Here is a 71,643-nt window from a genome sequence, read left to right on the forward strand (position 1 = left end):
TTCCAAAATAATGACAGCTGTTAATGTTGAATGGCATGACACAATTCATTTTCATTTTCTTCCATTTCCTACTTTGTCCTCAATTGACTAGACCCGTGGGTGGCAAACTATGGCTCGTGAGCCACATGTGACTCTTGGCCCCTTGAGTGTGGCTCTTCCACAAAATACCACCGCCTGGGCGAGTCTATTTTGAAGAAGTGGCGTTAGAAGTTTAAGTTTAAAAAATTTGGCTCTCAAAAGAAATTTCAATCATTGTACTGTTGATATTTGGCTCTATTGACTAATGAGTTTGCCGACCACTGGACTAGAGTAACCGAATTGCACACCTCAGTTCCAAATCAGGGACAAAGTCAAATAAATGTGGAGGCTCCGGTAGCAAAAGACACTCAGAGTAGAGTAGCAGTTCACTTTTATTTTCTGGTGTAACAAACAATTTACAACCACTCCCCCACAGTAGCTAAGGGGAAACAATAGAATTGAGAGACCCAAAGAGTAAACAAGTAAACAATTGGGCCCCCATGATGCTGTGGCAGTTCCTATAGGGTTCCATGCCTCAGGGAAGCATGCACCGACAGGACTCTAAGTCTTAGCCCCCATTTACTGTCTTGGGGTTAACAAAAAAAATGGGGGCATAGTGTGCCGCGTGTTTTGAATCAGCAGGCAAAGCTCATGGAAACAGGAGGAGATAGAAAGGCGCAGTTGGTCCATGTCTTCAGCAGTCAGGCGGCTAAAGGAGGGAAAACGAAAATCAAATAAAATATGATAACTTTGCACCTAGCTCTGTCTGTCCCCTCAGGTGGTGACGGGCCCAGTTCACCATGAGTACCTCCCTAGAACTGACTTTTTCTTTATTACTAGACACCCAGTGCATGAAAATTCATGCATTGGAGGTGGGGGGCTCCCTCAGCCCGGCCTGCCCCTTCTCACAGTCTGGGAGCCCTCAAGGGCAGGAGACGACCCAGTGATCAGGGGAAGGCAATGCCCCATCACAGCTCTGCTCCTGCCACTGCTGGCAGCACAAGCCTCGGCTGGCTCTGGTTACCTGAACCTCGGGCTACCATGGGCAGCTGGGTAGCCGCCATCTGAGGCTTGCCTGCACCTTGGGCCGGCCCTCGATGGCTGGGGGACTGAGGGGCCTGGGGGACTCCAGAGGCAGCCTCATGCCTGCCATCCTGGCGCGGCTGAGGGGACTGGGCACCGCCATCTTGTGGATGTGGGCATTGCCATCTTTGAGGGCAGGGCAGTCAATTAGCATATTCCCTCCATATTGGCTGTGGGAGCTGCCATCTTTGTGATGGCATGAGGGTCAATTAGCAAATACCTCTTTATTAGAAAGGATTATTTTAGAGCCAGTGAAAGGGAGGTGGGAGGAAGAGAGACAAGAGAGAAAAAGAGAGAGGGAGGGAGGGAGAGAGAGAGAGAGAGAGAGAGAGAGAGAGAGAGAGAGAGAGAGAAGGAAAGAGAGACATAAATGTGAGAGGAGAAACACATGGGTAAGTTCCTTCTCTCACACACTGGCCATAAACTTACTGGGGGGCAGGTATTGAACCTTCCACCCTCCACTGTGCCTGCCCATGCTCTAACCACTAAGCATCACTGGCCAGGACTGGATCTGACTTTTGGGGGATCTGCAATTCAATATTTTAATGTCGCTCCAGAGTCCCAGCCTTGCCACCTGCCTGCCCCACCTCCAGTCCCCCACCATGACCCTCTTTAGAACTAACACAGCAAGAAGAGTGCCAGACACCGTGACCTCCTGGTGAACTTCCGCAGGGTGAGTTTGGGCACGGAGGGCCAGCAAATGGCAGGCGATCTCTGCCTCCAGGGATGATCTGAAGGGCACCAGGATGGAGCTAGAGGAGATTCAGTTAAGGCACCATCGCATTCAGACTTTGCTGCTTCCTCTCAGGCCACTCTCATCCGTTTCAGTCCCCTCAAGTATGCTCCATCCTTCCTGGTGCCTCAGGCCGCCTCCCCCCACCGTCTCCACAGTCCGCCATTAGCCCTCCCCTCAGCTTCACTCCCTCCCCCAGGCTGACCCCTCCTCCCCGACCCAGTGTCTGTCCTAGGTCCGCCCCCACCCCCCCCCCCCCACACTCCTCAAATAGGATACAACTGGAGCGGTACTGGGCTTGGAATTCTGGCCATGGGGCCTGGCTCGGCATCTGCGCCCCGCACAGGAGACTCGACTGCCTGGGCGGCCTGTGGCGCTTCGCTGGCAACAGCACCGGCCTCCCCTCCGCCGCCTCTCCCAGGGCCCTCGTGGTCTCCAGGGCCATCTTGGCTGCCAGGGTCTCTGGGAATGGCCTGGCCTTCCACATCTTCGGCCACACTGGCCGCGCCTGGATCCTCGGCCTCCATGGCCCCTCAGCCTCTCCTTCCTACTCCTGAGGGCCGCTCACTGCTCAGGGGAGGAGGGGTCGTCAGGGAGCCGCGCCCCCCAGCGGGTGCCACTACTTGAGCTCCCCAAAGCGCATGCGCACTCAGGCCATTTGCCTGAAACCCGGCCAATGAGTGCCCTGGGCACGTGACTGCTTTCCGCCAAGTCTGCCCAGCAACATGCTGGCGGGTGAGCCTCAGAGCCTGTGCGGTGCCGGCCCAGCTACCCTCACGGGGGAGCGTCTTGCTGCTGCGGGTCCCTGTCATTGTCTGAGACTGGGTCAGGCGCCTCTGGCCATTCCCCAGGAGTCTTGCCTGGGCCCAACCCGCCCTGCCCGCGTGTACCCCCAGCTCAGACCCTGGAGGAGCCGGGATGGATGGGCCTTGCTCTTGCAGCACCATTGCTCACCCCGGGCACTGTCACTTAGTGCTGCCTGCCAGCCTGGGGGATGGGAGCTGCCAGCCCCACTGCCTCTGCCCGGCACTCACACTGCCCTGTCCTCAGACCTCAGGCTCCGGCGGGCTGGGTCCCGCTGCTCAGGAGGGACCAGCAAATTGGACAAAAACATAAAAAGAGCTGGAGCACCAACCCTGGGACAATTCCCAGCTCCTCTACCCTCTGCTGGCTCAGCCCTCATGGGGCTCGCCCTCACTTAGAAGCAAAGTCTCGCCACTCTGGGTGTGGGTGAGTGTGCTGGGGGTGAGGAGGAAGACTGGTGGTGTCGGAGGTGCCTGGGCCCTCAGCTGCTAAGTGACCCTGTGTCTGCTGATCTCCTTGGGACAAATTTACTTCTGTGTCTGGGAAGGGGGTCTATTCCCCAGGAAAGTTACATGGAGAGGTGGGAAGGGCTAGGGCTATGCCTTGACATGTGTTTCTGTGCCCATGCTGCTGCTCTGCCCACAATCGTGGGAGTGGGTAGATGTGGTGTTCAGTCCCAGGGATGGGGGCTGCTCTCCTGGCTGGCTCACCTGAAGGGATGGGAGGTGGGCGCCAGCCCGGGAAGGGATCAGGGAATGGGCGCCCACCTGTGAGCTTAAGACTGATGCACTTTCCACATGTCAAGGCTTCCATGCAGCAGCTTTACTGAACCCACGTCTGTGCCACATCTAATCCCAGGACAGCTGCGTGGATTCTGATGTGACTTTCTCCACACCTTGAGACCAGGTGGAGGGGTGAGGCGGGGTGGGGAGGGCAGGAGCAGTGGGGACATTCTTATTCTGCTAAAAAGCTTCTGCCTAGGTAACCATAGACATGCCATTTCCCAAAGCCGGCACCTGCTCCACCTCTGCTTGTCTTTGTGGGATGGAAGAGTGGGAAGGGACGGAGGGTACAGGGGAGGCCTCCCCACACCCAGCTGCTTCCATGGGCAAGTATTTGTTCTGCGGGCTCTGCACCCCACACTGTTCTGGGAACTGGGAATAACACAGCAGGGAGGGCAGCCAGCAGAAAGCCTTTTCCCAGGGAGCTGACTTCCTTGGGGAGAAAGGATCCCAGAATCCCAGAGAGGAACACAGCAAGCCGGGCAGGTGGGTGAAGGGATTCAAGAGAAAACACAGGAAGTAGTTGTTAGCAGGTCAAAGCCACAGACTCCAGGAAGGACTGGATGTGGAGGGTGAACATGTGTGGTCACAAGGAGGACCCCCAGGGACTGGCATAACTGGGTCAGGCTGACATGGGGCCAAGGAGGGAAAAGCAGCCTGGACAGGTGACACATGACAGGCCCTGCTTTGTCCTGCTAATGAGCTCCTTCCTGTGTTGTCTACTTATCTCTGGTGTCTTCCTGCTCACCATCACCTGCAGGCTGCCTATTTCTGCTGAGACTCTGGGCCCCTGCGCCCCTCATGTCCCCTGACACCACCCTGCTGCAGTGAACACCTCTGTACTCAGTGCCTGTGCTCCCCTCCTTCTCCCTGCATGCCCCTCTTTTCCTGTGACCACACAACTTGTGCAAGGGGGTGTGGAGGATCAGGGATTACTGGGAAGTTTTCACCTGGACACACCTCTCTGCTTATGCAGCCCAAGACTCAAGGAATGAATTTTTTGAGGGACATTTCTGAGGTGCAAGTGACTGTTCAATGAATGAAATAGGATGTGACAAATGAGCACTGAGGCCATATGCTGCTTTTATGTATCTCACTGAGACACGGGAGTGTGTGAAGGAATGCATTTCCATTTATGCTACTTATTTGTATGATGTAGGAATTGTTATAATGAGTAGGTGTTTATGTATCATACACACAGTAAAATCAACGTGTAAATACCAGAAGAAAATTTAGATGAATCATAGGTTTTTGGGAAGGGAAAGACTTTCCTAAGCCTACTAACTAAAGACTTTCCTAAGCCTAATGGAATAATTATAATCAATAACATGATCATGGCTGGGTGGCTCAGGTGTTTGGAGCCTCATCTTGTACATCAAAAGGTTTCGGGTTCAATTCCCTATGTGGGCACATCCTAAGTGGTGGGTTTGACACCCAGTCAGGGCCTTTGGAAGGCAACCGATCCATGTTTCTATCTGATCTCTCTCTCTCTCTCTCTCTCTCTCTCTCTCTCTCTCTCTCTTTCTTTCTCTCTTCCTCTCCTTCTAAAAATTAATAAGAACAACTTCTCAGATGAGTATTTAAAAATAAGCAATTACATGCTTTGAGTGATTACCATGTTCCAGTCACTGTTCTAAATTCTAAACATGAATAACCTCATTTCATCCTGAAATGAAGCAACATTTTCATTTTGGTTAACTTTAGTAGTTAGATGATGGGTAATTTTTCTTTCCAAAACTTGCCCATTTTTTCTATTTTTGACAGTGGGCACCAATTACATTTGTAAACAGAGAAAAATAATAGAGTTATTCAGCAATTGTTGTTCAGAGAACCTTCGAATTAGTTCCCAAGTGACCTACTTTGCTGAAGTTTGAATTATCCTCGTCTGTTCACTGAAGGCCGATCTTTCCTTTGAAAGTGCTTGTACTTGGCCCTTCTCTTGATGCAGGTAGGAGGACTGTGATGAAGTCCCTGAAGTCACGGAGCCTGGGGACCCAGCCTAATGACTGTGGGGCCCGTGTGGCACAGCCCTGCTGTCCTCATGACTTTGAGCTGCTTCCCAAGAGCAATCCTTTCTAAACTCCACACACAGTCCCCATGCGACATGGACAGTTATTCCTCTAGAGGCGACTGCAAGTTTGCTGTCATCAGCATTTCATCAGGATGACACAAGGTAATATTTTGCTCTTCTAATCCTTCCAAGTACTCCAGTACACGTGCACCTGTGTGCATGAGAAAGAAGCACATGCACACGCAGCTACATACTCAGGAGGCACTCAGCACATCCAGCCTCCCATCTCCATAGGGCCAAGTCTAGCTTAAACCCTCTGGCTGAATAGTGGTTAAGGCCTTCACATTTCTGAATTAAAGAAGACTTGTTCGGAATGTACTAAATATATTTAAAAACACACTGGGCATAATATGTAATGACTAAGCCTAAGAGGTGTCCAGGCCAGGGAGTATAAATTCAAGGAAAATGATGGTTATTTCAACAAGGATCCTTGTACCAGTTGCAAGATACCCAACACCTTTCCTGTTGAGTATCTTCAAATCAGCATAGCCCCTCGAACTTGCATGTCCTGAAGGCACCTGGATCCCAACTAGCCCCCAAATGACCTATATTCCCTACCTCCAAATGTTTCCCTCTCTTTTACTGTCTTAGTCACAGTTATTTTCACAGCCTCCCAGTCGCTCATCTCACCTCTCATCAAATCAACCCCTAAATGTGTTCTAGCTACCCTCCCTAGCCCACCTAAGTCCAGGATGGCATCATCTCTTACCCTACAGATTTGTAAACACTAATACATATGTATTTATATATGTATAAATATATTTTTATTGATTTCAGAGAGGAAGGGAGAGGATAGATAGAAACATCAATGATGAGAGAAAATCATAGATTGGCTGCCTTCTGCACGTCCCACACAGGGGATTGAGTCCGCCACCTGGGCAAGTGCCCTTGACCAGAATCAAACCCGGGCGGGACTCTTCAGTCTGCAGGTAGATGTTCTATCCACTGAGCCAAACCTGCTACGGCAGAGGGCACATTTTTTTTGGATAGCAATTGTGTAACTTAGATTAACAGCCTTAAAAAGTAAGCATAAATTTTTAACTCAGTAATTATGCCTTTTGGAATCTCTCATGAGAAAATAACTATCCAAACAAAATCATATTGAAAAATTCCTTTGATTTTTTATACCAGAAGGAAAACAGAAACACTAAATGTTAAGCAATTATATTATTGTACTGCTTTTATGCATCCAGTGACATGTATTTAAAGTTTTTCTTAGGAAGTGTGAGAGATCCTATCCTATATAATGAAGAGCTAATATGCAAATGGTCATAATGCTCTTGCGCCCTGGCGCCCTCCTGCCCTGGCGCCGGGGCCGGGGTACCTGAGGCCAGGCCAGGGGACCTGAGGATGGGCTTGGGAACCTGAGGCCTCGCTCTCCCCCCAGCGGGGCTTCACGGGGGACCTGAGGCTGCACCCCCCACCTCTCAGGGCTTGACGTGATACCTGAGGCTGCACCCCTCACCTGGCAGGGCTTGACGGGGGACCTGAGGCTGCGTCCCCCAACTGGTGGGGCTTGATGGGGGACCTGAGGCTGTGCACCCCCGCACAATAGGCCTTGATGGGGGACCTGATGCTGCGTCCCCCACCCGGCACTGTGCCGGGGGACCTGAGGCTGCACCCCATGTTCTGCGTGGCTTGATGTGGTGCAGCTGGCTGGATCTGGGTCACGCAAAATTTTGAGGCTCATTCAGGTGGGCGAGACCTAGACTCTGGGTCCTGTGACGTGCCCCAGACTCTGACAGGAGGGAGATTTTCATATACATTTTACTAATTTTCTTTCATCTATGACACTTCTATTATAGAGAAAGGGCAAATAGCAATATTAAAATATTTCCTCTAATGAATTCCCTTTTAATGTGCACAAATTTCGTGCCACAGGCCACTAGTGTTAAATATAATAAGTGCAGAAAAATTTAATCCTGAACGTGCAAAACTTATACATTGCATGATATTTTTGTGCATCCAAAATATATATGCAACTATAAATCCAAGAAAATGTTCCAAAATACTGACAGCTGTTCATGCTGAATGGCATCACACAATGCATTTTCATATTCTTGAATTTCTTAATTTGTCCTCAATTGACTAGAGTAACCGAATTGTACACCTCAGTTCCAAACCAGGGACAAAGTTAAATAAACGTGGAGGCTCCGGTAACAAAACTCCCTCAGAGAAGAGTAACAGTTCACTTGTATTTTCTGCTGTAACAAACAATTTACAACCCCCTCCTGTAGCTATGGGGAAACAATAGAATTGAGAGACCCAAAGAGCTAGTACAGGTAAACAGTTGGGCCCCCATGATGCTGTGGCAGCTCCTGTAGGGTTCCATGCCTCAGGAAAGCTTGTACTGACAGTGGCTCTAAGTCTTAGACCCCATTCATTGTCCTGGGGTTAACAAAAAAAAATAGGGGCAAAATGTGCTGCATGGTTTCAATCAGCACGAAAAGCTCACGGAGACAGGAAGAGATAGAAAGTCGCAGTTGGTCCATGTCTTCAGCAGTCAGGCGGCTAAAGGAGGGAAAAAGAAAATCAAATAAAATATGATACCTTTACACCTAGCTCTGTCTGTCCCCTCAGGTGGTGACAGGCCCAGTTCACCATGAGTACCTCCCTAGAACTCACTTTTCATTTATTATTTTTTTAGAGAGAGTGGAAGGGAGGTGGGAGGGAGAGAAAGAGAGAGAGAGAGAGAAGGAGAGGGGGGGGAAGGAGTGACAGAGGGAGGGAGAGACAGAGACAAGGAGGAACGGAGAGAGAGAGAGAGAGAGAGAGAGAGAGAGAGAGAGAGAGAGAAACATAAATGTGAGAGGAGAAACACATGGATCAGTTGCTTCTCTCACACACTGGCCATGAACTGACTGGGGGGCAGGTATTGAAACTTCCACGCTCCAGTGTGCCCGCCCATGCTCTAACCACTAAGCCTCACTGGCCAGGGCTGGATCTGACTTTTGGGGGATTTCCAATTCAATATTATGACCCTCCGAGTTCCACCCTCGCCACCTGCCTGCCCCACCTCCAGTCCCCCACTATGACCCTCTTTAGAACTAACATAGCAAGATTACTGCCGGACACCCGAACCTCCTGGTGAGCTGCCGCAGGGTGAGGTTGGGCACGGAAGGCCAGCAAATGGCAGGCGATCTCTGCCTGCATGGATGATCTGAAGGGCACCAGGAGGATGCTAGAGGAGATTCAGTTAAGGCACCATCGCATTAAGACTTTGCTGCTTCCTCTCAGGCCACTCTCACCTGTCTTAGTCCCCTCAAGTATGCTCCCTCCTTCTGGTCCCTCAGGCCGCCTCACCCCACCGTCTCCACTGTCCGCCATTAGCCCATCCCCTCAGCCACCCGGGCCGGGCCCTCCCCTCTTCACTCCCTCCCCCAGGCTGACCCCTCCTTCCTGTCCCAGTGTCCGGCCTAGGTCCGTCCCCCTATCCACCCTGCCACTCCTCAAATATGATACAATTGGAAAGTGTCTCGTCTTGGAATTCTGGCCATGGTCGCTGGCATGGCACCTGCGCTAGGCCCCGGAGCCTCGAGTGCCTGGGCGACCTGTGGCTCTTCCCTAGCAACGGCATCCGCCTCCCCACTGACGCCTCTCCTGGGGTCCTGGTGGCCTCCAGGGCGATCCTGGCTGCCAGGGTCGCCCGGACTGGCCTGGCCTTCCCCATCTTGGGCCACACCGCCTGGGACACCGTCGTCAGCCTCCATGGCCCCTGAGCCTCTACTTGGGACTTCTGAGAGCCGCTACACCGCTTAGGTGCCCAGGTTCTGACAGGAAGTCCCGCCCCCTAGCGGGTGCCACCAGAGGAAATCTATGGAGCGCATGCGCACACACGTCATGTGCCATTTGGCAGATATGAGGCCAATGAGTGACCTGGGCACGTGACTGCTTCCGGCCAAGTCTGCCCAGCAACATGCTGGCGGGTGAGCCTCAGAGCCTGTGCGGGTGCTAGCCCAGGTACCCTCACGGGGGAGCAGCTTGCTGCTGCGGGTCCCTGTCGTTGGTTTCAGAGTGGGTCAGGCACGTCTGGGATCGAATTTGCAAACCGGGCATGTGCCCTGAGCAGGAATTGAACTGTGACCTCCTGGTTCATAGGTCCATACTCAACCTCTGAGCCATGACAGCCGGGCTAAATGGAGTCACTTTAAAATGCAGCTAGAGCTTCCATTCCAGAGGGCTGTCTTGCATGTCTTTGCCTTAAGCTTTTGGGAAGTTAAAGCAGGGTAAAATTACCTTTGGACTCGGCTTAGGGCACCCTTGTGTCCCAAGGAGCTGTTTACAAACATAACAGAAAGCAGATATTATGACTACTGGAGTAAAAATTAAAAACACTGTGTTTTTCTGTGTCAGTAAGGAATGCTTTTGGGGCTTAAACTATAAGGAAATGTATTGTTGACTGAATGTGAAGTCCAGAGGGAGAGGGTCATCATGCTGGCTTACTTGTCCAATGAAGGGTCATCAAGGACCCAGCCCCCCCATTCCTGACCCTTTTAGCAGAATGTGGGTGTTCCTAGGTTTGTGGTGGGACACGCCACTCCTTCCTATGACTAGCTGGTAACAATTGTGTTAAATAAAGTTGTTTCGGTGCCTAATCCCCCAGGCCAATTTGTTTGCTCCGTGAGGGCAGGGTCTGTGTTGCTTTTCGTAGCCCCATTGCTATGCCCAGTGCCTATTACACACAAGGTGCCCAATCATTCATTCATTCATTCATTTACTCATTCAACAATTCTTTCTTGCTAAGTGCTATGATGGAGGAGAATCCAGGGATCCATAGCACATAGCCCAGCCTGTGGGGTGGGAGTGGGGTCAGCAAACTCTCTCCGGAGATCTTTACATCTGACATGAGTCCCTGAACACAGAGGCCTCAGCTCAGCAGGGTTGAAGGCTTTCATTCATTAGCAACCAGGGTCAGAAGGTAAGCCAAAGCTCATGGGCTCACAGTTTGATTACTGCTTACTGAGTACCTGTTACATGCCAGGTCTCTGGTAACAGAGATTAATCATACCTCTTGCCGGCAAGTGCCCCAGGCCAGTCGGGGACAAATCATTTCAGTGCTGGGTGAGGAGTAAGCACTTGCGGCCATGGTGGAGAGGCATCTCCCCAAGCAGGGCAGGTCAGGCAGGAGGAAGGGCAGTGAGCACAGGCTACCAGGAGCAGGTGGCCCTTTAAGCAATGCAAGGAGGAGTCACCTGGCCCAGAGGCTGGACGGGTGGGCAGTGAGTGAAATGCCTCAGCGAGGATGGTGAGCTGATGGGGCAGAGCAGGTCACAGGCCCCCAGGGCTGCTGCTGTTTGGTTTGCACTGTTTATCTCAAGTGATCGCTACGTCGTTCTGTGGTGATGCAGGGTTCTGTTTCTGGGAGGCTCTGCCTTTCCACGTCCTCACTTTACCTAGTTTGGGCTTGGGATCCCCTTAAATTTATCCTCGCTAACTCTTTGTTCAGAGAAGTGATGCCTTAAAATTTTGTTTGGGCATCTCGTGACCTTTTTATTTTTTTTATGTTTAGAGATAGTGATAGAGAGAGGGAAAAACAGAGAGAAATACCAATAGGAGAGAAACACATCAATTAGTTGCCTCCTGCATGAGCCCCGACCAAGGCTCGGGCCAGGGAGGAGCCTGCAACTGAAGTGCCCTTGACTGGAATCAAACCCAGGAACCTTCGGTCTGCAGGCTGATGGTCTATCCACTCAGCCAAAACAGCTAAGGCTCATGACCTTTTCCTGTCAGTATCCATACCACTGACAGTGTCCCAGATGATGAACGTAATTGTCTGAGAAGGGACAGCAAAATACCCCTGAACGGCTGCGTTTTGGAAAGCCTCAGGATTTGTTCCATCTCTGTGACCATAGAAAAGGTGTGGTAAGGTTCAGGTGCATGCAGAACCATGGAGCAGCCCTCAGAGGGGGGAGTGGAACCGCAAGGTGTGCAGTGAGATGACCCACTGGGTTCTTGTAAGGGGCCAGGTTAGTCCTGGTGGACTCCACTTTGCCCTTCACCTAGCTTTAGGCTGCCTCCTCATCTGGTTAGAGCTCTCCAGGAGTCTCCTGAGGGCACCCTTGACTTCCTTGTTCCTGAGGCTATAGATCATGGGGTAGAGCATGGGAGTTACATTGGTGTAGATTAAGGACACGATCTTGTCCTGTTCTGGGGTGTAGCATGACTTGGGGCGGATGTAGATGAATATTGCACAGCCATAGTGCAGAAGAGAGACCAGCAGGTGCCCGGCACAGGTGGAGAAGGCTTTGCTCCTGCCCTGGGCTGAGTGGATGCTGAGGATGGCGGTGATAATGAATCCGTAGGAGAGCAGTATCAGTAAGAAGGGAATCAACAGGATGAGCATGCAGACCACGAAGATGGCAATCTCATTGGCTCGTGTGTCTGAGCAGGCCAGGAAGAGCACAGCAGGGATGTCACAGAAGAAATGATTGATCTCATGGGACTGACAGAAGGGCAAGAGGAATATTAGTGTTGTAAGAGTGAGTGAGAGTGCAAAGCCACCGATGCATGCCAGAGCCAGCATCTGCAGACAGAGGGCCCTGGTGATGATGAGTGTGTAGCGCAGGGGCTTGCAGATGGCCACGAAACTGTCATAGGCCATCACAGCTAGGAGGAAACACTCCGCTCCTCCCAGAGCGATGAAGAGGTGCATTTGCAACGCGCAGCCCAGCATGGGCATCCGCTGGCTGCGGGTCAGGAAATTGGCCAGCATGTTGGGGACAATGACCAATATATAGCAAATTTCAATGGTGGACAGATTGCAAAGAAAGAAATACATGGGGGTCTGGAGGCAGGAGTCAATGAGGGTGATGAGCACAATGGTTGCGTGGCCTGCTAGGGTGACAAGATGCATGATTAAAAAGAGTCCAAAAAAGAAGATTTGCAGTTCTGCCAGATCCCCAAAGCCCAAGATGATAAACTCTGAGCTTAAGGTGTGGTTTTTCTGCAGTGGGGCTATCCTGTATTCCCCTGTAGATATCCTGGGCTAGAAAAGGCAGTTTTCTTGCAATTTTCTTAGTTGTTGGAGACTCTGCAGCCCTTTCCACAGATGGGAGTATAGCCACCTCTCCAGTGCCTCCAACCCACTTTGCCAGTCTTGGCTCTGGTCTACGTTCATGAGCTTCTTACATTCTGCCCTCTGCTCACTGAGAATAAAGATCTGCTCATTGAAATAGTTTTATAGTTCATGCCACAGCCCCCTTATGTCCATTACTTTCACTCAGGTCAAACACAACCTTTTCTAGGGTGGAATAAGAGGAGAGGGAGCATTGCATTTCTCCCCACAGATCAATAAGTATTCTCTTTCAAACTCTAAGCGTCCTATGTACAAAGCTAATTACTTCTTTAATTAAGCACTCTTCACTCTTATTAGAGCTCTTGGCATGTTCAAGAATATTTGCTGCTCCTGGTCACGAGTGGACCAAGGCATGCATTTTCCAGAACCCAGGGTGTCTGGCTGAACTCAACTGAACTCACCTCTAACCACATCGCTGAAGACTGATCTCGGCTAGCTAACCGTCTGGACACAGAATAAGCTGCCTTGAAATCACTTGTCTGTGAATCCTGAGGAGCTGTTCAGGGAGATATGGACGAGTATCCTGCTGGTTTCAGGGGATGTAGAAATAGGATTGAGACACAAAGAATCACCCAAGTGTCTGCATACAGGGTTGCCATGATGCTCAGTCTCATAACAGTTATCCTTGGTGCAGGAAAAGCCCAGGAGTGATTCTGAATGAATGCTTTATTGCTGCTGTCTTGAGATTCACAATGATTTTTAAATTAGGGGCTCAGCATTTTCATTTTGTACTGGGCTCTGCAAATTATGTCATCTTCTTGGTCTCCAATATGGTTTCTTTGCTCGAGAGCCCTCTAATTTCAGGTTTGCTTCTTTAATAGCTCATAACCCTCTTTTGCATTTATTTATTTATTTATGTGTCAGGTATCCAGTTTTCCAACTGCTGGTTTCCTGAGAGCATGGACTTTCTTATCTCTTTTTTTCCAGTGCCTAGAAGAGTGCTTGATAAATCATAAGTGGTCAGAGAGTTTGTCGAATGATTGAATGCTGTAAAGAGCCTGCAAGAATATTCCAATAGACAAGGTAACAAGCATATCATTGGGATAGTGCCACATTTGGTATCAAATTCACCATAAAAGGGTTCATTAATTTTGGATACTCCCTTCCTGCCTCCTCTTTAACCACTTCTCCCTGTCTGAGCCATAAGCTGCTTTAATGCTTGATTGCCCACACAGATTCTCTATTCACCTGATTCCCTAAGCTGAGCAGAGAATTTGTACTGACTCAGACAACCATGTTAATGGACCAAGCAGAGCTGTTGTTGTTAAGGTTCAGAGAGACCTTGGACTTAGGCACACCTTCACCCTGGCCAACTGAGCTGCAGAGTGTGAGAGAACTACATGTGAGACCAAACATCGGGACTTCTAGGAGGATTATGTAAAAGGGCGCCATTCTGAGCACCATCTACAGGCTGGTCCTAGCCCTGCTGTTCTGGCACCCAGGGCTGGCCCTCAGCCCACCGCAGTGTGAGCTGTCTGGGATTCGAGGTGGCTCAGTCAGAACAAGCACCAATGGTAGAGAAGCCAACAGCATCTTCCCGCCCTCCTCCACGATGTCCAAGGCTGAGGAGCCCAAGAAGCTTGTGGGCCTCTCAGAGATGGAGAATCTCATGAGGAATAACCAAGTTCTGGGGATTGGAAGTGGTTCTACAGTTGCCCATGCTGTGCAGCAAATAGCTGGAAGAATGAAACAAGGGAATGTGAACCTTGTCTGTGTTCCCACCTCCTTCCAGGTCCGTCAGCTCATCCTGCAGTCTGGCTTAACTCTCAGTGACCTGGACCAACACCCAGAGCAGATGCTAAGCTCAATCTCATCAAAGGTGGTGGAGGCTGTCTGACCCAGGAGAACATTGTGGTGGGCTATACCAGTGCTTTATGGTGATGTCACTTTCAGGAAAGATTCAAAGAACCTTGAAGATCAGGGGTGCAAGTGACTCCCCATTGAGGTCATCCCAATGACTTACATCCCAGTGAGCTGAGTTTGGGGGCATGGTTGAACTTCAAATGGCCATCAACAAGGCAGGGCCCGTGGTGACGGATAATGGGAATATGGGAATTTTACCCTGGCCTGGAAGTTTGACCAGGTGCACAAATAGAGTGAAGTACACTGGGCCGGGAGAGGACTGGCTGCCGCTCTCCAGACAGCCGGCTCCTTCCTGCTCCGGCACAGGAAGTGGGACGCACCTTGGCAGTCTGTGCAGTCCTGCACCTTCCCTACAGCTCTGAGGGCCATGTGTGTCCCTCCCCCCCCCCCCCAGGGCATGTCTCACGCGCTGGGTCTGCCATCTCCACGAGCAATTTCAGTAGAATCGGTTGAACTAAAATGCAGCGTTGTAAATATAATAGTTCCGAGTCAGAATCCTCATTCTTTTTTTTTTTAAATATATTTTATTGATTTTTTACAGAGAGGAAGGGAGAGGGACAGAGAGCCAGAAACATCGATGAGAGAGAAACATCGATCAGCCGCCTCCGCACACTCCCCACTGGGTATGTGCCCGCAACCAAGGCACGTGCCCTTGACCGGAATCCAACCTGGGCCCCCCGAGTCGGCAGGCCGACGCTCTATACACTGAGCCAAACCGGTCAGGGCTCATTCTTGATTTATAGTGGGCATTGGGGACCTCAGCGGGGGCTGCATGGGAAGAAGGTTCCCACAAGCACGTGCTGGAGTTCACACAACTACAGAGAGTGCAGGCTGTCCTGTGGAAGATGGGCACTAGTCCCTGTCACTGTCTGAGGGGTGGGGTAAACGGGGCTCCGGGCAGGGGCACCTGCACAAGTCTGGCCTGCTGAGGGGAGCCAGCGGGGTCTTCGCAGAGGCAACCGTCAGGAGCTGGCTCCAGGGGCCTCCTCCACCAGCAGGAGCTGGATCTCCTCAGGGAGTGAAGTGAACACAGCTATCAAAATGATCCCAGGTGTGGCCCTGGCTGTTGTGGCTCAATTGGTTGGAGCGTTGTCCTGTATACTAAAATGTTTCAGGTTCGATTTCCAGTCAGGGCATATGCCTAGATTGTGGGTTTGTTCCCCAGTTGGGGCAAACCAATTGATGTTCTCTCTCTCTCTCTCCTCTCTCTCTCTCTCTCTCTCTCTCTCTCTCTCTCTCTCTCTCTCTCTCTCTCTTTCTCCACACACACCCCTCCCCCATTCTCCTCTCTCTAAAATCAATAAGCATACCCTTGGGTGAGAGTAAGAAAAAAATGATCCCAGGTGTGGTGGGCACATCAATATGTCTGAGAGTCTCCTTGGGGATGCAGGACAGCTCAGTGAATATGAGGGAGAAGCCCTTCTATTGACCCGAGAGGAGTGGAGTGTATTCACCTTGAGTCCCCAGCCCACAGCCGGGTGGATATGCCTCTCCAGGAGCCTTTGCCTTAACGTATGTGCCACTGTGGTTGAGGAGTTAAATCCAGCCTTCTAAAGTATTGCGGTTTTTAAATATATATATATGTTTTCATTAACTTGAGAAAGAGGAAGGGAGAGGGAGAGAGAGAAACATTGATTGGGCTGCACCTGCTATGTATCCCAATTAGGGATGTGCCCTGACCAGGAATCAAACTGGTGACCTTTCAGTGCATGAGATGATGCGCAGGCAACTGAGCAACACCTGCCAGGGCTGAAGTATTGTTATTAAATGTCTTTTAAAAAAAGAGAAATATAAACATATATATTTTTATTATTTTAAAAAAAGAACTGCTGACTGATTTAACTCAGGATTCCATAAACTATGGCCTCTGGCCTGAATTGCAGCCGGCCAGTAAATTGTGTTGGAGCAGGTTGGTCCACATCCTGGTTAGGCCAGCTTTCCCGCCACAACTGCAGAGGCCAGTGGTCGCCAAGGATCACGTGGCCTGCAAAGCTGAAACTATTTCCTGTGTTAACCTACACATAAAAGGCCTTTCAAAGTGAAAGGCAAATAACATTTATTTGAGGCCAAAAGAATAGCTATTCAGGAAAGCACTGATTCAGGCAAATAGTGTTCCAATTAGGAGTCAAAGGGAGAGGGTCTTTCTGAGAAAGGCCGGGGAACAATTACATCCACAGAAAGGTGGCATTTCTATTGGTGCGGATAACAAAACATAGTGATGTTTATGCTTAATGATGTTTTAACTTTTCAGTCCCAGTAGTCATAATACCTGCTTTCTTATGTGTTTTTTGTTTAATCCTCACCTGAGGATATTTTTTCCCTTTTCTTTTCTGGGAAATTGGAAGGCAGGGAGGGCAGGGGGGAGAGAGCTAGAGCTAGAGTGAGAGGGAGAGAAAGAGACATCAATTTGAGAGAACACATTCACTGGTTACCTCCCACACGCACTCCAACCGGGGAAGGGAGTGAACCCGTAACCCAGGTACCTGCCCTTTACCTGGAATCGCATCCTGGAGACTTCAGTGCACGGGCCGACGTTCTCACCACAGAGTATCACCGGCCAGGGCTCTTGTTATGTTTGTAAACAGTTCTTTAGCACACAAGGTTACTCTAGGCCCAGTCCAAAGGTTAATTTGCCCGGTTTTAACATTCCAATGGGTTGAGGCAAAAGATGGGCAAGGCTGTTCCATTTTTTTTTAATTTATCTTTATTGTTACAGAGGTCCCCTTTTCCCCCCTTTGACTCCCTCCACCCCACACCACCCATATGTCACTATTGAATGTGTCCATGGGTTATGCATATATGCTTATAAGTTCTTTGGTTAATCTTTTCCCGCCTCCTCCCATCCCCCTTCCCTCTGAGATTCATCAGTCTGTTCCATGCTTCCATTCCTCTGCATCTGTTTTGTTCATCAGTTTATTTTGTTCATAATCTTCCACATTAAGTGAGATCATGTGATACTTGTCTTTCTCTGACTTATTACGCTTAGCATAATACCTTCCCAGTCCCTCCATACTGTCTTAAAGATTAAGAGATCCTTCTTTTTTACTGCTGCATAGTATTCCACTGTGTAAATGTACCACAGCTTTTTGGTGTGTGTGTGTGTGTGTGTGTGTATCAATTCATTTACTAATGGGCACTTGGGCTGCTTCCAGATCTTAGTTATTGTAAACAATGCTACTGTGAACATCGGGGTGCATATATTCTTTCGGATTGGTGTTTAATGTGGCTCCATTTACATTATTTTGGACACCTGTATGACATGTCACAGAAAAGTTTTCCAAACTTGCCCACTGCCTGTTTGCATCCTCTGCCCATTTGCCTAGTGGGTTGTTAGTCTCCTTGGGGAATAGAGGCTTGCAATTATTTTCTGGCTTGAATACTTCCTACTATATCTAGTCATCAGAAGACCAGGACCGAGGGGCTGCTACTTCAAGCTTTGGAGGTGAGAAACTGAGGCTCAGAGGCACCTGAGGAGGTGGGGCCAGAACTTTGGAACCTGGCATTCAGTTCCCCTCCACCCACAATCACCTTTTCATTGGCTTTATTCGAGAGGACAGGACATGTTTCTGTGTGTAGAAAATACTACCTATAAAAAAGAAAAGTGACATTTAAAAAACCACTATTATTTCTAATGGCATTCCAAAACATGCACTTAAGATAATATGTACAAAATATTTACAGTGAAAACTAAAAACTGTTGACAAGAGAAATGAAAGAAAACCTACATAAGTGGAGAAATATGTCAGGTTTATGGATTGGAAGACCCAGTATTCATAAGTTGTACATTCTCAGCACACCATTCTATAAATTTGATGTAAACCTAATAAAAATCTTGACATTGCAGAAAATGACAAACTGATTACAAAATGTGTGTGAAGAAAATAATGTATGTGGAAATGCAAAGAACCCAGAATAGAAACAGCAACTGTGAAAAAGAAGAGTAAAGTTGAAAGGTACAACTATGACTAAAAGAGAATACAGACAAAATGAAAAGTTCATAGTTTGCTGGTGGGAATGTAAGTTGGCATAATCATATTGAAAAATAGTTCTTCAGTTTCTTAATAATTAAAACCATATGTCCTCACAAATTGTTATATCAACTCAATTAAGAATAACCCAAATGTCCATCAACAGGTGAATGGTTACACCGATCATGATATATTTGTGCGTGGAACAGCACTCAGCAATAAAGAGGGACGGAGGAGTGACTGCTGCTGGGAATTCCCCCAGGGCTGGGCCCCACCGTCTCTGCAGATTCAGATGCAGCAGCAGGTAGAGACCAGAGAGAAGACAGGCCAGGACTAGCCAGAGGCGCCTGAGTCACTCCCAGAACTCGATAACAGGGGACCAGGGCTCAGCAAGCTAGTGTTACATGAGGGTGGCCAGGCCGGTGCCTCAGGCGGCTCTGAGGCTCACCTGCAACCTTGGGGCGGGGCCAAATAGCGGGAAACAGTCACGTTCCCAGCAGCCTCAGTACAGCAGGCCTCTCTTGTCAGGAAACTAGTGAGTGGGGGTCTGTTTGCGCAGGCTCACTGGGTTGCATAGCGCTCCTAGGGGCAGAGCTTCCTGCGGGGGTCCTCATTGGCTAAGCTGTCTCTGAGTCTATGCGCCAAGATGGCCTGAACCAGTCGCACTCCCTCTGAATCCAAAGGGGTGGTTTGCGCAGACAGGCGCCCTGGAGAGGCCTAGTTGCGTGTGTGCGTGAAAGGGTGGGACTTCCTGCGAAAGCCTCAGTCCCTCATTCGTGGGCCGAGGGGGCCGTCATCTTTAAGTTGGAGTCAGAGGGGTGCAGGGTCTTTGCAGCAGCCACGCAGGCTGCAGGCAAAGATGCGGGTGGTACAGCTGGTGCAGGGGGTAGACTCGGAGGCCCTGGAGACCAGGATGGAACTGGAGACCCTAACAGCCATGGTCTCCCCAGCGATCTGGAAGGCCAGTGTGGTCCTGGCGGCTCTACTAATCCTGGCTGTCCCGACACCCAGAGTGGCCCTTGCAGCCCTCCTGGCCAGTGTGGTCCTGGTGCGCCCATTGCCAGGGTGACACTGGTGCCCCCAACAGTCAGGGTGGCCTTGCTTTCCCGGGTGGCCAGGAGATGAGGAAACGATGGGACCAGCAGCCATAGGTGCTCCCACTGTGGCACGGGCACTCCATGTTTCTGGGCCAGGTAGACATGCAACATCAGTGGCTGCAGGACCAGGAAACCGAACGATGGTCTTGCATCCTTTCCGAAGATGCCCTGAGGACTGGTAGCCAAAGGGTGGCTCAGGGACATCCTACAAGCCCAGGGCTGGCTTTTGGGGACAGGGCACAGGGCAGCCTGGGGACGATAAAAATGGGAGCAGGGAGGGGACCTGGGGTAGCCGGGTGGGAGGGGAGTCGATGAGTCGTTAGGTGAAGAGGCTGGAGGGTAGCAAAGCAGCCTGAGGGAGTGGTGGAGGTTGGACAGGATGAACTGTGTGAGGAGAGATGCAGGCCAAGGTGGCCTGAGCTGGGGAGTTGTGGGGAGTGTGGGCGGACGACTTGAGCGGAAGCCTGGGGTGAAGGCCAGCCTCTGAGGTATAAGGAAGCCCCAGGCACTGGAAAATTCAGCTGCACTTAACCCCGTCTCCCTCAGCAAGAACACTGTGCTTTCAGGTGCCTCCTGGAGGCAGAGATGGCCGGCAGGTCCATGGGCAAAGATGACCAACACCACCTGCAGGCAATTTAAAAGAAGTTCAACGTGAAGGGCAGCAGGCTGGCTGTGTCAGTTATGGAAGGAGCCAAGATGGAGTAGGGGCAAGTGCTCAGGGCCTAAGAGCCAGTCTTAGCCAGAGAGGGGCTGTGTAATGCATACATGGAGTGTCAGGTCTCCAGAGAGGGGGTGGTGTGCTGGGTATAAGAGAGTCATTGCCTTTAACTTGATTTTTATCCCTCACTTTTAGAAAATGGACTACAGGCGACCCTGGTCAGCTCTGAGTTTTCGTCAGTGCCTCCCTCGAAAAGCTTTCGGTGGAGATGGGAACGTTCAGTGCGTGTGGCCTGACACCCCCAATGGTCTGCACCAAGGGCAGAAGAGAAAGCCAGTTGGACACCTAGGGGGCCCTGTCTTCCACCTCCACAAACAATGCTGTGAGAACATCCTCATATTTGATCCTTAATGGGGTAGGTCAGTTTCCCAAGAGCACAATTGCCGGGTTTACGGATGGGCATGCTTTATTTGACACAGTGTGTCAGGGTGCCCTCTGCTAGGACTGTGCCCACTGCACCATATCCTAGGGGTCTTTGGGGGTTTCTTCTTCTGTAACTAAACCATTCATATCCTTTGCCCAGTTAGAAAATTGGGGTTGCTGTTATCTTCTTGATGACCAGGAGGTTGTTTTTAAAATATATTATTGATATTAATCCCTTATTAGTTTTAAACAACATTTTAAAAGTTCTTCTCTATTCCTAGACCACAAGGATGCTTTCTTACATTTTCTGTATTAACTTTAATTATTCAATAATTCAAGAAACATTTATTTCTAGACCCTGTTCCAGGCACCCATGGACATTCTATACTAATGAGGAGAGACAGTGAAGAAACAAAAGCAATAACTATGTAGTGTATGGGCAGGTGGAGAGTCTTACGGCATGAAATAAAGCAGGGGGCCCTAACCAGTTTGGCTCAGTGGATAGAGCGTCAGCCTGCAGACTGAAGGTTCCCAGGTTCGATTCTGGTCAAGGGCATGTACCTTGGTTGCGGGCACATCCCCAGTAGGTGGTGTGCAGGAGGCAGCTGATCAATGTTTCTCTCTCATTGATGTTTCTAACTCTCTATCCCTCTCTCTTCTTCTCTGTAAAAAAATCAATAAAATATATTTTTTTAAAAAAGAAATAAAGCAGGGGAAAGAATAAGGAGTACTGGGATGAGTGGTTTTCAATTTTAAATGGGGTGGTTGCGGATTGTGACAGTGAGATTGGAGCAAAGACTGGAGGGTGGCAGGGAGAGGGAGGAGACCAAGGAACTGGAGCGGAGTGAGTGAAAAAGAGAGTGGCAGGAGAGGGGTCAGAGAGTTGACAGAGACCAAAGGTCATACTAAAGGTTTGTGCTCCAAGTTAAATGGGAAATAATGGAGGAATTGAAGAAAGATGTTGAGTATCTGGCAACTGGTAAAAAGATCCTTGCTGATTTGACCATCACCTTCCTTGAATGTATACTCCCTGGCCCTGACACCTCTTATACTTAGTCATTACCTATTGTGCCTAATATGTTTTGAGACATATTTACTACATTCCGAACAAGTCGTGTTTGATTCAGAAACGTGAAGGCCTTAACCACTGTTCAGCCAGAGGGTTTAAGCTAGACCTGGCGCTATGGACAAAAGAGGCTGTGATGTGCTGAGCGTCTCCTGAGTATGTAGCTGCGTGTGCATGTGCTTCTTGCTCATGCACACAGGTGCACGTGTACTTGGAAAAATTAGAAGAGCAAAATATTACCTTGTGTCATCCTGATGAAATGCTCATGACAGCAAACCTCTCTCTCTCTCTCCCTACCTCCCTCCCTCTCTCCCTCCCTCCCTCCCTCTCGAGCAATGGTTGGCAAACTCATTAGTCAACAGAGCCAAATATCAACAGTACAATGATTGAAATTTCTTTTGAGAGCCAAATTTTTTAAACTTAAACTTCTTCTAACGCCACTTCTTCAAAATAGACTTGCCCAGGCCATGGTATTTTGTGAAAGAGCCACACTCAAGGGGCCAAAGAGCCGCATGTGGCTCGCGAGCCGCGGTTTGCCAACCACTGCTCTAGAGGAATAAGTGACCATGTCGCATGGGGATTATGTGTGGAGTTTAGAAAGGATTGCTCTTGGGAAGCAGCTCAAAGTCATGAGGACAGCAGGGCTGTGCCACACGGGCCCCACAGTCATTAGGCTGGGTCCCCAGGCTCCGTGACTTCAGGGACTTCATCACAGTCTTCCTACCTGCATCAAGAGAAGGGCCAAGTACAAGCACTTTCAAAGGAAAGATCGGCCTTCAGTGAATAGTACCCAATAATTAAAACTTCAGCAAAGAGAACTAAATAGAAGTTTTTCTGAGCAAGAGTTGCTGAACAACTTTCTGATTTTTTTTCTGTTTACAAATGTAATCTATGCTCATGGCCAAACCAGAAAAAATATGGGAAAATTCAGAAAAGGATTACCGATCATCTCCCTACTAATGATAACCACAATGAAAATGTTGGTGTATTTCAGGATGGAATGAGCTAATTCATGTTTAGTATTTAGAACAGTGACTGGAACATGGTAACCACTCAATTCTTGTTATTGTTTGTTTTTTAAAACAATTCTCATCCCAGATGTTTTAATTAATTTTTGAGAACTAGGAAGTGTGTGTGTGTGTGTGTGAGAGAGAGAGAGAGAGAGAGAGAGAGAGAGAGAGAGAGAGGAGAGAGAGAGAGAGAGAAAGAAAGAGAGAGAGAGAGAGAGAGAGAAGAGAGAAGAGAGAGAAACATGGATTGTTTGCCTTTAGAAGCGCCCTGACCAGGGATGGAAGCCAACACCTCGGCATATGCCCTGACTGGGAATCAAACCACAATCTTTTGGTATAAAAGATGGTGCTCCAAACACAGGAGCCACTGGCCAGGGTCATGCCATTGATTACTATTATTCCACTAGTGACCCGGTGCACGAAATTCGTGCACATTAAAAGGGGATTAATTAGAGGAAATAATTTAGTATTGCTATTTGCCCTTTCTCTATAATAGAAGTGTCAGAGATGAAAGAAAATTAGTAAAATGTATATGAAAACCTTCCTCCTGTCAGAGTCTGGGGCACACCATGGGACCCAGAGTCAAGTCCCCGCCCACCCACACACACCTCAAAATCATGTGATAACCAGACCTGGCCAGTCCCCCCACCCCCATTGGGCTAGATCCAGACCCAGCCAGTCCCACCCTTGTCAAGCCCTGCCGGACAGGGGGCGTAACCTCAGGTCCCCTGGCCCGGTGCCAGGACAGGGAGCATGGCCAGAGGTCCCCCAGCCCAGACCAGGGGGGGTCGTGCCTTGAGGTCCTCCATCAAGCCCCACCAGGTGGGGGACACGGCCTGAGATCCCCTGTCAAGCCCCACCACGCAGAGGGGCGCAGCCTCAGGTCCCCTGGCCCAGTACCAGGAGGGGGCACGCAGCCTCAGGTCCCCCGTCAAGCCCCGCTGGGCAGGGGTGTGGCCTGAGTTCCCCTAACCCAGCACTGGGGGTGCACCTTGAGGTCCTCCATCAAGTCCTGCTGGGTGGGGGGCACGGCCTGAGGTCCCCTGTCAAGCCCCGCTGGGTGGGGGTTGCGGTCTGGGGTCCCCTGGCCTGGTGCTGGGGCGGGGGATGCGGCCTGAGGTCCCCTGTCAAGCCCCGCTGGGTGGGGGTTGCGGTCTGGGGTCCCCTGGCTTGGTGCCAGGGTGGGGAGCATGGCCTGAAGTCCCCTGTCAAGCCCCACCTGGTGGGGGGCCTGGCCTGAGGTCCCCTGGCCTGGCGTTGGGGCAGGGGAGCAGCCTGAGGTCCCCTAGCCCAGCACCAGGATGGGAAGAGCACCTTGAGGCCCCCTGTCAAGCCCCACCTGGTGGGGGGCGTGGCCTCAGGTACCCTGGCCTGGCACTGGGGTGGGGGGTGCAGCCTAAGGTTCCCCAGCCTGACGTCAGGGCAGGGGGCACGGCCTGAGGTACCCTGTCAAGCCCTACAGGGGCAGGGGAGGACATAGCCTCAGGTCCCTGCTGATTGCTCAGTAAGGCTCCTTATGGGAACTTGGCTTCAGCTGTGGGTGCAGCCATCTTTGTGACAGAGTGATGGTCAATTAGCATATTCCCTCTTTATTAGATAGGATTGTTAGTAGGCTTAGGAAAGTTTTTCCCTATGCAAAAATCAAAGTTCATCTAAATTTTCATCAGGTATTTTCACTTTGATTTTATTGTGTGTATGATACATAAACATCTACTCATTAAAAACAATTCATATCCTATATAAATAAGTAGCCTCCCATGTGTCAGTGTGATATGTACTAGTAACAACAGCTAATGACCTTAGTGCTCATTTGGCCCATCTGTTTCATTCACTGAACAGTCACTTGCACCTCAGAAGTGTCCCTCAAAGGATTCATCCTGTGAGTCTTGGCTGCATCATCAGAAAGCTGTGTCCAGGTGCAAGCTCCCCTGCACTCCCAGGCCCCCCCTATGCACAGGCTGTGTTGAGGCAGGAGAAGGGGGGCATGCAGGGAGCTGGATGGGAGCACGGGCACTGGGTACAGAGGTGTCCACCACATCAGTGTGACATCAGGGGACATGAGGGGTCAGGGGCGCAGAGTCTCAGCAGGAAGAGGCAGCCTGCAGGTGATGGTGAACAGGAAGATTCCAGAGAAAGTAGACAACACAGGAAGGAGCTCATTAGCAGGACAAAGCAGAGCCTGTCATGTGTCACCTGTCCAGGCTGCTTTTCCCTCCTTGGCCCCATGTCAGCGTGACCCAGTTATGCCAGTCCCTGGGGGTCCTCCTTGTGACCACACATGTTCACCCTCCACATCCAGTCCTTCCTGGAGTCTGTGGCTTTGACCTGCTAACAACTACTTCCTGTGTTTTCTCTTGAATCCCTTCACCCACCTGCCCGGCTTGCTGTGTTCCTCTCTGGGATTCTGGGATCCTTTCTCCCCAAGGAAGTCAGCTCCCTGGGAAAAGGCTTTCTGCTGGCTTCCCTCCCTGCTGTGTTATTCCCAGTTCCCGGAACAGTGTGGGGTGCAGAGCCCCCAGAACAAATACTTGCCCATGGAAGCAGCTGGGTATGGGGAGGCCTCCCGTGTATCCTCTGTCCCTTCCCACTCATCCATCCCACAAAGACAAGCAGAGGTGGAGCAGGAGCCGGCTTTGGGAAATGGCATGTCTATGGTTACCTTTGCAGAAACTTTAGCAGAATAAGAATGTCCCCACTGCTTCTGCCCTCCCCACCCCACCTCACCCCTCCACCTGGTCTCGGAGTGTGGGGAAAGTCACTTCAGAATCCACGCAGCTGTCCTGGGATTAGATGTGACACAGAGGTGGGTTCAGTAAAGCTGCTGCATGGAAGCCTTGACATGTGGAAAGTGCAGCAGCCTTAAGCTCACAGGTGGGCGCCCATTCCCTGATCCCTTCCTGGGCTGGCGCCCACCTCACATCCCTGAAGTTGTGCCAGCCAGGTGAACCACCCGCATCCCTGAGACAGACACCACCTCTACCCACTCGCATGATTGTGGGCAGAGCAGCAGTGTGGGCACAGAAACAGGTGTCCAGGCATTGCCCTAGCCCTGCCCACCTCTCACTGTACTTTTCCTGGTGACTTGATCCCCTTCCAGACAGAGAAGTAAACTCGCCCTAGCAGATCAGGAGACACAGGGTCACCTCCCACTAGAGGGTCCCTGGCACATCTGACACTTCCAACCTCCTGCCCACAGCACACTCACCCACCCAGCCTGAGTCAGCAGAGGGTAAAGCAACTGGGCGTTGTCCCAGGGCTGGTGGTCCCTCTGCTACCACACTTTTGCCCAATTGATTGGTATCTCCTGAGCACTTTGGCCCAGCCCACCCATGCCTGATGCCTGGAGACATTGGCAGCATATGGGTCTGGATCCTGGGAATCTCAGGGAAGATGCTGTGGTCTGACAGCTACCTCCCTCCCCCAGGCTTGGAGGCACCATGCAGTGCTGACTGAGCCCGGGATGAGGAATGGTGTTGAAGGAGCAAGGCCCATCCATCCTGGGCTGGAGGATGCCTGAGGGCAAGTAAAGCCCAGGAGTGACTCCTGCTGTAACCGAAAAACGTAGGTTCTGCTGCCTGGGGTCACAAGAACTTGCGAGGCAGGTGCTAGTGCAAAAGGAAAGAGGCTTTATTCACATACCAGCCCTGGGAGAATGGTGGACTCAGGTCTCAAAGACAATCCCCCCCCCCTTCTTGCTCATGCCCACCGGTTCTTAACAGGGATAATGAGCGGAGGACTTTAGTCTATCCAATTATCTTGCTAGCTTTTGGGGCGTTTGGGCCCTATCCATTTGTATTTCTGGCTTCTGGCGCTTGGGCACTGTCCATCTTTTGGAGTGCTCTGTGAAAGAACCACCCCCTGTGCCATCTTGGCCAATGGGAGAAACTCCCCAGCGCTCCTTCACTGCGTATGGTAGGAGGGGTTGGGGTGGGGGGCGGAAGGTCCCGCCCTCAGGAAGCCTGGAGATACTGTTGCACAGTGCCCCCACCAAGGTGAGCCTGTTGGAGTCCCCGGAGTAACCCTGAATCCTGCGCGCCCATATCCTCCGAGTAGTCCCGTGCGCCCACCCTTCCAAAGTGGTCAGGCCTGCGCTCCGACTGATAGCTGCCTAAGGTAACTCCGCTGGTAATACCCCCAGGGCTGGGTCCTGCCCAGGCTTTGCAGACTCTGGCCACATGTGGAGTCCTGGGAGAAGGACAGGCTGGGACTGGCCCAGAGGCACCTGACTCACTCCCAGAACTCAAGGACAGGGACCAGCGGTTAGCAAGCCTGTCACCCGTGAGGGTAGCTGGGCTAGCACCAGCACAGGCTTTGAGGCTCACCCACAAGCTTGGGGCAGGGCAGGCTGAGTGAGAAACAGTCTCGTGTCCAGAGGCCCCATAAGAGGCGTTTTTGGGAAATGGCGCACAACCTGTTTGCGCAGGCGCTCCTGGGGGTAGGGATTGGGGGAGGGGGTGTTGAGTGATGTCTCCCACTAGAGGGCAGAGTTTCTGAGGGAGCCTCATTCCCTTAAAGGTCTAGCCAGCTCTCAGAACTCGCCAAGAAAGGCTGAGGAACCATGCAGGCTGAAGACCAAGGCGCAGGTGGTATGGCCGAAGGTGCGGAAGGTCAGGGCATTCCAGCTGACCCTGGCAGCCACGAGGGCCACGGTCGAGGCGGCAGAGGCGCCGAAGGCGGAGGAGCTCCAGTCATGAGGGCACTCAACCCCCCCGGGCCGGGAAGAAATGCCTTGCCATGGTCGAGTCCACATGCTGGGCCCACAGCCAGAAGGCCGGGAAGACTAGTGCTCAAGTAGTATCCTTGTGGAGGAGTGGCCGGTCGAGGCAATGGGACAGGGAGGAGGGGGTCAGCCTAGGGGTACTGTATGAGGAGGGGAGCCCCAGGTGGCTGAGGGGATGGGCCACTGCTGGGCAGCTGAGATGGTGAGGGGAGGCGGCCTGAGGGAACAGGAAGGAGGATAGGTGGGTTCGGTGGGGGGCTAAAATGGTTGACTGTGGCTTGAGGGGAAATAGTTTTTATTGCATGGTACCTTAACTGAATCTCCACTAGTACCCTCCGGGTGCCTTTCCCATCACCTGAGGAGGCACAGAGGACCTTAGATGCCATGGAGCACCATGCCCGACCCATCCCAAGGGCGGTTCGGAAGGAGCTCATCCTATCTGGAAATATTCTAATTGTGTAAGTTCTAAAAAGGGCCAAGTGGGGAGTGGTGGCAGGTGGCTAGGGTGGTTCTCTGGAGGGTCAATCTAATAGTGAATTGGAGACACCCTCCCCCCCCCCCCCAAAGTCAGGAGATCCTGCTGGTGAACTGGGCCTGTCACCACCAGAGGGGTCAGAGAGAGCTAGGTGCAGAGTTATCACATAACTTGATTTTCTTTTGTCCTCATTTAGCCAACTGAGTGCTGAAGACCCTGAACAAGTGGGAATTTCTCTCTGCTCCTGTCTCCGTGACCTTGACCAATTGATTCCAACCATGAAGCGCATTTCCCGCTCATGTCTGAAAAGGGGCTAGGACTAACCTAGAGTCCCTCCCTAGAGTCCCTCCCTAGATTCCCTCCCTAGAGTCCCTCCCTAGGTAGTGCATCCTTCCCTGGGGCAAGGAATCCTACAGAAGCTGCATTTCATTAGGGGAGCCTAATTGTTTGCTTGCACTGTGCCCCTTTGTTACTTTCAATTCTATTGTTTCCCTGTTGCTGGAGGGGGGTTTCTAAATTGTTTGTTACAGCAGAAAATAAAAGTGAATGGCTATTCTCCTCTGAGTGTGTTTTCAGTTACCTGATCCTCCTCATTTACTTCCTTTGACCCTGGATTGGAGCGGAGATGTGCAATTCAGTTACTCTAGTCAGTTAAAGACAAGTTAGGAAGTGGAAGAAAATGAAAATGGGCTGTGTCCTGCCATTTCAGCATTAACAGCTGCTGGTATTTGGGAATATTTTCTTAGTTTTATAGTTGCATTTATATATTAAATGCACAAAAATAACATGCAATGTGTATTTTTTGCAATATCAGGATTAAATTCTTTCTGAGCTATGTTCATTTCCCATATGAGCTTTTCCTCGTTCTAAGAAAAACTTTAAACACATGTCATTGGATGCATAAAAGCAGTACAATAATGTCATTGTACAGCTGAATTTTCCAGTACCCCCGGCTTCCTTATACCTCAGAGGCTGGCCTCCACATCAGGCTTCCCCTCAAGTTGTTCACCCACAACTCCTCCCAACGCCCCCAGCTCAGGCCACCTTGGCCTGCGTCCCTTCTCACTCAGTTCATCCTGTCCAACCTCCACCACTTCCCTACCCTTCAGCCTCCTCAGCTGTCCACTCCCCTCCCACCCGGCTACCCCAGGTCCCCTTGCTGCTTCCATTTTTATCGTCCCCAGGCTGCCCTGTGCCCTGTCCCCAAAAGCCAGCCCTGGGCTTGTAGGATGTCCCTGAGCCACCCTTGGGCTACCAGTCCTCAAGGCATCTTCGGAAAGGATGCAAGACCATCGTTCGGTTTCCTGGTCCTGCAGCCACTGATGTTGCATGTCTACCTGGCCCAGAAACATGGAGTGCCCGTGCCACAGTGGGAGCACCTATGGCTGCTGGTCCCACCGTTTCCTCATCTCCTGGCCACCCGGGAAAGCAAGGCCACCCTGACTGTTGGGGGCACCAGTGTCACCCTGGCCAGGAGGGCTGCAAGGGCCACTCTGGGTGTCGGGACAGCCAGGATTAGTAGAGCCGCCAGGACCACACTGGCCTTCCAGATCGCTGGGGAGACCATGGCTGTTAGGGTCTCCAGTTCCACCCTGGTCTCCAGGGCCTCCGAGTCTACCCCCTGCACCAGCTGTACCACCCGCATCTTTGCCTGCAGCCTGCGTGGCTGCTGCAAAGACCCTGCACCCCTCTGACTCCAACTTAAAGATGACGGCCCCCTCCGCCCACGAATGAGGGACTGAGGCTTTCGCAGGAAGTCCCACCCTTTCACGCACACACGCAACTAGGCTTCTCCAGGGCGCCTGTCTGCGCAAACCACCCCTTTGGATTCAGAGGGAGTGCGACTGGTTCAGGCCATCTTGGCGCATAGACCCAGAGACAGCTTAGCCAATGAGGACCCCCGCAGGAAGCTCTGCCCCTAGGAGCGCTATGCAACCCAGTGAGCCTGCGCAAACAGACCCCCACTCACTTGTTTCCTGGCAAGAGGGGCCTGCTGTACTGAGGCTGCTGGGAACGTGACTGTTTCCCGCTATTTGGCCCCGCCCCAAGGTTGCAGGTGAGCCTCAGAGCCGCCTGAGGCACCGGCCTGGCCACCCTCATGTAACACTAGCTTGCTGAGCCCTGGTCCCCTGTTATCGAGTTCTGGGAGTGACTCAGGCGCCTCTGGCTAGTCCTGGCCTGTCTTCTCTCTGGTCTCTACCTGCTGCTGCATCTGAATCTGCAGAGACGGTGGGGCCCAGCCCTGGGGGAATTCCCAGCAGCAGTCACTCCTCCGTCCCTCTTTATTGCTGAGTGCTGTTCCACGCACAAATGTATCATTATCTGTGTAACCATTCACCTGTTGATGGACATTTGGGTTGTTTTCAAATTGGGCTTATTATTAATAGACTTGATACAAAAGTTTATGTACCAGTCTTTGTGAAGACAAATGGTTTTATCAGGTAAATAGCAGACATGACCTTGTTGGGTCATACGGTTAAGTGGAAATTTAACTATATAAGAAACTGAAGAACTGTTTTTTCAATATAATTATGCCAACTTACATTCCCACCAGCAAAGTATGAGCTTTTCATTTTGTCTGTATTCTCATTTAGTCACACTTATATCTTCCAACTTTATTCTTTTTCATGTTTGATTCTCCATTCTAGGTTCTTGGCATTTCCATATACATGCTGGAATCAGTTTGTCAATTTCTGCAAATTCAGGATTTTTGTTAGCTTAATACAAAATTTATAGAATAATGGGTCTTCCAGTCCATGAACATGACATATTTTTTACACTTATGTAGGTTTTCTTCACTTTCTCTTGTCAATCATTTTAAGGTTTCTATGTGTATGTTTTGCACATATTTTATTAAGTGCATCACCAAATATTTCATGTTTTAGGATATCATTATAAATGATAGTGATTTTTTAAATGTCATTTTTCTTTTTTGTCCGTAGGATTTTTTACACATGCAAACATGTCTTATCCTCTCTGAATTAAGCCACTGTTGAGGTGATTGTGAGGGGAGGGGTGCTGAATTCCAGGTTCAGAAGCTCTTGCCCCACCTCCTTGGGGGCCTCTGCCTCTGTGCCTCAGTTTCTCACCTCCAAAGCTTGAAGTAGCAGCCTCTCCGTCCTGGTCTTCTGATGACTAGATATAGTAATGAACAGGAAGTATTCAAGCCAGAAAATAATTGCAAGCCTCTATTCCCCAAGGAGACTAACAACCCACTAGGCAAATGGGCAGAGGATGCAAACAGGCAGTGGGCAAGTTTGGAAAACTTTTCTGTGACATGTCATACAGGTGTCCAAAATAATGTAAATGGAGCCACATTAAACACCAATCCGAAAGAATATATGCACCCCGATGCACACACACACACACACCAAAAAGCTGTGGTACATTTACACAGTGGAATACTATGCAGCAGTAAAAAAGAAGGATCTCTTAACCTTTAAGACAGTATGGAGGGACTGGGAAGGTATTATGCTAAGCGTAATAAGTCAGAGAAAGACAAGTATCACATGATCTCACTTAATGTGGAAGATTATGAACAAAATAAACTGATGAACAAAACAGATGCAGAGTAATGGAAGCATGGAACAGACTGATGAATCTCAGCGGGAAGGAGGGCAGGAGGAGGTTGGAAGAGATTAACCAAAGAACTTATATGAATACTAGGGGTCCTGTACACAAATTTGTGCACTTTGAAAGGAACTGTGGGCTGTGAGGCTGTTGTGGGCACAGGGGTGGGTATCGGCCCATCCTCCCCACCCCCACTCAGCCCCTCCTGTTGCGCCCCCCCAATCTCCTGTATGCCGGCAGCCCCGCTCCCACCACCACCACTCCCATGTGCTGACAGCTCTGGCCCCATTCGCACTCGCTGATGGTGTGGAGTGATTGGGGCTGGCGCCAGCAGCAGGTACAAGTGCGGCCGGTGCTGTCAGCAGGTGTGAGTGGTGGTTACTGCCCTGATCACCCCTCAGGAGCAGGAGGAGGTGGAGAAGCCCTCAGGGACAATTGTGGCCAGCAGCCACTGCTCACACCCTGTGAGGTGCTGAGCGATTGGGGCCGGCACCGGGCACCAGCAATAGGTCTGAGTGGCAGCTCTGGCACCAGCACCAAGTGCGAGCACCCGGAGGAACCTTGGCATGCAGGAGCAAAGAATTTTCAGTAACCACCAGAGGCTTGCCCCAATGACCGTGACTGGTGCCCTGCCTTGTTGTGGAGCCCCTGTTCACCTGCTCCACCATTCTGCTGTGGCCGATGCCTGCCATGTTCCACGCACGTCCCCTGGTGCTCAGCGCATGTCATAGCGACTGGTTGTTTAGTAGATTTGGTTGTTCCGCCATTCAGTCTATTTGCATATTAGGGTTTTATATATATAGATAAGAATAACCCATGGACACATTCAATAGTGGGGGGCTGTGGGGTGGAGGTAGTCAAAGGGGAAAAAGGGGACATCTGTGATACTTTGATCAATAAAGATAATTTTTTTAAAAATGGAGCCCCTTCACCCATCTTTTGCTTGAAACCATTGGAATGTTAAAACCGGGCAAATTAGCCTTTGGACGGGGCCTAGGGTAACCTTGTGTGCCAAAGAACTGTTTACAAACATAACAAGAGCCCTGGCCAGTGATACTCTGTGATGAGAGCATTGGCCTGTGCACCGAAGTCTCCAGGGTGCGATTCCAGGTAAAGGGCAGGTACCTGGGTTTCGGGTTCACTCCCTTCCCCGGTTGGAGTGTGTGTGGGAGGTAACCAGTGAATATGTTCTCTCAAATTGATGTCTCTTTCTCTCCCTCTCACTCTAGCTCTAGCTCTCTCTCCCCTGCCCTCCCTGCCTTCCAATTTCCCAGAAAAGAAAAGGGAAAAAATATCCTCAGGTGAGGATTAAACAAAAAACACATAAGAAAGGCCCTGGCCGGCTTGTCTCAGTGGATAGAGTGTCAGCCTGCAGACTGAAGGGTCCTGGGTTCGATTCCAGCCAGGGGCACATGCCTGGGTTGCAGGCTCGATCCCCAGTGGGGGGCATGCAGGAGGCGGCCAATTGATGGTTCTCTCTCATCACTGATGTTTCTATTTCTCCTCTCCCTTCCTCTCTGAAATCAATAAAGAAATATATTTTTAAAAAAACACATAAGAAAGCAGGTATTATGACTACTGGGACTGAAAAGTTAAAACATCATTAAGCATAAACATCACTATGTTTTGTTATCCGCACCAATAGAAATGCCACCTTTCTGTGGATGTAATTGTTCCCCGGCCTTTCTCAGAAAGACCCTCTCCCTTTGACTCCTAATTGGAACACTATTTGCCTGAATCAGTGCTTTCCTGAACAGCTATTCTTTTGGCCTCAAATAAATGTTAGTTGCCTTTCACTTTGAAAGGCCTTTTATGTGTAGGTTAACACAGGAAATAGTTTCAGCTTTGCAGGCCACGTGATCCTTGGCGACCACTGGCCTCTGCAGTTGTGGCGGGAAAGCTGGCCTAACCAGGATGTGGACCAAGCTGCTCCAACACAATTTACTGGCCGGCTGCATTCAGGCCTGAGGCCATAGTTTATGGAGTCCTGAGTTAAATCAGTCAGCAGTTCTTTATTCTCAGTGAGAAGAGGGCAGAATGTAAGAAGCTCATGAACTTAGACCAGAGCTAAGCCTGGCAAAGTGGCTTGGAGACCCTGGAGAGGTGGCTACACTCCCATCTGTGGAAAGGGCTGCAGAGTCTCCCACAATTTAGAAAATTGCAAGAAAACTGCCTTTTCCAGCCCAGGAGTTCTACAGGGGAATACAGGATGGCCGCACTGCAGAAAAACCACACCTTAAGCTCAGAGTTTATTACTTGGGCTTTGGGGATCGGGCTGAACTGCAAATCTCTTTTTTCCTTTTTTTGGACTCTTTTTAGTCATGCATCTTGTCACCCTAGCACAGGGATGGGCAAACTTTTTGACTCGAGGGCCACAATGGGTTCTTAAACTGGACCGGAGGGCTGGAACAAAAGCATGGATGGAGTGTTTGTGTGAACTAATATAAATTCAAAGTAAACATCATTACATAAAAGGGTACGGTCTTTTTTTTATTTCAATAGTTTTATTCATTTCAAACATTTTAACAAGAAAAATGTAAACACTAATTATTATAATTTGAAACTTCAAAAAATGGAGGAATCATAGCACAATAACATACCTTATATTGAAAATGGCAAAGGCAAAATAAAATTGCCTAACAAAGGAAAGGTACAAAAGCCTTTCAAATTAAACTTAAATATAATAAAATAATTTAAAACTAAAACAAATAGAAAAGAACAAAATGTGTAAACAGTAAATTAAACATTTTCTTTAGTGCAACTTCCAAATTATGCCCAGGACGTAGATGTAGATGGCAATGTAGACTGGGTTGAAAGGTTTTTGGTCTTGAAAACATCAACTTCAGTGGGAACAGTGTTGTTGGTCTCCTTTTTAGCTAATGCTCTGATACTGTGCTCTCCAGGGGCGTGTCTCCCTACATCACCACGATAACGTGTCTACGCATTCCCAGGGTGATGTCGGGGGACGCGTCCGCGGGCATTACAAGGAGCCTCTGGAAGATTGAGAGGTTGTTCCTTCTACTGAATGGGCGGATATAAATCCGCCCACTCAGAAGAAGGAGCTGCGGCCGTGTTTCCTATGTTGCCATATTAACACTGCTGCTGGTGAAGGAGCGGAGGGGAGAGCAAGAGAACCCTCTGCTCTTTCGGCTCCACGGGCCGGATAGAACAGCCGAACGGGTCGGATCCGGCCCACGGGCCGTAGTTTGCCCACGGCTGCCCTAGCAGGCCACACAACCATTGTGCTCATCACTCTCATTGACTCCTGCCTCCAGACCCCCCTGGATTTCTTTCTTTGAATCTGTCCATCATTTAAGTTTGCTATATATTGCCCTGGCTCGTTTGCCTCAGTGGATAGAGCGTGGGCATGCGGACTGAAGGGTTCCAGGTTCTATTCCAGTCAAGGGCACATGCACGGGTTGTGGGCTCAACCCCCAGTGGGAGGCGTGCAGGAGGCAGCTGATCAGTGATTCTCTCTCATCATTGATGTTTCTGTCTCTCCCTCTCCCTTCCTCTCTGAAATCGATAAAAATATTTTTAAAATCCTATATAATAAAGAGCTAATATGCAATAGTCATCATGCCTTCGTGCCCTCGCGCCCTCGTGCCCTCGTGCCCAGGGACCTGAGGCCAGGCCGGGGGACCTGAAGCTGCACCCCCACCCTGGCGCCCAGGTCAGGGGACCTGAGGCCAGACTCTGGGACCTGAGGCTGTGCCCCCCACTCTGAGGCGCTTGACGGGGGTGGAGCCGGCCAGGTCTGGGTCTCACGCCATTTCCAGGCATGCACAGGTGGGCGGGAACTTGAGTCTGGGTCCCGCAGAGGGCCCCAAACTCTGACAGGAGGGAGATTTTCATATACATTTTACAAATTTTCTTTCATCTCTGACACTTCTATTATAGAGAAAGGGCAAATAGCAATATTAAAATATTTCCTCTAATTAATTCCCTTTTAATGTTCACAAATTTCGTGCACCAGGCCACTAGTATATAAATACATTTGCTATATATTGGTCATTGTCCCCAACATGCTGGCCAATTTCCTGACCCGCAGCCAGCAGATGCCCATGCTCGGCTGCGCATTGCAAATGCACCTCTTCATCGCTCTGGGAGGAGCAGAGTGTTTCCTCCTAGCTGTGAGGCCTATGTCCGCTTCGTGGCCATCTGCAAGCCCCTGCGCTACACACTCATCATCACCAGGGCCCTCTGTCTGCAGATGCTGGCTCTGGCATGCATCGGTGGCTTTGCACTCTCACTCACTCTTACCACACTAATATTCCTCTTGCCTTTCTGTCAGTCCCATGAGATCAATCATTTCTTCTGTGACATCCCTGCTGTGCTCTTCCTGGCCTGCTCAGACACACGAGCCAATGAGATTGCAGTCTTCGTGGTCTGCATGCTCATCCTGTTGATTCCCTTCTTACTGATACTGCTCTCCTACGGATTCATTATCACCGCCATCCTCAGCATCCACTCAGCCCAGGGCAGGAGCAAAGCCTTCTCCACCTGTGCCGGGCACCTGCTGGTCTCTCTTCTGCACTATGGCTGTGCAATATTCATCTACATTCGCCCCAAGTCATGCTACACCCCAGAACAGGACAAGATCGTGTCCTTAATCTACACCAATGTAACTCCCATGCTCTACCCCATGATCTATAGCCTCAGGAACAAGGAAGTCAAGGGTGCCCTCAGGAGACTCCTGGAGAGCTCTAACCAGATGAGGCGGCAGCCTAAAGCCAGGTGAAGGGCAAAGTGGAGTCCACCAGGACTAACCTGGCCCCTTACAAGAACCCAGTGGGTCATCTCACTGCACACCTTGCGGCTCCATCCCCCCTCTGAGGGCTGCTCCATGGTTCTGCATGCACCTGAACCTTACCACACCTTTTCTATGGTCACAGAGATGGAACAAATCCTGAGGCTTTCCAAAACGCAGCCGTTCAGGGGTATTTTGCTGTCCCTTCTCAGACAATTACGTTCATCATCTGGGACACTGTCAGTGGTATGGATACTGACAGGAAAAGGTCATGAGCCTTAGCTGTTTTGGCTGAGTGGATAGACCATCAGCCTGCAGAACGAAGGTTCCTGGGTTTGATTCCAGTCAAGGGCACTTCAGTTGCAGGCTCCTCCCTGGCCTGAGCCTTGGTCGGGGCTCATGCAGGAGGCAACTAATTGATGTGTTTCTCTCCTATTGGTATTTCTCTCTGTTTTTCCCTCTCTATATCACTATCTCTAAACATAAAAAAAATAAAAAGGTCATGAGATGCCCAAACAAAATTTTAAGGCACCACTTCTCTGAACAAAGAGTTAGCGAGGATAAATTTAAGGGGATCCCAAGCCCAAACTAGGTAAAGTGAGGATGTGGAAAGGCAGAGCCTCCCAGAAACAGAACCCTGCATCACCACAGAACGACGTAGCGATCACTTGAGATAAACAGTGCAAACCAAACAGCAGCAGCCCTGGGGGCCTGTGACCTGCTCTGCCCCATCAGCTCACCATCCTCGCTGAGGCATTTCACTCACTGCCCACCCGTCCAGCCTCTGGGCCAGGTGACTCCTCCTTGCATTGCTTAAAGGGCCACCTGCTCCTGGTAGCCTGTGCTCACTGCCCTTCCTCCTGCCTGACCTGCCCTGCTTGGGGAGATGCCTCTCCACCATGGCAGCAAGTGCTCACTCCTCACCCAGCACTGAAATGATTTGTCCCCGACTGGCCTGGGGCACTTGCCGGCAAGAGGTATGATTAATCTCTGTTACCAGAGACCTGGCATGTAACAGGTACTCAGTAAGCAGTAATCAAACTGTGAGCCCATGAGCTTTGGCTTACCTTCCGACCCTGGTTGCTAATGAATGAAAGCCTTCAACCCTGCTGAGCTGAGGCCTCTGTGTTCAGGGACTCGTGTCAGATGTAAAGACCTCCGGAGAGTCTTTGCTGACCCCACTCCCACCCCACAGGCTGGGCATGTGCCATGGATCCCTGGATTCTCCTCCATCATAGCACTTAGCAAAAAAGAATTGTTGAATGAGTAAATGAATGAATGAATGATTGGGCACCTTGTGTGTAACAGGCACTGGGCATAGCACTGGGGCTACAAAAAGCAACACAGACCCTGCCCTCAAGGAGCTCACAAATTGGCCTGGGGGATTAGGCACCAAAACAACTTTATTTAACACAATTGTTACCAGCTAGTCATAGGAAGGAGTGACGTGTCCCACCACAAACCTAGGAACACCCACATTCTGCTAAAAGGGTCAGGAATGGGGGACTGACTGGGTCCTTGATGACCCTTCATTGGACAAGTAAGCCAGCATGATGACCCTCTCCCTCTGGACTTCACATTCAGTCAACAATACATTTCCTTATAGTTTAAGCCCCCAAAGCATTCCTTACTGACACAGAAAAACCCTGTGAGCATCAGCTATTTCCAACCTTGCCTGTCTCCTCGATTTGCAGCTCCTCCTACCCACCTCAGGATGCCTAGGCGATGGCCCCATCTTCCACAGCAAAGAGGCCCCAGACCCACCAGAGGGGCACTCCTCAATGGCAGTGCCAGATCTGGGAGGACAGGAACCACGTAGATCATTTTTTCTAGTGCCAGCCCTGCTTGCTTTTTGGTCAGAAGGATCCCCTAAGCTCTGTCCAGGAGCTTACACACCAGCAGATTCCTGGGCACAGTCAGTGCCATGGGTGCTGTACCAAAGACAGGCTCATGTTGCTATCCAATGGGGCAATGCTATTCCCCATCTTCTGGGATTGTGGTGAGGATTCGTGGACAAAGCATGGAAAGTGATGCTTGGGCAGCGCCTGGCATACAGGCTGCTGATCAATGGAAACAGGGATTAGTGAGCTGGTGGGGTACTGGGTCCTTCCATGTTGCTCCCTCACCCTCAGGATGCACTTCCTTCGGTGCCCTCAGAGCTGGGAGAGGCTGCAGCCTGGAAGGTTTGGGGGGCTGACTCCCTGAGGAGGTCCTGCAGGAAACTTAAATGGCGACTCCAGGTGGATCCCGGGGAAGGCGGTGATCAGTAAATTGATTCCATATGGCTACCAAGATAGAGTTCAAGAGTGAGAGGGAGACAGACAGCGACCAAAACGGTAGCTGTTTGTTGCCCACAATACCCCACTGCAGCCCCATATGGGCCCTGAGCTGCTGGGCCATATGATGCCCTTAAAAAGGGTGCATGGACACTCATCTATTTGGACAAGTCATCATGGTTCATGCCTAATATGTTTTTAGATATATTTATTGCATTCCATACAAGTCCTCTTTGTTTTACGAATGTGAAAGCTTTAACTGCCATGCAGCCAGAGGGTTATAGGTAGACCTGGCGCTATGGAGATGAGAGGCTGGATGTGCTGAGCGCCTCCTGAGTATGTAGCTGCGTGTGCATGTGCTTCTTGCTCATGCACACAGGTGCACGTGTACTGGAGTACTTGGAAGGATTAGAAGAGCAAAATATTACCTTGTGTCATCCTGATGAAATGCTGATGACAGCAAACTTGCAGTTGCCTCTAGAGGAATAACTGTCCATGTCGCATGGGTATTATGTGTGGAGTTTAGAAAGGATTGCTCTTGGGAAGCAGCTCAAAGTGATGAGGACAGCAGGGCTGTGCCACACGGGCCCCACAGTCATTAGGCTGGGTCCCCAGGCTCCGTGACTTCAGGGACTTCATCACAGTCCTCCTACCTGCATCAAGAGAAGGGCCAAGTACACGCACTTTCAAAGGAAAGATGGGCCCCCAGTGAATAGACGAGGATAATTCTAACTTCAGGTAAGTAGTGCACTTGGGAACTAATTCGAAGTTTCTCTGAACAACAATTACTGAATAACTTAATTTTTTTCTGTTTACAAATGTAATTGATGCCCACTGTCAAAAACAGAAAAAAACATATGGGCATGTTTGGAAAAGAAAATAATTACCGATCATCTCCCTACTAAAGATAACCACAGTGAAAATGTTGCTGCATTTCAGGATGAAATGAGGTTATTCATGTTTAGTATTTAGAACAGTGACTGGAACACGGAAATCACTAAATGCATGTTACTGCTTTTTTTAAAAAAACATTCTCATCCAAGAGTTGTTCTTACTAATTTTTAAAGGGAGAGGAAGTGCGAGGGAAAGAAACATTGATATAAGAGAGAAACATACATCGGTTGCCTTCTGAGGGGCCTGACCTAGGATGTGCCCACACAGGGAATTGAACCCACAACCTTTTGATGTACAGGATGACGCTCCAAATACCTGAGCCACCTGGCCAGGGTCACTTTGTTGATTATTATAATTCCATTGTTAGTAGTAGGCTTTGGAAAGTCTTTCCTTGTCCAAAAATCAAAGTTCATCTAAATTTTTTCTGGTATTTTCACATTGATTTTATTGTGTGTGTAACACATAAATACCTACTAATTATAAACCATTCATATCCTATACAAATGAATAGTATAAATGTGAATGCATTCCCTCCGTGTCTCAGTGAGATACATAAAAAGAACTATGACCTCAGTGCTCATCTGTCCCATCTATTTCATTCATTGAACAGTAACTTGCACCTCAGAAGTATCCCTCAAAGGATTCATCCCGTGAGTCTTGGCTGCATCAGCAGAGAGCTGTGTCCAGGTGCAAACTCCCTGCACTCCCAGCCCACCTCTGCACAGGCTGTGTGGAGGCAGGAGAAGGGGGGCGTGCAGGGAGAAGAATGGGAGCAGGGGCACTGGGTACAGAGGTGTCCACACCCAGCAGAGTGATGTCAGGGGGCATGATGGGCACAGGGGCCCAGAGGCTCAGCAGGAAGAGGCAGCCTGCAGGTGATGGTGAGCAGGAAGATTCCAGAGATAAGTAGACAACACAGGAAGGAGCTCATTAGCAGGACAAAGCAGGGCCTGTCATGTGTCACCTGTCCAGGCTGCTTTTCCCTCCTTGGCCCCATGTCAGCCTGACCCAGTTATGCCAGTCCCTGGGGGTCCTCCTTGTGACCACACGTGTTCACCCTCCACATCCAGTCCTTCCTGGAGTCTGTGGCTTTGACCTGCTAACAACTGCTTCCTGTGTTTTCCCTTGAATCCCTTCACCCACCTGTCCGGCTTGCTGTGTTCCTCTCTGGGATTCTGGGATCCTTTCTCCCCAAGGAAGTCAGCTCCCTGGGAAAAGGCTTTCTGCAGGCTTCCCTCCCACTGTGTTATTCCCAGTTCCCGGAACAGTGTGGGGTGCAGAGTCCCCAGAACAAATACTTGCCCATGGAAGCAGCTGTGTGTGGGGAGGCCTCCCGTGTACCCTCTGTCCCTTCCCACTCTTCCATCCCACAAAGACAAGCAGAGGTGGAGCAGGAGCAGGCTTTGGGAAATGGCATGTCTATGGTTACCTTTGCAGTTTGTTTGTTTTTTTTGTTTGTTGTTTGTTTTAGCAGAAAGGGATGTCCCCTTTGATCCCCACCCCCATCCCGCCTCACCCCTCAATCTGATCTCTGGGTGTGGGAAAGTCTTTGGAGAATCTACTCAGCTGTAACATAGTATGGCCTGTGTTACAAAGCTCTTTCTCACCCGGTCTGGGATTAGCTGTGACACAGACGTGGCTTAAGAAAAGCTGTTACTGTAATGCTAACAGCAAGACACCCATGAAAAACACACATGATGTCTAAATAAGACAAAGGAAAATTGTTTGGGCAAAAATAAAAAGGATCCCAAATCAATTATATAGAAAATATTCCTTTATTAACTTTTGGTCGAGAATATGTTTGTATATTTTCAGAAAACAACTCCAAGACCATGTGGATTCCTGCAACAGAGAGGAATTGACAGGTCTGCTCCAACCACGAAGACAAGAGGAGAAACAGTCCAGAAATGGAAGACGCTGACGACGCCTTGCCACGCTAGCAGTCAGCAGCTGTGCGACGCAGCAGGTTGCCTAGGACCAAACCAGAGAGGGTCGGACCTGCATTGCCACCATGTGCCCACCATCCAGATATCATTGCTGACATGTACACATAAGAAACTGTTTGACATTGAAACAGGGACTCAGAACTGTTGGACATTGAAATTGGGACTCAAACATTTTTTGTTATTATATGTTTATTTCTAGTCTGCAGAGGCAAGATTTTTTAAAGGAAAGAAATGGGGAAAAAAGAGATACAGAGGCAAAGAAGCATTGAACAGACTGTCAAACTACAGCGGGAAGGCAGGGGAGGTTGTGGGGCGGGGGGGGGGGGGGCTGTAAGAGATAAACCGAAGGACTTGTACGCATGCATATAAGCATAACCAATGGATACAAGACACTGGGGGCGGGGGCCGGTAAAGGCATGTACTGGGGGGTAGGGGAGGCCGGGGGGAGGTCAATGGGGGGGAAAAAGGAGACATATGTACTACTATTTTTAATACTTCAAACAATTTAAAAAATTAAATTAAATTAAAAAAAAAAGAAAAGCTGCTACATCGAACCTCAGAGGGAAGGTAGGGGAGGGTGGGGGTAAGGGGGAAAGATCAACCAAAGGACTTGTATGCATGCATATAAGCCTAACCAATAGACACAGACACCAGGGGGTGAAGGCATGAATGAGGGGAATGGGGGGGGGGCGGAATGGGGGAATAAGGACATATATGTAACACCTTAATCAATAAAGAAATTTTAAAAAAAGCTGCTACATGGAATACTTGAGATATGGAAAGTGCACCATCGTGAGGCTCAGATAGGAGCCCATTCCCCTATCCCATCCTTGGCTGGTGCCCACAGGTGTGCCCAGCCAGGTGAGTGGCCTCTGATCCCTGAGACAGACACCACATCTACCCACTCCCACGATTGTGGGCAGAGCAGCAGAGTGGGCACAGAAACACGTGTCCAGGCATTGCCCTAGCCCTGCCCACCTCTCGCTGTACTTTTCCTGGCCACGTAACCCGCTTCCAGACACAGAAGTAAACTCGCCCCTAGCAGATCAGCAGACGCAGGGTCATCTACCACTTAAGGGCCCAGGCACCTCTGACACCTCCAGCCTCCTCCCCACCCCCAGCACACTCACCCACACCCAGAGTGGCGAGACTTTGCTTCTAAGTGAGGGCGAGCCCCATGAGGGCTGAGCCAGCAGAGAGTAGAGGTTCTGAGAGTTGTCCCAGGGGTGGGGCTCCAGCTCCTTTTGTGTTTTTGTCCAACGTGCTGGTCCCTCCTGAGCAGCGGGACCCAGCCCGCCTGAGCCTGAGGTCTGAGACAGGGCAGTGTGCATGCCGGGCAGAGGCAGTGGGGCTGGCAGCTCCCCTCCCGCAGGCTGGCGGGCAGCACTAAGTGACAGTGCCCGGGGTGAGCAATGGCGCTGCAGGAGCAAGGCCCATCCATCCCGGCTCCTCCAGGATCTGAGCTGGGGGTACACGCGGGCAGGGCGGGCAGGGCCCAGGCGAGACTCCCGGGGAATGGCCAGAGGCGCCTGACCCACTCTGAGACCAATGACAGGGACCCGCAGCAGCAAGCTGCTCCCCCGTGAGGGTAGCTGGGCCGGCACCCGCACAGGCTCTGAGGCTCACCCGCCAGCATGTTGCTGGGCAGACTTGGCGGGAAGCAGTCACGTGCCCAGTCCCTGATAAGAAGGGCGCAGGGCCTGTTTGCGCATGCACTCTGGGGCTTTAAAGTGGTGGCACCCGCTAGGGGGCGGGGCTTCCTGTCAGAACCTGGGCGCCTCAGCGGTGTAGCAGCGGCTCTCAGAAGGCAAGGAGAGGCTGAGGGGCCATGCAGGCTGACGACCCTGTCCCAGGCCATGTGGCCGAAGATGGGGAAGGCCAGGCCAGTGCGGGCGACCCTGGCAGCCAAGATGGCCCTGGAGGCCACGAGGGCCCCGGGAGAGGCGGCGGAGGCGAGGCCGGTGCTGTTGCCAGCGAAGCGCCACAGGCCGCCCAGGCCCTCAATGCTCCTGTGCGGGGCGCAGATGCCATGCGAGCGCCCATGGCCAGAATTCCAAGACCGGACACTTTCCAGTTGTATCCTATTTGAGGAGTGGGGCGGGGGGCGAGGGGGACGGACCTAGGCCGGACACTGTGACAGGGAGGAGGGGTCAGCCTGGGGGAGGGAGTGAAGCTGAGGGGTGGGCCCGGCCCGGGTGGCTGAGGGGATGGGTAATGGCGGACAGTGGAGACGGTGGGGTGAGGCGGCCTGAGGGACCAGAAGGAGGGCACATACTTGAGGGGACTAAGAGGGGTGAGAGTGGCCTGAGAGGGAGCAGCAATGTCTGAATGGGATGGTGCCTTAACTGAATCTCCTCTAGCTCCATCCTGGTGCCCTTCAGATCATCCGTGGAGGCAGCGAGAGCCTGCCATTTCCTGGCCCCGCGTACCCAACCTCATGTACCAGCAGTGGAGCAAGAGCTCATAGTGTCCGGCAGTCTTCTTGCTATGTTAGTTCTAATGAGGGTCATGGTGGGGGACTGGAGGTGGGGCAGGCAGGTGGTGAGGGTGGGACTCGGAGGGTCATTATAATATTGAATTGGAGATCCCCCAAAAGTCAGATCCAGCCCTGGCCAGTGAGGCTTAGTGGTTAGAGCATGGCCGGGCACACTGGAGGGTGGAGGGTTCAATACCCTGTTAAGGGCACCTACCTGGGTTTCAGGTTCAATACCTGCCCCCCAGTCAGTTCATGGCCACTGTGTGAGAGAAGCAACTGATCCATGTGTTTCTCCTCATATTTGTTTCTCTGTCTCTCTCTCTTCCCCACCTTCCTTCCACTCCCTTAAAATAAAATAAAATAAAATAAAATAAAATAAAATAAAATAAAATAAAATAAAATGTTAGTTCTAAGGAGGTACTCATGGTGAACTGGGCCTGTCACCACCTGAGGGGACAGACAGAGCGAGGTGCAAAGTTATCATATTTTATTTAATTTTCTTTTTCTCTCCTTTAGCCGCCTGACTGCTGAAGACATGGACCAACTGCAACTTTCTATCTCCTCCTGTCTCCATGAGCTTTGCCTGCTGATCCGGACCATGCGGCGCATTGTGCCCCCATTTTTTTACATTAACCCCAGGACAGTAAATGGGGGCTAAGACTAACCTAGAGTCCCCCCCTAGGTAGTGCATGCTTCCCTGAGGCATGGAACCCTACAGAAGTTGCATTTCATTAGGGGAGCCTAATTGTTTGCTTGTACTGCCCCTTTGTTACTTTCAATTCTATTGTTTCCCTGTTGCTGGAAGGGGCTTTCTAAATTGTTTCTTACAGCAGAAAATAAAAGTGAACCGCTGCTCTCCTCTGAGTGTGTTTTCAGTTACCCGATCCTCCTCATTTACTTCCTTTGTCCCTGGGTTGGAGCGGAAATGTGCAATTCGGTTACTCTGTCCAGTGGTTGGCGAACTCAGTCAACAGAGCCAAATATCAACAGTACAATGATTGAAATTTCTTTTGAGAGCCAAATTTTTTAAACTTAAACTTCTAACGCCACTTCTTCAAAATAGACTCGCCCAGGCCGTGGTATTTTGTGGAAGAGCCACACTCAAGGGGCCAAAGAGCCGCATGTGGTTCGCGAGCCGCAGTTTGCCGACCACGGCTCTAGTCAATTGAAGACAAGTTAGGAAGTGGAAGAAAATGAAAATGGGCTGTGTCCTGCGATTTCAGCATTAACAGTTGCTGGTATTTGGGAATAGTTTCTTAGCTCTATAATTGCATTTATATATTGAATGCACAAAATAATATACAATGTGTAAGTTTTGCAAATTCAGGATTAAATTTTTTCTGAACTATTTATATTTAACATAGGACCTCTCCCTCTTTCTAAGAAAAACTTTATTTTCTTGTGATGAGAACTTTTAAGATATACTGTCTTAGCAACCTTTATTTATTTATTTATTTTACAATTCTTTGTTGTTGTATTGCATATGTCACACTTTTGCCCCCATTGACCTTCTCCAGCCCCCCATCTGCACCCCCCCCGCCCAAGCCCTCACCACCCCATTGTGGCCATGGGCCACACATACATGCATACAAGGTTCTTGGTTGATTACTTCCCACCCACCCCCTCCTCCACCTTCCCTCCGATATTCCACACTCTGTTCCATTCTTCCATGTCTCTGCATCCACTCATCAGTTCATTTTGTTATCTAAGAAAACCTTTAAGTACATGTCTCTGGATGCATAAAAGAAGTACAATAATATAATTGCTTGACATTTAGTGTTTCCATTTTCCTTCTAATATAATGATTCAATGGAATTCTTCTATATGCTTTTGCTGAATGGTTATTTCCTCAAGATAGATTCCAACAGGTATAAGGACTGAGTTAAAAATTTATGTTTCTATTTCTTTTTTTAAGGCTGTTAGTCTACAGCACACAATTGCTATCCAAAAAGCGTGCCCTCCCACCAGAATTCTAGTTTGCTCACCTTCTTATACCAGTAGGCCAGCAGATACGGGGTTATTTCTCAGTTGAGGGACCCTAGCACCTCCAGCCCTCCCCTGCCATTTGCCCCCCTACCCCTGAGGAGCAAGACTTCGCTCCTAGGGGTAAGGACAGCCCATGAGGGCTGTGCCAGCAGAGGGTAGAGCAACTGGGAGTTAGTTGTCCCAGGGTGGTGTTCCCGCTCCTGCCACCCTTGTGTCCAGCTGGTCCCACCTGAGCATCTGGACCCAGCCAGCCCAAGCCTGTCACCTGGAGATAAGGCAGTGTGCGTGCTGGGCAGAGGCAGTGGGGCTGGCAGCTCCCCTCCCGCAGGCTGGCGGGCAGCACTAAGTGACAGTGCCCGGGGTGAGCAGTGGTGCTGCAGGAGCAAGGCCCAACCATCCCGGCTCCTCCAGGGTCTCAGCTGGGGGTATGCGAGGGCAGGCAGGGCCCAGGAGTGACTCTCAGGGGACCTGCACAGACTTTGAGGCCCACCCAGAAGCATGGCACCGGGCAGGCATGGGGAGGAGCGCGGGGGGGTGGGGGGAGAGAGAAACAGTCACGTGCCCAGGGCCCTTTCTCGCTAGTGGAGGCAGGACATGTTTGCGCATGTGCTCTGGGGAGTTCGACTGGTGTCACGGTTGGGGGTGGGGCTCCCTGATGACCCCTCCTCCCCTGAGCAGTGAGCGGCTCTCAGGAGTAGGAAGGAGAGGCTGAGGGGCCATGGAGGCTGAGGATCCAGGCGCAGACGGTGTGGCTGAAGATGGGGAAGGCCAGGCCAGTCCGGGAGACCCTGGCAGCCAAGATGGCCCTGGAGACCACGAAGACCCCAGGAGAGGCGGCAGAGGGGAGGCCGGTGCTGTTGCCAGTGAAGCATCACAGGCCTCACAGCCACTGGATGCTCCTAGGCCTGGCGCAGATGCTGAGCCAGGGACCATAGCCCGAATTCCACGACAACCACGACGACGAGGAGGGCTCCAGTTGTATCCTATTTGACAAGTGGCTGGATGGCCAGGGGGACACAGTAAGCCTGGCACTGGGACAGGGAGGAGGGGTCAGCCTGGGGTAGGGAGCAAAGAGGGGAGGAGGTGAGCCGGGTGGCAGAGGGGATGGACCAGTGGTGGGTGGTTGAGATGGTGGGGGGAGGTAGCCTCAGGGACCAGGAGGGGGACTAAGATGGATGAGAGTGGCCTGAGGGGAAGTAGAAAAGTCTGAATGGGATGGTACCTTAACTGAATCTCCTCTAGCTCCATCACAGTGCCTTTGCAGTCACACATGGAGGCAGTGTTGGCCTTCCAGTACCTGGCCCGTTGTGTCCAACCCCAACGAATGTTCGTTGAGCAGGAACTCACAGTGTTTGACAATCTTCTAACTATGTTAGTTCTAAAAAGGGCCATGTGGGGGGGACATGCGGTGGGCAGGTGGCCAGGGTGGTTCTCCGGAGGGTCATTATAATAGTGAATTGGAGACCCACAGAAAAGTCAGGTCCAAGGAGTTACTTGCGGTGAACTGGGCCTGTTGCCACCTGAGGGGACAGAGAGAGCTCAGTGCAGAGTTATCACATTTAATTTGATTTCCCCCCTTCTTTTAGCCAACTGACTTCAGAAGACCCCGGCCAACTCCTAATGTCTTTCTCCTCCTGTCTCCATGACTTTTGCCTACTGATTCGGACCATGCAGCGCATTATGCCTCCATTTCTTTTAGTTAACCCTAGGCTGGAAGAAGGGGACCAAGGCTAACCTAGGGTCCCTCCCTAGGCAGTGCATCCCTCCCTGGGGTATTGGCTCCTACAGGAATTGCCACTTTATTATGGGGGCCCAATTGTTTGCTTATATTGGCCCTTCCACACTCTCACCTCTATTGTTTCCCTGTTGCTGGACTCTAGCAGCTGGAGGATGGGGTTCTTAATTGTTTGTTACAGCAGAAAATAAAGGTGAACTGCTATTCTTGTGTGAGATTATTTTCAACTACCACACCTACAAATGTTTTTTGCCTTTGTCTCTGGTTTCGTGGGGAGGTGAGGGATTCAGCATTAACTGCTGTCAGTATCTATAATAATAAAAGGTAATAAGCTAATTAGACTGGATGTCATTCTGGAGTCCTTCCTAACAAAGCGGGGGCCCTGGGTGCCTGCAGGCAGCCGGGGGGGGGGGGAGCCAACCTGGGTCCCGGATGCCTGCCAGCAGCCGGAGGAGGGAAGCCCGGGTCCCGGGTACCAGAGGGAAGCCGGTGCCGGCAGCTGGGGGAAGGAAGGCCTACTCTTGCATGAATTTTCATGCATCAGGCCTCTAGTTTTGGAATATTTTCTTAATTTTATAGTTGCATTTATGTATTAATGGCACAACTATACTATATAATGTATAATTTTTGCAAGTTCAGGATTAAAGTTTTTCCTAACTATTTTCATTTAACATATGAGCTCTTTCTTTTTAAAAAAAAAATTTAAATACATATCAATAGATTCATAAAAGAAGAATAATAGTGTAATTGTTGAACATTTAATGTTTTCATTTTCCCTCCTCTTATAAATGATGATTTAATGGAGTTCTGTATAATTTTATTTGAATGGTTATTTCCTCAAGATAGATTCCAAGAGGTAAAATTAGAGTTAAGAATGTATGTTTTTATTTTTTTAAGGCTCTTAATTTACAGTAAACAATTGCTATGCAGAAAGTGTGCCCTCTCACCAGAATTCTAGTTTGCCCACCTATTTATGCCAGTAGTTCTGATTCTTGTCAAAAATACCAACAATGACAAAAAAACTTACTTTGCATGAGAAGATAAAACAATCCAGGAACACTAGAATAGGAATTTTTAAAATATATATTTTTATTTCAGAGAGGAAGGGAGAGGGAGAGAGAGATAGAAACATCAAAGAGAGAGAATCATTGATCAGCTGCCTCTTGCACGCCCCACACTGGGGACTGATCCCACTATCCAAGCACGTGCCCTGACCAGGAGCCGAACTGTGACCTCTTGCTTGGTTCATAGGTCAATGCTCAACCACTGAACCACACCATCTGGGCATAGAATAAGAATTTTGTGGCTTACTAACATTTCAGATCAGTGATGAAGTGTTGAGATAATGAGTTAAGCATTAGAGGGGAGGAGTTAACTCCTAATATACCTAGTTTCCGGCAACCTTGCCAATCTTGCTTATAGTTTTTATAGCTCTTGTGAGGATTACATCAGATTTTTATCATAGGTGAGCAGGTTGTCTGCAGATAAGGCAGTTTGATTGTTTCCTTTCCAATCTGGATGCCTCTTTGTGACTGGTTTCTCTCCTCATAATGGGGTTAAATTTTCTTGCTTCTTTGCATTCCTGGTGATTGTGGATTGGATTGCAGCATTGATAAATTTTTAAAAAGAGGAAACAGAAAAAAAACATAGAAAAACCACAAAACTAAAATAGCAGACAGAAACATGAGGGAAAAGAAATAATGGAGATACAGTGCAATCAGAAAACAAAAGATTAAATGCCTCATGTAGCAATAATCACCCTAAATGTAAATGGACTGGACTCACCAATCAAAAGGTACAGAGTAGCAGGATGCATTAAACAAGACGCTACTATATGTATCCTTCAGGAAACCCATCTCAGCTCCAAAGACAAACATAAGCTCAGAGTGAATAGGTGGAAGAGGATACTTCAAACAAATGGCACCCAGAGAAAAGTGGGTTTAGTCCTCTTTCTATCAGACAAAATAGATTTCAAGGCAAAAATGTAACAAGAGACAAAGATGGACAATTTATAATGAAAAAGGGTACAATTCATCAAGAAATACTTATTAATATACTAATGGGCCAGTGCACGAAATTCATGCACATTGAAAGGGAATTAATTAGAGGAAATATTTTAATATTGCTATTTGCCCTTTCTCTATAATAGAAGTGTCAGAGATGAAAGGAAATTAGTAAAATGTATATGAAAATCTCCCTTCTGTCAGAGTCTGGGGTGTGCCATGAGACCCAGACTCAAGTCCCCACCCACCCACGTGCACCTTGAAATCTGGCAAAACTCAGACATGGCCCACCCCAACCCTGTCAAGCCCTGAAGGGCAGGGGGCACAGCCTCAGGTCCCAGGTCAAGCCCTGCCGGGCGGGGGTCACAGCCTCAGGTCCCCCGGCCCCAGTACTGGGGAGGGGGTTGTGGCCTCAGGTCCCCCAGCCTGGCCTTAGGTCCCCCAGCCCCAGCATGATGGTGTGACAGTGTGATGACATCTGCATATTAGCTCTTTATTATATAGGATATGCACCCAATCTGGAAGCATCAAAATATACAAAGCAATTATCAATAGACTGAAAGGGAGAAATTGATAATAATCTATAATAATAAAAGCATAATGTGCTAATTAGACCAGAAGTCCTCCCAGTCGACCTTCTGGATGAAGCCTGGGTTTCGAGGGAAGCCCAGGTTCTAGGTGCCAGAGGGAAGCCGGTGCCAGCAGCCAGGGGAAGGAAGGCTTACTCTTGCACAAATTTCGTGCATTGGGCCTCTAGTACAATAATAGTGGAGGACTTTAATATGCTACTTACACCTATGGATAGATCACCCAGACAGAAAGTCACAAGGAAATATTGCTCTTAAACCACACATTTGGCTGAGTGGATTTAATGGTATTTGTAGAATTTTCCATCAAATAACAATATAGAAAGAACACTCTGAGAAGGTGTTGGTGAGAAGTTATGTTTTTATTTGTTTGGAGGTTCACCAGCACACCCCTGGGTCCAAGGCTCCTTTCTTGTGGCCTGTGCAGATCTAGCAGCTAGCTGCAGTGTGGCTCTGGAAGCCAAACACTTCCTGATACTTGGACCACAGCAAGGGGGAGTGTGTTCCTGGAACCAACAGTGGAGTCAGCAGCTTCCTGATTCTCCACCTCCCTTGGCAGGTCTTTTCTGTGCTGTTCTGGGCCATTCCCACAGCCTCAGCCTACATCCCATTCTTTATATGTCTATACCAGCCCTTTGTATGTTTTGTAAGCACCTGGTTCTCTGTGTAAAAATAGCCAGAGGCTTGCCATATCTACAAATGAACCATGACCACTACATGAGGACACTCCAAGTCATCCTAAGATGCCTGCATCTACTGTTGGAGTGCTAGTCAAGGCAGGAAACAAGTGGAACCTGTAAAGTTTTCTGCTAAGTTGTGCTTAATGAAAGGACCATGTAAAGAGGTGTGAGCAGGGGCCAGGGACCAATAAGCAGTGGTGAGTGGGGGTGGCTCCTGTGGACTCCCGAGAGCTGAGTGTTAAATCATTGGAAATTTGGGAGCTGGATGTTCAATGCAGCCAATAATAAAAGCTTATTTTATTCTATTCTCTAAAGCATTTATTGAGGTATGTTTAACAGGTAGAGGGCTGTACATATTTAATGTATACAACTCTAGGAGTTTGCGGGTAAGCATACACCTGTTAGCCATCACCACCATCAAGGGCCAAAGTCTCCTCCCACCCCCTTTATTATTTTGTTGGGTATGTGTGGTAAGAATATTGACCATAAATCTCAACATAGCAAATTTTAAGGATATAATACAGTATTGTTCACTATAGGCACTGTGCTGCATAGTGACCTCCAGAGGTCATTTATCTTGCATAATTATTAGAATTTTAATTACATGAAATTACAATCGAATTATAACTTAAATGAATTATACTTCTGAAAGGTACAAAAACACCACTTTCTAATTGTTTTTACTACATGTTACTGTCATCTATGCTCTTGTAGCTAATTTTGTGTATTGGGGCTGTAAGGTGGAAGTAGTGTATAATCCTGAGCGAGGACACATCTCTCCCTGACACTGTGTTCCATGACATCCGCTGGTGGTTTGAAATCAGCCAGAGTTAGAATATTGACACCACGGAAATTGGCAAATGGTACAAATCAGGCCTTGGCTTATTGTCTTGTAGATTGCCTAGACTTAAGAAAGTGATGGAGGAAATGTTACTAATGAGATTAAATGTACTTGAAATTGTGTGTTATTTGTAGCTCTCCCAATGTGAATAGCATGAAAATGTGAGGAAATGCGTTTGCTATATTCCAACATTATGATTTGTCTAAGCAAAAAAGTTGCTCACATCACAGATGGACGGATGTCTGTATTGTTTCTGCCTTACTCATGAACATGAATGAAAATATCAAGTGACAATCGTGTCAGGACCACATTGGCAATTACAGATTGGCTACAGATATATGAGTTTGGCAAAAGTCAACTAAAACAATATGTGAGAATCCATGAAGTCTATGAAATTTACAATAAATAGTATTTTATTGTACTTTTAAATTGGGGGTACTACACATTCTTTATGTGAGTCAGAATTATAACAGGGCTAGAATTCTAATAAACTTCTATACATATGTATATGCATACTTTCCAATTTCCCCACCTGCCCACACACCAAGAACAAGTTTTCAAACATTTACCAGCATGCCACAGCCACCAAGGGGTGGTCAGGCACCAAAAAAAAAAAAATCTTCTCAATTTATTCATTTTTTGTTAAGCCTCACCTGAGGAAAAGCCATATTCTCTATAGCAAGCCTGGGCCTAAAGGGGCAGGGACAGGGGTCAGTGATACTGCATCCCCAGAGAGCTAAGGAATGCAGCCACTCCCAGAACTGCAGGGAGTCCCCGAGGAGGAGGTGTGAGGAGACAAATACCCTTGCTTCTCACTCCTCCCACCCTCTGGTCTCCACTGGCTGAGCCCAACTGGCATCCTGGACAAAGGAGCTTCCTGAGTGGTGCCATCCACCTGGGGCAGCTCTGGGGCACAGAGCAGGGCTGGGTAAGGACAGTCACCAGAACAGCAGGTAGAAGGGGGGGGGCCAGAAGCAGCAGAGAGGAACCCAGACATGGCCTGCGGCCCCTCCTGTGCCTGAGATGTGAGGGGTGGGACCTGGCACAGGAGCAGGAGCATCAGCACCCCTGGAGCGGTCAGCTGGGGAAGCAGGGTCTCCCAGGCCCTGAGCACAGGGGAGGAAGGGCACTCCAAGGTGAACTTGAGAGAAAGTAGTGTAACCTTCACCACAGGTCTGGACCTCGATAGCTCCTGTGATTCCAGGAGCTTCATGAGGGCATTGGGATTTGGATTGCTTTAACAGGTTTTTATCACAAAATCTTAGTGCACTGTCTCTGTCCTGTCCCGCAGCTGGGAGTACCTGTGAGACCCGAGCACCTCTTCCTGTCACACCTCTCTCAAAGCTAGCGTGGATTGGCCATCATTAAAGATGCTGTTTCGATGTTTGGTCACATCAGTCCTTGGCTCCCCGTTAAAAATACTCACAAACACATAGATGGAGTCAGGGAGGAGCACTCTGCTATGGACTGAATGTTTGGGTCCCTCCCCCACTCCGGTAAAATCCATGTATATTGAAGCCCTGACCCCCAACCAGATGGTATTTGGAAATGGGGCCTTTGAGAGGTAATGGGGCTTAGATGAGGTCATGAAGGCGGGGCCTGCACGAGGGGATGAGTGCCCAGTCCTGAAGACACCCCTCACGACTAACCTCCCAATTTGGGGGACACCCCTTTTCTTGGGAATCACGGGCTTGCCCTGATGCTTCTGTTCAGTCTTTGGATTTATGTGGGGGAGGGTAAAGGGGTGTTGAGGTGAGGCGGTAGCCCTCACTGCCTGCCTGGAGCAGCACAGTTTGGGAGCTGCTGTCGCGGCCGTGGGAGTGGAAAGCCTAAATTAATCTCTTGGGGTCTCCATGGGCACGGGGGCCCTTTCACAGCCCGTCCTCAGGGGCAGTGAGTTTCTGGGTTGCCCCGAGGGAACTGGCTGCTTGTGGGACAGGAGCCCATCAGTACATTTTGAGAAATACTATTTATTCTCAGATTCCTAGAAGTTTGAGGCTGGCAGACTTTTAATATGGCCAGCTTTCCCCCAGCGGGCCACCCGCCCCTCGCCATTTACTGATGGACACACAATGTGCCCACAGGGACATGGACCATTTCCTTCCCTCAGGGCACGGCTCTGCAAGCCCGAGGGATGGCGTTCCTGCACGGCTAAGGCGGCCATGTCTTGACCCTGTTTTCCCCGCCACATTCTATCCACCTTTCTGACCCCCTGCGGACTTGCTCAACCTCCAGGCATCCAGGCCTTTCATTCCAACCTGGCTCTTCCAAGATGGGCGGGGCCTGTGGGCGCCACGCACAGAGGGGCGGGGCCTCGTGAAGATGCCCAGCCACTCCTCACACCAGGTCTCCCTGCAGGGCAGACTGCAGACAGGAACCAATCCAGTGCCAGGAGCCCCACCCCCTCACCCCGAGGTCTGTGTGCGCAGGCGCAGCCTAAGGGGGCGGGGCTTCTTTGGAAGGCCCATTGTCTCAGCGTCAGTGAGAGGGGACTTCCGGTTTGCCGGTTTGTCGTCGGCAGCGCAGCCATGCAGGCACCAAAGAAAGAGGAGGATGACTACGACGATGGCAGGGGCAGCGTGGACGGTGGTGCCGGGTCACCCAGTGGCCCAGAGGGTGCCGGGTCACCCAGTGGCCCAGAGGGTGCCGGGTCACCCAGCGGCCCAGAGGGTGCCGAGTCACCCAATGGCCCAGAGGGCGCCGTGGGCCCTGGAGACCAGAACACCAGAGAGGAAAGCCCTGCCACGGAGGAAGCTCCTCAGGTCGAGGGGGCCTCGCAATACTCAACACAAGCTGCAGTGGCTTCGACCTCCCACACAGATCAGGGAAGCCCATTGTCAGAGTTGTATCCTTTCCATGGAGCCCCCTCCCGTGGGAGGAAAGGGTGAGGGGATGGGCGGGAGGTGGGGGGACTCAGGAGGATGGGCAGGATAGACTTAGGGGGATGGGGGTCCGGGGTGGACATCTGGGAGGACAGAGGGGGCTTATGGAACCAAGGTGGCTGGGGGAAGCAGCTGTGGTGGCCTGGAGACGTGGGGTGTGGCCTGGAGACACGGGAAGTGGCTCACGAGGGGCTGTGGTCCAGAGTCCTTGAAGGGTCATCCTGGAGGGTCTTGGGGGGCCTGAGGGGGGGCCTGGGGCAAGACCGGCCTCCGCTGGGCAAGGGGGCCTGAACCACAAAGTCGGTGTGGATGGAGCCTTTACCTTAACCCCACAAGCACCCTGACGGTGCCTTTCCTGTCCTACCTGGAAGCAGAGGTGGTCCGTGCATATCTCATGGCAGGTGCTCAAACTTATCACGGAAGGGTTCACTGGGCCCTTACAGTGACTGGCTGTGACCTATTTATGTAAGTTCCAGAAGGGACTGGGTGGGAGTAGCAGCAGGAGGTGGACAGGGCCGATCTGTGGCCCAGGGGCGCTCTATTAGCGATGTGGGGACCCCAAAAGGGTGGTCTAAGGATGGCCGTGGGGCACCGGGTCATTAGAGGGTCTGCGGCAGCCTGAGGACCTCTCTGATGAAGGAGTTGGTCTACTTGCCAGGTGGGGGAGGGGTTGGAGTGAGGAAGGTGCCGAGTTATTGCCTCTAAAATGATTTTCTTCTCCCCTCACTCTTAGCCGATTAACTGCCGAAGATTCTGACCTGCTGCAGATTTCTACTGCTTCATTGCTCAACCGGCTTTCCATAGCTGTGCAGATTATGCAACACTTTGTGCCTCCTTTTTGGGGGAGGCACCAGTCCCGAAATGGGGCTTGAGGCCACAAGAGTGTCCTGTCCTAGGAAGTACATCCTTCCCTGGGGCCATGGTTTTTGCAGTAGCTGCCATTTTATTTGGGGGTGTGGGGTTTGTTCGTTGTTTGCCTACACTAGCCCTTGGGCACTCTCTGCCCTCTTGTTTAATTGAGGCTTAAATATTGCCTAACTCAAGTAATAAAAGTGAGCTACTATTTTGTATCTGAGTTTCTTTTCTGCATCCAGTTTCTCTTGCCTTTGTCCTTGGGTTGGAGCGGAGGTTCTGGGGTTCAAATATTCAAGTAGTACAGGCAATGGAAGACGATTTAGGAAATAGAAACCAATGAAAGGTACTTGGATCTTGTCATTCAGCATGAACTGCTACCAGCAGTTTGGAACACTTTTATAGTTCTAGAATTGTGGGTCTACAGTGCATGTAGAACAGTTGTATGCACAAGTAAGATTTTTCAAGGTTAGCATTGATTTTTTCCTGAAATTTTCTCATCCAATATCTGGGCCTTACATCTGTCAAAAAATTCTTCAAAAACATCTTATTGAATGGTTGCATAGAAGATGCATTTTAATGGTATTGTTCATTTAAATCATTTTCATTTTTCCCCATTATAAATAACTAGAGGTCCAATGCACAAAGATTCATGCAAGAATGGGCCTTCCTTCCTCTGGCTGCCAGCACCACCTTCACTCTGGCCGCCGGCACCACCTTCACTCTGGCCAGAGCCGCCTTTCTGCCTTCCCACGCTGCCCAGAGGCTCGGAGCGGCTGGGGCAGTGGGAAAGCCTGTGTTGTCACCCCGCCCCCGGCCGCTTGGCTCCTGTGTATGCATATTAACCTGCCATCTTTGTTGGGTTAATTTGCATATACATTCCTGATTGGCTGGTGGGCATCTCAAAGGTACTCTCAGTTTGCATCTCTCTCTTTTATTAGTGTACATGTATTAATGAGATTATGGTATATGATCTCTGCCTGAATGATTGTTTCCTTTAGATAGATTCCAAGAGGTAGATCTACAATACAAAATTACTCTCCAGCCCTATCTGGTTTGGCTCAGTGGATAGAGCGTTGGCCTGCAGACTGAAGGGTCCTGGGTTTGATTCTAGTCAAGGACACATGCCTGGGTTATGGGCTCGATCCCCAGTGGGGGGCATGCAGAAGGCAGCTGAGCAATGATTCTCTCTCATTGATGTTTCTATATATCTCTCTCCCTCTCCCTTCCTCTCTGAAATCAGTAAAATATATTTAAATAAAATAATTGCTCTACAGAAAATGTGCCCATCCCAACCAGAATGCTGGCTTCCCCACATCCCTGTCCCTGCTGGATTTTTTTTTCTGCCACCAAAACCAAAACCAAACAAACCAACCCATACAATGAACTCAGATTGTATAAGCAGAGCAAAGAATCCAGAAACACTGGAATAAGAATTGTGTGCTTTAGTGTCCTTGTTTCAGGTCAGAGAAGAAAAGTGCTGGGGCAACTGGAAAATACTTTGGGGGAGGGGGAGGCAGTGTAGTGTAGTCTTGGGAAAATATAATTAAAAATAAAATCGTCTGTGTGCAGGTACTATGCTATGTACCTTATCTACATTATTATATACTAGTGGCACGGTGCATGAAATTCGTGCACATTAAAAGGGAATTAATTAGGAGAAATATTTTAATATTGCTATTTGCTGTTTCTCTATAATATAAGTGTCAGAGATGAAAGAAAATTAGTAAAGTATACATGAAAATCTCCCTCCTGTCAGAGTCTGGGGTGCACCATGGAACTTAGAGTCAAGTCCTTTCCCACCACCTGCACCCACTTCAAAAATGCAGAAGGCCCAGACCCGGACAGCCCCACACCTATCAAGTCCCTCTGGGCAAGAGCGCAGCCTCAGGTCCCCTGGCACCAGGGTGGGTGGTGCAGCCTGAGGTCCCCCATAAAGCCCCGCCAGGCAGGGGTGCACAACCTGAGGTCCCCCAGCCCGGCACTGGGGCAGGGGTCATGGCCTGAGGTCTCCCAGCCTGGCACAGGGGTGGGGGGCGTGGCCTGAGGTCTCCAGGCCTGCTGCCGGGGCAGGGGGTACAGCCTGAGGTCCCCTGTTAAGCCCCGTGGGGCGAGGGGTGAGGCCTGAGGTCCCTCGCCCAGGCCAGGCACCATGCAGCCTCAGGTCCCTCCTGTTTGGTCGTGATGTTATGGTGTCCCAGATAATTTGCATATTCCTCTATTATTAAATAGCTAACTAGAGGCTTGATGTACGAAATTTGTGCAAGCATAGGCCTTCCTTCCCCTGGCTGTTGGCACCAGTTTCCCTCTGGCACCTGAGACCTGGGCTTTCCTCCAGCCACCAGCGGGCACCCAGGACCCAGGCTTCCCTTGCAGCCTCTGCTTCATCCGGAAGGTCATCCTGAAGGATATCCAGTCTAATTAGCATATTATGCTTTAATTGTTATAGATTCTCACAACCACCCAGTTTTGAGGCTCAGAGAAGCTAAGTAACTTTCTCAAGGTCACTCAGCTAGGAATCGTCAGAGGCTGGATTTGAGGTTTTATTTGATTCAAGCACCCACTCTCTTAGCCACGGTATCATACCTATCTCAGCACTGCCACCGGGAGGCTGGGGTAGTGCTTTTCCTTCTGGTGGCTCTGGGGAAGGTCCATGTGACTAACACCAGGTGCAGGAATGGACAAATGCAGGGAAAGTAGAAGAGACAAGAAGGTTGGTAAGAACCACCCCCCGTACCCCCACCCCCTGCTTTCAGGTGGCTTTCCTATACTCCCAGGTCCTTTCATATCTTGAAACACCTCACTCTCTTTGAACTGGGGGTACAATGCTGATACCTGTTTCCCTGCCCCCCCTCCTCAACTAGGAGGAGAGGTACTTTTAGTAGCTAAGAAATAAAAAATAGAACTAAGCCTTCTGCCAACCCAGGAAACGTCTCCTTTACAAAGGTAGCAGAAAAGCAGTTTCGTTATTGAGTAACCATTGCACCTGATGGACATCCTGGGCAATCTGCTAAGAGATTCCAAGGACAGAAAGAAATGTAACCCTTTTGTATAGCCAATACGGATCTCATCCTCAAATAAGAGAACTTGACACCACCAGGTCTCATATATAGTTCATCCTAAACTTACCTGGTAACTGGGGTGACCGTGTGTATCAGATCACTGGGGTTTTCTGTGGGTTTTTTATTTTAAAAAATATTTTTACTGATTTCATGAATGAAGGAAGAGGGAGAGAGAAAGAGAAACATCAATGATAAGAGAATCATTGATCCTCGGCCTCCTGTTCGCCCCACACTGGAGATTGATCCCGCAACCCAGGCACATGCTCTGACCAGGAATCAAACCATGACCTGGTTCATAGCTCGATGCTCAACTGAGCCTCATGGACGAGGCAGTTCACTGGTGTTTTGGACCGAATGTTTGTGTTCCCCCCATTACCTCAAAGTCATATATTGAAGCCCTAAACCCTGTGTGGCTGTATTGGGAGATGTGGCCTTTTGGGAAGTAACTAAGGTTAAATGAGGTCCTATTAGATTAGCCTCCTTGCCCTGGCCAGTTTGCCTGAGTGGATAGAGCATTAGCCTGCGAACTGAAAGGTCCCAGGTTCGATTCCAGTCAAGGGCATATGCCCGGGTTGTGGGTTCGATCCCCAGTGGGGGACTTGCAGGAGGCAGCCGATCCATGATTCTCATCATGGATGTTTCTATCTCTCCCTCTTCCTTCCTCTCTGAAATCAATAAAAATATATTTTTCAAAAAAATATTAGCCCATCTTGAAAGGGAAAGTGGAGCTTATCGGAAGCCTGAGAATCCACAACTGCGGCACCCACGGAACAGCTGAGAGCTCCAGAATGCTGGTCCCCAGTTGGCACAAACATGCAGATTCAGAGGAGCTCTACACTCCACCATGGAAAGGTCAGGTTTCGCCTGGGATAAGGTGAGGTCTCTGGTCCCGGCGGGAGAGAGGAACGCGCGTTTTGCGAGAGCTGGAGGACCAGGATAGTCTGTGCCTAGAAAAATCCGTGGCTGTTGGGGCTGGCATGATCCGTGAATGTGGAAGGGGGTCCTCAGAGCTGCTAACAGAAGGGCTCTCTAATAAACAACCCATTTTGATCTGACCTGCAGGGACACCCTAAGAATTTCAAAGGTGTGCCGGCTGCTTAGACTTGCGCGCAGACGCATTGTTTGCACACTTGGGCTTTTTCCTCATCAAATCCTTGCTTCTGATTACTAAGCCCAATACATAGGATCACCCAGTTGGGGACACCCTGGGAGACTGCAGGGGAAAGTGTTTTTCTGGAACCTGGGGATCGGAGCGGGGAGTGACCATCGGAGAGCCAGCTCTGAGGCAGCCCACTCCCACAAACCGGTAGTGAGTGCCACAGGGAAAGAAGGCTCTAACACTGTCTAGAGAGGCCATATATAGACCCGGAAGTCAATCCAGAAACACTGCCACCCAGGGGCTGAATCACAAATTGACTCTTGTGTAATAAAAAATATAGGAATACGAGAAATTAAGACACACCACCTGCTTAAAATCAGGACTGGCTTACAACACTGAAGAGCAGTGGAATGCAGGGAACTGCAATACTGTCTGGACTGAGAAACAGGCGTGCCAAACAGAACAACAGAGGAAGTGAATGACCTTAACTACTCCACATTTTATTTTTATTTTTTATTTTTTTATTTTCATTTTTTGCATGTTTTACTCAAGAAACTATTTTTTTTCTTTTTTCCTCACTTGATTTTACCTTTTTAATTATTACATTTTTATTTTCAATCCATATTATTACTACTACTATTTTATCTTTTTTTTTTAAGTGTCATTTTATTTTCTCTTCATTTTACTTTGGGATTAGTGTTCTACATTCTATTTTCATCTTTCCTTTAGCATCATTTAACTCTATCTCAACTCTACCTTTATGCCATCACTCTCTTCCTAACCTTCCACTTTTCGGTGTCCTGTTTATCTTACCCCTTTCCTGCTTTAGATTTTCCCTGTTCTTTCTGTTTACCCCCCGTTAAAATTTCACCCTACTTACATATCTAATCTCCAATCCCCTGCTCCAAATCCGTACACACCTCTCTCTTCGCTGTCTTAACTATCCAAAAAATTGTTTTTTCTCTGTCCTTTTGTTGTTGTTTGCTTGAATGTTGATTATATCGAATTTTTATGCTTTTTTTGTGAGATTGTTTTGCTTATTCTTCTTTTGTTTATTTTTTGTTTGTTTTGTGCTTCTGTTTTCCCTTGCCTCACTCAATATTAGTTGGTGTTGTAGTTTGTATTAATCCCCAGGTACTTGTTGCTGGCATTTGCTGGGATTAGTGATTGTTCTATTGGAGTTTTATCCCCATATATATAGTTTGTTCCCCTTCCTCTCTTAGTCTCTTTCTTGTCTCTCTTAATTTTTTTTTCCTTTTCCCAATTTCATTTTGACACTCTTTTTTTTTCGTTTCTTTCTTTTTCCTCTTCTTCTTTCTCTCCTATCCCCTAATTTGCTTTTCTCTGGTGGTCACCTTTATTGGAGGTTATTAATATTGTGAATACATTTCTGTTCAATACCTTGTGTGTTGTACCTGGTAGTGATGTATTTTGTGCCTTTAAATCAACGCAGGAGAGAGAGAACTACATAACCAGACATCCAAAGAAGAAAGACCATGGGGAGACAAAGAAATAGCCCGCATATGAAAGAAAAGCAGGCATCACCAGAAAAGGAAGTAAACGAAATGGAAGCAAGCAACCTTCCAGAGAAAGAATTCAGAGAAATGGTCATAAGGTGGCTGAAAAAAATGGAAGACAAATTAGACAATATGAGCAAGAACCAAGAAGAAATGAAGAAGAACCAAGAAGAAATGAAAAATGACATCGCTGCTGTAAAGAACTCAATAGAAAGCATCAAGAGTAGACTAGAAGAAGCAGAGGACTGCATCAGTGAGCTAGAAGACAAGATGGGAAAAAATACCCAAGTAGAGCAACTTCTAGAAAAAAAAATTAAAAGGTAGGAGAACCCAAGGGAACTTTGGGACAACACAAAACAAAACAACATCCTCATAATGGGGGTTCCAGAAGGAAAGGACGATGAGCAAGGAATAGAAAACCTGTTTGAAGAAATAATGACAGAAAATTTCCCTGATATAGAGAGGAAAAAACCCACACAAATCCAAGAAGCTCAGAGAGTCCCAAGCAAAATGAACCCCAAAAGATCAACGCTAAGGCACATTATAATTAAATTGGGAAACACCAACGACAAAGTAAGAATCTTAAAAGCGGCAAGAGAGAGACAGAAAGTTATATACAAAGGAACCCCCATTAGACTAGCAACTGATTTCTCAACAGAAACTCATCAGACCAGAAGGGAATGGAATGAAATATACAGTCATGCAAAGGAAGGGTCTGAATCCAAGAATACTGTATCCAGCAAGGCTATCAATCAAAATTGAAGGTGAAATCAGGAGCTTCACAGACAAAAAAGGACTAAGGGAATTTATTACCACCAAACCAGCAATGCAAGAAATGCTAAAGGGTCTGTTGTAAAAAAAAAAAAAGAAATAGGAAGCGAAGAAGGAACACAGGGGTAAAGAATAAAAATGGCGACAAATAAGTACCTATCAATAATAACTTTAAATGTAAATGGATTAAATGCCCCAATCAAAAGACATAGGGTAACGGATTGGATAAGAAAACAAGACCAATATATCTGCTGTCTACAGGAAACCCACCTCAGAAAAAAAGACGCACACAGACTGAGGGTGAAGGGATGGAAAAAGGTTTTCCAGGCAAATGGAACTGAAAAAAAAGCTGGGGTAGCAATACTTATATCTGACAAATTAGATCTCAAAGTGAAGGACATAACAAGAGATAAGGAAGGCCACTTCATAATACTAAAGGGAGCAATCCAACAAGAAGAAATAACCCTGTTTAACATATATGCACCCAATACAGGAGCACCAAAATACATAAAAAAAAAACTCCTGGAGGATATCAAGGGAGAGCTTGACAGCAATACAATCATAGTAGGAGACTTTAATACCCCACTATCACCATTGGACAAATCATCTAAACAAAAAATCAGCAAAGAAACATCAATCCTGAATGACTTACTAGACCAGATGGAATTAATTGACATCTTTAGAACATTTCACCCCAAAGCCACAGAATATACATTCTTCTCAAGTGCACATGGGTTATTTTCAAAGATAGACCATATGTTGGGACATAGGCAAAGTCTGAAATTCAAGAAGATAGAAATCATATCAAGCATTTTCCCAGACCACAGTGGCATAAAACTGGAAATCAACTACAATAAAAACAACCCAAAGAAATCTAACACACGGAGACTAAACAGCATGCTATTAAACAATGACTGGGTTATCAGAGAGATCAAGGAAGAAATAAAAAACACCATGGCAACAAATGACAATGAAAACACTACAATCCAAAATCTATGGGACACAGCGAAAGCAGTCTTGAGAGGGAAGTTCATAGCTCTACAAGCCTACTGCAAAAAACAAGATACAATGGTAATAAATTAACTAACCCTACAACTCAAAGAGTTAGAAAAAGAGCAACAAGAAAAGCCCAGTGTAAGCAGAAGGAAGGAAATAATAAAGATCAGGGCAGAGATAAATGACATAGAGACCAAAGAAACAATACAAAAGATCAACAAAACCAAGAGCTGGTTCTTTGAAAGGATAAACAAGATTGATGAACCTCTAGCCAGGCTCACCAAGAAGCAAAGAGAGAGGACTCAAATAAACAAAATCAGAAATGAAAGAGGTGAAATAACAACAGATCCCAATGAAATACAAAGGATTGTGAAAAAAATACTATGAACAACTCTATTCCAACAAACTGGACAACCTGGAGGAAATGGACATATTCCTAGAAAAATATAACCTTCCAAAACTCAATCAGGAAGAATCTAAACAACTCAATATGCCAGTAACTATGGAAGAAATTGAAGCAGTCATCAGAAAGCTTCCAGCAAACAAAAGCCTGGGGCCAGACGGCTTCACAGGAAAGTTTTAACAAACATTCAAGGAAGAACTAAAACCTATCCTCCTCAGACTAATCCAAAAAATTCAAGAGGAAGGAACACTTCCAAGCTCCTTCTATGAAGCCAGCATCACCCTAATACCAAAACCAGATAAAGACAACACAATGAAGGAGAATTACAGGCCAATATCCCTCATGAACGTAGATGCCAAAATCCTCAACAAAATTCTTGCAAATCGAATGCAGCAGTCCATCAGAAAGATCATACACCATGACCAAGTAGGAATGCAAGGATTGTACAATATCAGAAAATCAATAAATGTGATATATCACATAAACAAATTGAGAGATAAAAATCACATAGTCATATCAATTGATGCAGAAAAAGCATTTGACAAAATCCAACACCCTTTCTTGATAAAAACTCTCAACAGGGTGGGAATACAGGAATCATACCTCAACATAATAAAAGCTATATATGATAAACCCACAGCTAACATCATACTCAATGGGCAAAAACTAAAACCATTTCCCCTAAGAACAGCAACAAGACAGGGATGCCCACTCTCACGACTCCTGTTTGACATAGTACTGGAAGTATTAGCCATTGCGATTAGACAAGAAGAAGAAATAAAAGGCATCCAAATTGGAAAAGAAGAAGTAAATCTGTCCTTATTTGCAGATGACATGATATTGTACATAAAAAACCCGAAAGACTCCATCAAAAAACTAACAGACTTAATAAATGAATTCGGCAATGTAGCAGGATACAAAATTAACGCCAAGAAATCTATGGCATTTCTATACACCAATAGTGAACTTACAGAAAGAGAGACCAAAAAAGCAATCCCATTTACCATCGCACCAAAATAATTAAGATACCTAGGAATAAGCCTAACCAAGGAGGTAAAAGACCTTTACGCGGAAAACTACAGGACACTGAAAAAAGAGATACAGGAAGTTGCAAACAGATGGAAGAACATACCATGTTCATGGATTGGTAGAATCAACATCATCAAAATGTCCATACTACCCTAGGCAATCTATAGATTCAATGCACTCCCCATTAAAATACCAACGACATATTTCACAGACCTAGAAAGAACGCTCCAAAAATTCATCTGGAATAAAAAAAGACCCTGAATTGCCACAGCAATCCTGAGAAAGAAGAATAATGTAAGAGGGATCTCAATACCAGATTTCAAGCTGTATTACAAAGCCACTGTCCTCAAAACAGCCTGGTACTGGCACAAGAACAGACATATAGATCAATGGAATAGAATAGAGAATCCAGGTATCGACCCAAACCACTATGCGCAATTAATATTTGACAAAGGAGGCATGAACATACAGTGGAGTCAAGACAGTCTCTTCAATAAATGGTGTTGGGAAAATTGGACAGATACATGCAAAAAAATGAAACTAGATCACCAACTTACATCATACACAAAAATAAACTGAAAATGGATACAGGACTTAAACATAAGATGGGAAACCATAAAAATACTAGAGGAATCCACAGGCAGCAAAATCTCAGACATATGCCGAAAGAACTTCTTCACTGATACTGCCCCTAGGGCAACGGAAGCCAAAGAGAAAATAAACAAATGGGACTACATCAAAATAAAAAGCTTTTTCACAGCAAAAGAAACCATCAACAAAACAACAAGAAACCCCACTGTATGGGAGAACATATTTGCAAATGTTATCACTGATAAAGGTTTAATCTCCAACATCTACAGGCAGCTTATACAATTTAATAAAAGGAAGATAAATGATCCAATATAAAAAAATGGGCAACGGACCTAAATAGAATCTTTTCAAAAGAAGACAGAAGGAAGGCCAAGAGACACATGAAAACATGCTCAAAGTCACTAATTATCCGAGAGATGCAAATCAAAACGACAATTCGATACCATCTCACACCTGTCAGAATGGCTATCATCAACAAATCAACAAAGGACAAGTGTTGGCGAGGATGCGGAGAAAAAGGAACCCTTACGCACTGCTGGTGGGAATGCAGACTGGTGCAGCCACTGTGGAGAACAGTATGGAGTTTCCTCAAAAAACTGAAAATGGAACTCCCATTTGATCCAGTAATCCCACTCCTAGGAATATATCCTAAGAAACTAGAAACACCAATCAGAAAGGATATATGCACCCCTATGTTCATAGCAGCACAATTTACAATAGCTAAGATTTGGAAACAGCCTAGGTGCCAGTCAGCAGATGACTGGATCAGAAAACTATGGTACATCCACACAATGGAATACTATGCTGCCATAAAAAAGAAGGAATTATTACCATTTGTAGGCACCTGGATGGAATTAGAGAACATTATGCTAAGTGAAATAAGCCAGTCAATGAAAGAAAAATACCACATGATCTCACTCATTTGGGGATAATGTAAAACAGTATAAACTGATGAACAAAAAGATAGATACAGAGGCAGTAAAGCATCAAACAGACTGTCAAATTACAGCGGAAGGTTAGAGAGAGGTGGGGGAAATAAGAGATCAACTGAAAGACTTATATGCATGCATATAAGAGTAACCAACGGATGCAAAACATTGGGGGGTGAGGGCATGTATGGGAGTGGGGTGGGGGGGCAATTGTAAGATATGTACACATATAATACCTTAATTTAAAAAATTAAAAAAAGATTAGCCTCCTTATAAGACACCAGAGCTCACCTGCACTACCTCCCCCGACTCCTCCTCCTCCTCCTCCTCCTCCTCCTCCTCCTCCTCCTTCTTCTTCTCTCTCTCTCTCTCTCTCTCTCTCTCTCTCTCTCTCTCTCTCTCCCCTCTCTCCCTTCCTCTCTCTCCCTTTCTCCATCCCCGTGCACCAAGGAAAGGCCATGTGAGGACATAGGAGAAGGTGGCCACCCGCAAGCCAGGACGAATCCTCCCCAGAGGCTGAATTTCCTGGCACCTTGATTGTGGGCTCTAGCCTCCAGACCCCTAAGGAAATAAATTTCTGTCGTTTCAGCCACCCGTTGGTGTTTGCTAGAGCAGCTCGAGTAGGCTAATGCGATTGGCACCGTCCGAGAGGGAAATGAATACCTCGCTTCTGTATGACAGGAGCTAGTTTTGCAACTTGGCGCCAGGTGTCCACTGAAGTTAGGCTTCCACCGTCCCACAGAAACCCGGAGGCAGGGACGCTAACTTGCTTGATGTTTCCTTTGCAAAGAGCTGCTTCCCAGGCCCTTGGAAAAGATACTCCTGGGTCAGAAAGCTGGCGCGAGGCCTTTAACAATAGATACGTGCCTCCTGCACTGGTCCGTGGGTGCGGGCTGCCTGCGCCCTGCTGCTGGATAGCACAGGGAGAGCAACTGCTGAGGGCATTTCCCCTGTTTGCAGGGCCCACCCCTGTCTGGTCCACACCCTGAGCTTCCTCACGCCTGTCTCACCACCGTTGGGTGCCTCCTGGCCCCTGGGGTCTGGCTTATTGAGAGCGTGGCTCAGAGCTGGTTTGTGCGAGGCCTTAACTAGGAGAATGTGAGTGGGTCCTGCCTCGGGCAGCGCACGGGTAGGTTGTGGAGCCACAGCTGTGGTCTCCTAACGCTCGTCCCCAGTTTCAACAGCTCTGGGTCCTTTTCTGTGCCTGTGTTTGACGTGAGGACAGGCTGCCTGCGTCGTGAAAGGCAGGCAAAGGACAAGTGGTAAGGTGTTCCTCATATTCGGGGGATCCACCCTTGTCCCTTCCTATGGGACAGCCTTAGGAACTGCCCGGGACTGAGCATGAGGTTCACGGGAGGCAGGTGTCGGTGCATTTATATCCTAAGACTTGGACTCCCCAAGTGGCTTTCTGTTGATGAGCATGATGGTTTTCTGCACATGTAGGTAGTGCCAAGTGGCCAGTCACATGCTGGTTTCTTGTCTCCTGCAGGAAAAGAAATTACATGCTTTCAAAGAGGCAGACAAAGAAGTTACAAGCTTTCTAAAGTAAATGCTTTACGAAAGGGTGTCTCCTATGTCAACAGGGAGTTCACACTCATTCTTTCCGTTTTGGAGGTGAGGCTTTTTGTTTGGCTCTCTAAGGTCCCTCAGCAAATTTCCTAAACAAAAACTGAAATCTGAATGCCTCCTCTGGCATTGCCCTCTGCCCCGTGGCCTCACTGCCCACCCAGTGCAAGTTCAGGTGCTGGAAGCAGAACCAGAAGCAGCCTGACATGTGGGACAGTGGCTCTGACCATGGGCTCTGTAGCCAGACTGCAAGGACTCAGTCGAAGGCCCTCTCCTTGAGAGCTAGGTGACCTTTGACCAATAGCCCCAGCTCTGGACCTAGGCTTCTGGGTCTGGTGACTGGAGATGGTAGAATACCTACCTGGCAGCGTTGTCTTGAGAATTCAAGGGACTGTAATTAAAGTGCCTGAAATAAGGACCCATATAAAGTCAGTATCGTGTAAAGGTTAGCATCATTTCATTGTTTCAGTGTTGTAGCCATCACTATTTGTTCCAGTTACTGTGGCTGAATAAGAAATCACCCCAAATGTAAATGACTTAAAACAATTGAAAGGGCAGAGACTCCATTTTGTGCTAGGCCCTTCATCCTGTCCCCAGAATAAACCTCCCTTCCGGGAAAGACCACAAGAAGGCAGCTAGGCCCTAATTAGGCTATACTGTAGCATGCTCCTTCACCCATCAGGAGGTAGCAGGGCATAGCTCAGACCCAGGACGGTGTTAATCATTTTCTGCCCTTTGTGCCGTAAGAACCTGCTGTAAAGCCCTGGTGTAAGTCCTTGCTGTAAAACCCTGGAACAAAACCCTGACCTGGAACTGACCAACCGGGTTCAGCCAACTCAGGGGTCCAACCCTCCCCCTGCCCCAGACCCCTATAAAACCTTTGTCCTGTTGAAGCTGGGGCTCTCTCTCTCCACCTCGCCACTGCGTCGATGGGTATGTGTGGGACTGAGCTCGAGCTAGCTTGAATAAAGGCTCTTTGCTTTTGCATCGGACTCGGCTCCCTGGTGGTCTTTGGAGATCATGAAATCTGGGCATAACATTTGGGGGCTCGTCTGGGATCCCCAAGACCCCCGAGGGACCCCCGACCCGGAGAGCCTCACTGGCCATGGTAGGTGTCTGTTTGGTCTCTGTTTATTTTGTGTGAGCTCATTTCTGAAATTCTGATAGTGCCCGGTGCGGTCTAGGTGGATGCACTGGAGGACCACGGGCCAGAGGATTTGGAAGACGTTCTGATCCTCCCGGGAGGGACGTGGAATCCCCTCCCAGGAGGGACGTGGATTCCCCTCCAGGATCTGAGACGAGGCGGGTCACTCCCGCCGGTTGGCGTGAGGCCGTCGTCTAGCATTCGGTTTTGCTTCCACGAAGTTGCAAGACTCTTCTTAGGGGCCCTCTGTTTGTCTGTTTCTGTGTTTCTCTGTTTTATTTTGTGGACTTACTGGATGGACATTATGGGACAGACTCAGACTACTCCTCTAAGTATTATGATCGACCATTTTAAAGAGGTCAAGGGAAGAGCTAACAACCTCAGTGTGGAGGTCCGGAAGGGTCGGTGGCAGACTTTTTGTTCTAGCGAGTGGCCAGCTTTCAATGTCGGATGGCCGCCAGAGGGAACCTTCGATCTCCCTACCATTCGCCGGGTCCGGGGTGTCGTCTCTCCACCCAAGACGAGTCATCCCAATCAGCTCCCTTACATTATTACTTGGCAGGACCTTGTGGAGGACCCACCCTCTTGGCTTAAGCCCTTCCTGGCTCCGCGCCCTCCAGAGCCGAAACCTATTCTTGCTTTGCAGGGAACGGAGATGAAGGAGAAGAAGGTCACCCAGCCATCAGCTCCCCTCAACCCTGTCCTGCAGGGAGGAACTGAAGAAGAACTAATTTTTCCTCCCCTGTATCAGTCCCCTAGGGGACCCGACCTTCCCCCATCAAGGGAAGCAGAGGCTGCTCCGGGAGCAGATGGCGGGGGAGTTCGAGTAGGGAGCCTGCCCTACACCAGACAAAGGGCTCAGAGGGAGCAATCTGCCTCCGTCGCTGACTCCACTGTTAAGACTCTACCCCTGTGAGCCACTGGTCCCCCAGATGAGAGAGGCAATCAGCCCCATCACTACTGGCCTTTCGCCACTAGCGACCTCTATAATTGGAAAGCTCAAAATCCTAAGTTTTCTGAGAAGCCGGCAGGACTTATTGATTTGTTAGATTCTGTCCTTTTCACCCATCAGCCGACCTGGGACGACTGTCAGCAGCTTTTTCAGGTCCTATTCACCACCGAGGAGAGGGAGAGGATCCTCAATGAGGCCCAAAAGCTGGTTCCAGGTGCGGACGGGAATCCTACCACCAACCAGGCTCAGATAGATACCTCCTTTCCTCTAACTAGGCCTGAATGGGATTTCAACACGGCAGAAGGTAAGGAGAGGCCAGCAGTAAGCAGACCCAAGACCTGGCCAGGATCCTGCTGGCTACCACTGCGGACTCCCCCGAGGAATGGGACCGCCGCCTCTGACAGCTTGCGAGCGACCGAAAGAGGGGTAAGGAGACCGCTAGGGAAGGGAGGCGGAGGCTGCAGAAGGATCAGTGTGCATACTGCAAGGAGATAGGGCATTGGGCTTGAGAATGTCCGAAGAGGGCCAGTGGGAAGGGGAGCAAGACTGATCGAGTAAAGGTCTTAGAGCTTGATGAACTGAGTGATTAGGGGAGTCAGGGTTCGGACCCCCTCCCCGAGCCCAGGGTAACTCTTAGAGTGGAGGGGACCCCTGTTGACTTCCTTGTTGACACCGGAGCGCAACATTCGGTCCTCTGCACCCCACAAAGAAAACTAGCTAGCAGGAAGTCCTGGGTACAAGGGGCAACTGGTATGAGCCAGTATTCATGGACTACCTGAAGAATGGTGGATCTAGGGACGGGCCAGGTATCCCACTCCTTTATGGTAATACCAGAATGCCCCTACCCACTGTTAGGACAGGACTTACTGACCAAGATTGGAGCTCAGATAACTTTCAGACAAGGGGGGGCCTCAGGTCACCGATGGCAAGGGCCACCCCATCCAGGTCCTGACCCTGAAACTAGAGGATGAGTACCGCCTCCACCAGGAGGCACTCCCAAGAGAGGATAACATGGACAGATGGCTACAAGAATTCCCCACAGTTGGGGCAGAGACAGGAGGGGTAGGTCACAGGACCCCAGTCCTAGTGGAGCTAAAGCCAGGAGAAGGTCTGGTAAGGATCAAACAGTACCCCATGTCTCAGGAGGCCCGGAAAGGAATCCAGCCACACATCCAGAGACTACGGAGTCTAGGGGTACTAGTTCCCTGCCAGTCTGCCTGGAACACCCCCCTACTGCAGGTCAAGAAGCCTCACACAAATGACTACTGACCGGTGCAGGACCTCCAGGAAGTGAATAAAAGGGTCATGGACATATACTCAACTGTCCCCAACCCATATACTCTCTTGAGCTCCCTGGCGCCCTCCAGAGTCTGGTATACTGTACTAGATTTAAAGGACGCCTTCTTCAGTCTGCTGCTGTCACCCCGAAGCCAACCCTTGTTCCCCTTCTAGTGGCATGATCCGGAGGTGGCTACAGCGGACAACTCACCTGGACACGACTGCCTCAGGGGTTCAAAAATTCGCCCACCATCTTTGACGAGGCACTACACGAGGACTTGGGTGAGTACAGAAGGGAGCACCCTGGCCTCACCCTCCTACAGTATGTAGATGACATCCTGATTGCTGCCGACACGGCCAAGGACTGTGAGTGGGGAACCCAGGATCTGCTGGCTACCCTGGGGGCCTTAGGGTACTGGGCATCCGCGAAGAAGGCTCAGATATGCAGAGAGAGGGTGAGTTACCTGGGGTACATCCTGGAGGGCGGACAGCGGCGGTTATCAGATGCTAGAAAAGAAACTGGCCTGAAGATCCCTACGCCCACCTCCCAAAGAGAAGTAAGGGAATTCCTAGGATTGGCCGGCTACTGCCGCCTCTGGATTCCGGGTTTTGCTGAGATCGCCAGGCCCCTATATGAAGCTACCAAAGAGGGGAAAGCGTTTGAATGGACTGAGAAAGAAGAGGCTGCCTTTAATCAGTCGAAAAAGGCCCTCCTAGATGCCCCGGCCCTAGGACTGCCAGATGTTACAAAGCCCTTTCACCTCTTTGCCAGGCATCCTCAAACTATGGCCTGCGGGCCACATGCGGCCCGCCGAGGACATTTATCCGGCCCGCTGGGTGCCACTGCCTGTCCTGCTTAGCAGCCAACTCGTCCTGGGCCTGCAGTGTGCAAAGGAATTTGTTCATAGTTTTTTTTTTAACTATAGTCCGGCCTCCAACGGTCTGAGGGACAGTGAATTGGCCCCCTGTTTAAAAAGTTTGA

At 49.2% G+C, this 71,643-nt stretch overlaps 1 protein-coding gene and 2 pseudogenes across 3 annotated transcripts; 2 read left to right on the forward strand and 1 right to left on the reverse strand.

Annotated features, from left to right (window-relative positions):
- Positions 1 to 11,486: 11,486 nt before the first annotated feature.
- LOC308240318 (olfactory receptor 10V1-like) lies at positions 11,487 to 12,979 on the reverse strand (the record flags this gene model as incomplete). The annotated part of the gene is made up of 2 exons (XM_080653206.1): positions 11,487 to 12,434; positions 12,968 to 12,979. 2 exons carry the CDS (start codon positions 12,977 to 12,979, stop codon positions 11,487 to 11,489), a joined length of 960 nt encoding a protein of 319 aa, XP_080509332.1.
- Positions 12,980 to 14,118: 1,139 nt separating this feature from the next.
- On the forward strand, positions 14,119 to 27,345 carry LOC308240319 (ribose-5-phosphate isomerase-like; annotated as a pseudogene). Its single transcript has 2 exons — positions 14,119 to 14,639; positions 27,167 to 27,345. The product of its transcript is annotated as a ribose-5-phosphate isomerase-like (transcript).
- A 6,280-nt stretch (positions 27,346 to 33,625) lies between these two features.
- Positions 33,626 to 36,157, forward strand: LOC308240320 (olfactory receptor 10V1-like; annotated as a pseudogene). Its single transcript has 3 exons — positions 33,626 to 33,734; positions 34,622 to 34,714; positions 35,393 to 36,157. The product of its transcript is annotated as an olfactory receptor 10V1-like (transcript).
- Positions 36,158 to 71,643: the final 35,486 nt, after the last annotated feature.

The sequence above is a fragment of the Plecotus auritus genome (assembly GCF_963455305.1).
Source record: "Plecotus auritus genome assembly, chromosome: X".
NCBI lineage: Eukaryota > Metazoa > Chordata > Mammalia > Chiroptera > Vespertilionidae > Plecotus > Plecotus auritus.